Below are 72,089 nucleotides of genomic sequence, written 5' to 3'. Positions count from 1 at the left end.
TTCATTGATGCAACTCAATAAATCTGGCTGCAGTCACTAAGTTCTTATGTTGCATGTTCTTCTGGTAATATTTCACAACTAGTTCTCCAACATTTTTTTAATTATTATTCTGCATGGTGCTCTGCCTGTCTACAGTTGGTAGTTTAGTAGTGGAATTGTATTTTAGCAAATGTCTTTTTTTCTTTTAGTCAACTGGACTCTTTGCTACTTACTGTATTTACCGTTTATTGCATTGCTGGAGTAAAAGCAGCAAAATAATTGATACTGGCCCGGCAAGCACTCAATCTTTGGGGTTGTTGCGGCTCAGTGGTTAGGACAACTGCGTCACAATCCAACGGTTGTGAGTTTGAACTTGGCTACAGCTTCCATTTCTTATGTTGCATGTCCTTCTGGTCACATTTGATAACGAGCTGTCCATTATCAAATTTGTTTTGTTCTCTTGAAAACCTTTGCTGAAGGAACCGCATTGCAGTACTGGCAGCAAGATGAACACATCTAGTCAGCCAATTACAAAAGACAATTGTGTGCAGGCACCAATTAGCAACAGCGCCCACTAGTGTAGAATATGTGTGTATTCCTTTTCAACAAGGGGTACCAAGAGAACAAAGCACATTTGAAAATAGAAGTGAAGTTAAAAGTCTCTTAAAATGACAATCTCTATCAGAATCATGTACATTTCATTTTGACTTTCCTATCCCTTTAAGGATTATAGAGCACCCTAGCTTTGCCACCCAAAGACATTCTTCTAGCTTTAATAAAAACGAATAAACAAAAAAACTTCATTTGCACAACACAGTGCCAGAGGGTTTTTTGTTTTGTTTTGTTTTTTTACCCTTATTGCATCAACGCACAAATGTCCTTTTTATTGTTTGACCTTTTTTAACATACAAGCAATGGGTAGTCTTAATAAAACAGGCCATGGTCTAGCACCAATAGCTGGAATCAAACCCACAACCACTGGCTTGTAAGAAGAAACCACTCAACCACAATGGCACACCCTGTCAGGAGTTTGCAGGGCTTTTACCCATTACTTTGACCAATTTAGAACATTAAAGCAAGTAAAAGTATATAAGTACTTGAGCCACAATGGATTGCAATGTCAAAGGAAGACAGGATCTGCATCCATTGTTTTTCTACTTTTAGACCAATATTTGAAGCGATAGTATATAAGCAGTGAGTTGCTCTCAGGAAATAAAATGATTATTTATCTAGGTGTGATATGTCCCTAGAATGCAATACACTACAATAGCCTTATTCCCCCAGCAGGATTAAAACTCTCATCCATGCGTTTACAAGGTTGCTTTTTAACCCACTAAGCCACCATAGATTTGTGAGCTGCTATAAAAACGACACTACCTATTATTTCCAATGTCATATCACAGTTAGTTGCTAGGTAGCTGCTGGGGTAAGTTCTTGTGCTAGAAAGCACTCAGTCAGTGGTTCAAATCCACACTGCGGCCACTACTTACAGAGCGACTTCCAGTGATTCTCCTGGAAATAATGTGCTAGTGGTTCTCCGGAAAGTAGTGTGCTGAAGTAAGTATGGGATTATTCTGGAATATGATCCTGTGATATGCAAAACATGATGGGATTAGTATATGGATGTGTGGCAAAGGTGGGAGAAGTCTGGGTAGTGTGTGATTAGGGAAGATAGGATGTGGATTTGGAAGTGGGGTGGGAATGTGGGGCAATAGTCTGGCTAGGTGACGTCGGAGTGGGTCTGTTAAGGGCAGGAGTAGTCTGGGGGGGTTGGGTAGGAAGGGAGAATAGAATGTGCATCCAGAAGGAAGAGGTGTTTGAGTAGACCGGATAGAAGCAGGAGGAACTGAGTTAGGAAGCATGATAGAGATGTGATGGTGTGGAGCCTGGAATGAGAGGGCTCATTAGTAAAAAAGAGGGGCTAGTGGAGTTAAAATTTGTGGCTGTGAGAGTAGTCATGCTGGTCTAAGGCAGGAAATTAATTGGGTGGTGTAGTCTGATTGGGTATGCAGTTTTTCATCTCTAGCCAGAATGCTCCTCCATTCCTAACCCTATTTTTTCCCTCCAAGCTGACCCCCTCTTCTAGATTCCCATTCTACCCTCCTCCAATCACACAATAGTTACCAAGATTTCCTTCTGCTTGCTATTTTTTGTAATATTAGGTTTTTTTATTTTTGGAATTTTGTATTATTTTTTTAAGGTAATTAATATATTTGTCATTTTATTTCAGTGTATTTTAATTGGGGGTAATAAACAATGTAGTATTCAAAGGAGTAATCCGGAAACTTGCAGAATTAAAATAATATACCCTTTATTGATCCATCAATGTTAAAACAAATGTGCAGCTTCAGTCAGTTTATTCCATCTTAGGGTAGGCTTGTCACTAATGCTGATGTGTTTCGGCTACTTCTGCTATGATTACGGCAGCATTAGTGACAAGCCTACCCTAAGATGGAATAAACTGACTGAAGCTGCACATTTGTTTTAACATTGATGGATCAATAAAGGGTATATTATTTTAATTCTGCAAGTTTCCGGATTACTCCTTTGAATACTACATTGTTTATTTTAAATTTTGGAGCCAGTAAAGGATATCCGGTATGGTGAATGTGAGGCCACAGATCACGAGGGGGTGAGTACATAGACACTGACGTAACAGTTCACACAGGAATGGCGTGAGAGACACAGACACTCGCAGGGAATCACAGTGAGTCTGGAGGCTTGAGGAGGGGAAGGACGGCCCACCCGGCACGGAACGGATGATAAGGGCATCCCCTAGGACCGAGCTCCGGCGGAATCGTGAAATTGATATATGTGAGTAATCACGCAAATGTGTATTTGCTTATCAGAGGTATTCTGAATTAACAGTATGAACGACAAGTGTGGTACCACCCCCTGAATATTGCCATTACTAACGATAATAAGAATTATACCGAAGGGGATTCTTTGAATGTGATCGAATAGGCACTGGACTTAATGGTATAGGGCTAGATACTGCATGCATTTTCATTAAGTTAGGGGGTGTTAGATTAGGGGGCTTAGTTATTAGCTTTATACTTGGCATTGTGGGTGTTGGCGGTTTTGGGGTTAATAGTTTAATTAGATACTTTGCATTGTGGGGGGTTGGTGGATTGGGGTTAATAGGTTAATTAGGTGTTTATGTTGTGGGTGGTTGGAAGTTTAGGTGTTAATATTTTAATGAGGTGTTTGCGATGTGGGGGATGACGGTTTAGGGGTTAATAACTTTTATTAGTGATTGCGATGTGGGAGATGGCGGTTTAGGGGTTAATAACTTTTATTAGTGATTGTGATGTGGGAATGGTGTTTTGACGTGTCGGTTTAATTTTTTTTTTCCGGTTTCAATTTTCACGTGTGAATTCAACATTTGTTAAATTTTTAGTTACTCGTGCAAGATGATATACTAGCGTAAGTTACTCCCTCCAGCTGTGGAAATGATTTTCTGCAGTGTAGCGGCCCCACCCTCTGATCACATTCTAAGGGTAAATCCTAAGGTTCTCCCATTACATCTTCCATATTGCTATGCTGAATGTTAAATATTACATTTCCCAGCATCCCTGTCTCTCACTGCAGATATATATAAAACAATGGCCACTTTCAAGCATCTTGACATGGACTTCAACCCCATTAGACTGCCACATTCAACATATCTGTCCCTATACTGCTAACTCCTTAAGGTGCTACACTGTCCCTGTTACCTACTCACCCACTCTGCACACATTCAGGGAGGGGTTTCTAGAAATAACATCACATTTTGACCCAACAGCCACTTTATCTACAGTGGGGGGTTATTTGCCCTACTCTAAACACTGCAGCTAATAGGAGTCAAACATACTGCAGCAATCAGGCTGAGCCAGTCAAGAATGCAGGAGAGCTACCTGGCCAATTAACCTTAGTAACCTAACTGGTATTTATAGTCCTCAATCCAGGACATTTTTAACTTAGGGAGACTCCAAACAGTTTTATTTCACCCCTATATCAGAGCAACATTAAACTTGCTAAACTGGCCATTTTCATTTGAAAAAAACAGACAGTAAAAACTGTTTTGTGATTCTGAATTTTAAATATTACAACTCCCAGCATGCCTTTCTCCAAGACCTGCCAACTAATTTGCATATTCAGTGAGATCACAGAAAGCTACATTACAGGAAGGGAATAGTAATATGTCACAGTTGTTATCCATGTATCTCCAATTGCAGTGTAAAAATATTGTCTTGTTTCATGCCAACACATAGAAAAAACTAATATTTAAGACTAAACAGACTAAAAAAAGGAAAAAAGGCAAATGTTTTCTATCTCCACTTCTAGTTAAGTGGCTTAACCCCTTAGTGACCAGACCATTTTTTCAATTTTCTTAACATTAAGGACCAGGGTTGGTTTTACATTTCTGCGGTGTTAGTGTTTAGCTGTAATTTTCCCTCTTACTCATTTACTGTACCCACACATATTATATACAATTTTTCTCACCATTAAATTGAATTTCTAAAGATACCATTATTTTCATTATATCATATAATTTACTATAAAAAAATTATAAAATCTGTTACGCATCTACAACCACCAAAAACACCCATGATAAATAGTTTCTAATTTTGTCCTGAGTTTAGAAATCTCCAATGTTTACATGTTCTTCGCTTTTTTTTGAAAGTTATAGGGCAATAAGTACAAGTAGCACTTTGCTGTTTCCAAACCATTTTGTTCAAAATTAGCAAAAACATAATTTATGTAAGAACTTACCTGATAAATTCATTTCTTTCATATTAACAAGAGTCCATGAGCTAGTGACGTATGGGATATACATTCCTACCAGGAGGGGCAAAGTTTCCCAAACCTTAAAATGCCTATAAATACACCCCTCACCACACCCACAAATCAGTTTAACGAATAGCCAAGAAGTGGGGTGATAAGAAAAAAAGTGCGAAGCATATAAAATAAGGAATTGGAATAATTGTGCTTTATACAAAAAAATCATAACCACCACAAAAAGGGTGGGCCTCATGGACTCTTGTTAATATGAAAGAAATGAATTTATCAGGTAAGTTCTTACATAAATTATGTTTTCTTTCATGTAATTAACAAGAGTCCATGAGCTAGTGACGTATGGGATAATGACTACCCAAGATGTGGATCTTTCCACACAAGAGTCACTAGAGAGGGAGGGATAAAATAAAGACAGCCAATTCCTGCTGAAAATAATCCACACCCAAAATAAAGTTTAACAAAAAACATAAGCAGAAGATTCAAACTGAAACCGCTGCCTGAAGAACTTTTCTACCAAAAACTGCTTCAGAAGAAGAAAATACATCAAAATGGTAGAATTTAGTAAAAGTATGCAAAGAGGACCAAGTTGCTGCTTTGCAGATCTGGTCAACCGAAGCTTCATTCCTAAACGCCCAGGAAGTAGATACTGACCTAGTAGAATGAGCTGTAATTCTCTGAGGCGGAATTTTACCCGACTCAACATAGGCAAGATGAATTAAAGATTTCAACCAAGATGCCAAAGAAATGGCAGAAGCTTTCTGGCCTTTCCTAGAACCGGAAAAGATAACAAATAGACTAGAAGTCTTACGGAAAGATTTCGTAGCTTCAACATAATATTTCAAAGCTCTAACAACATCCAAAGAATGCAATGATTTCTCCTTAGAATTCTTAGGATTAGGACATAATGAAGGAACCACAATTTCTCTACTAATGTTGTTGGAATTCACAACTTTAGGTAAAAATTCAAAAGAAGTTCGCAACACCGCCTTATCCTGATGAAAAATCAGAAAAGGAGACTCACACGAAAGAGCAGACAATTCAGAAACTCTTCTAGCAGAAGAGATGGCCAAAAGGAACAAAACTTTCCAAGAAAGTAATTTAATGTCCAATGAATGCATAGGTTCAAACGGAGGAGCTTGAAGAGCTCCTAGAACCAAATTCAAACTCCAAGGAGGAGAAATTGACTTAATGACAGGTTTTATACGAACCAAAGCTTGTACAAAACAAAGAATATCAGGAAGAATAGCAATTTTTCTGTGAAAAAGAACAGAAAGAGCGGAGATTTGTCCTTTCAAAGAACTTGCGGACAAACCCTTATCTAAACCATCCTGAAGAAACTGTAAAATTCTCGGTATTCTAAAAGAATGCCAAGAAAAATGATGAGAAAGACACCAAGAAATATAAGTCTTCCAGACTCTATAATATATCTCTCGAGATACAGATTTACGAGCCTGTAACATAGTATTAATCACGGAGTCAGAGAAACCTCTATGACCAAGAATCAAGCGTTCAATCTCCATACCTTTAAATTTAAGGATTTCAGATCCGGATGGAAAAAAGGACCTTGTGACAGAAGGTCTGGTCTTAACGGAAGAGTCCATGGTTGGCAAGATGCCATCCGGACAAGATCCGCATACCAAAACCTGTGAGGCCATGCCGGAGCTATTAGCAGAACAAACGAGCATTCCCTCAGAATCTTGGAGATTACTCTTGGAAGAAGAACTAGAGGCGGAAAGATATAGGCAGGATGATACTTCCAAGGAAGTGATAATGCATCCACTGCCTCCGCCTGAGGATCCCGGGATCTGGACAGATACCTGGGAAGTTTCTTGTTTAGATGAGAGGCCATCAGATCTATCTCTGGGAGCCCCCACATTTGAACAATCTGAAGAAATACCTCTGGGTGAAGAGACCATTCGCCCAGATGCAACGTTTGGCGACTGAGATAATCCGCTTCCCAATTGTCTACACCTGGGATATGAACCGCAGAGATTAGACAGGAGCTGGATTCCGCCCAAACCAAAATTCGAGATACTTCTTTCATAGCCAGAGGACTGTGAGTCCCTCCTTGATGATTGATGTATGCCACAGTTGTGACATTGTCTGTCTGAAAACAAATGAACGATTCTCTCTTCAGAAGAGGCCAAAACTGAAGAGCTCTGAAAACTGCACGGAGTTCCAAGATATTGATCGGTAATCTCACCTCCTGAGATTCCCAAACTCCTTGTGCCGTCAGAGATCCCCACACAGCTCCCCAACCTGTGAGACTTGCATCTGTTGAAATTACAGTCCAGGTCGGAAGAACAAAAGAAGCCCCCTGAATTAAACGAAGGTGATCTGTCCACCACGTTAGAGAGTGCCGAACAATCGGTTTTAAAGATATTAATTGATATATCTTCGTGTAATCCCTGCACCATTGGTTCAGCATACAGAGCTGAAGAGGTCGCATGTGAAAACGAGCAAAGGGGATCGCGTCCGATGCAGCAGTCATAAGACCTAGAATTTCCATGCATAAGGCTACCGAAGGGAATGATTGAGACTGAAGGTTTCGACAGGCTGTAATCAATTTTAGACGTCTCTTGTCTGTTAAAGACAGAGTCATGGACAATGAATCTATCTGGAAACCCAGAAAGGTTACCCTTGTTTGAGGAATCAAAGAACTTTTTGGTAAATTGATCCTCCAACCATGATCTTGAAGAAACAACAAAAGTCGATTCGTATGAGACTCTGCTAAATGTAAAGACTGAGCAAGTACCAAGATATCGTCCAAATAAGGAAATACCACAATACCCTGTTCTCTGATTACAGACAGAAGGGCACCGAGAATCTTTGTGAAAATTCTTGGAGCTGTAGCAAGGCCAAACGGTAGAGCCACAAATTGGTAATGCTTGTCTAGAAAAGAGAATCTCAGGAACTGATAGTGATCTGGATGAATCGGAATATGCAGATATGCATCCTGTAAATCTATTGTGGACATATAATTCCCTTGCTGAACAAAAGGCAATATAGTCCTTACAGTTACCATCTTGAACGTTGGTATCCTTACATAACGATTCAATAATTTTAGATCCAGAACTGGTCTGAAGGAATTCTCCTTCTTTGGTACAATGAAGAGATTTGAATAAAACCCCATCCCCTGTTCCGGAACTGGAACTGGCATAATTACTCCAGCCAACTCTAGATCTGAAACACAATTCAGAAATGCTTGAGCTTTCACTGGATTTACTGGGACATGGGAAAGAAAAAATCTCTTTGCAGGAGGTCTCATCTTGAAACCAATTCTGTACCCTTCTGAAACAATGTTCTGAATCCAAAGATTGTGAACAGAATTGATCCAAATTTCTTTGAAAAAACGTAACCTGCCCCCTACCAGCTGAACTGGAATGAGGGCCGTACCTTCATGTGAACTTAGAAGCAGGCTTTGCCTTTCTAGCAGGCTTGGATTTATTCCAGACTGGAGATGGTTTCCAAACTGAAACTGCTCCTGAGGACGAAGGATCAGGCTTTTGTACTTTGTTGAAACGAAAGGAACGAAAACGATTGTTAGCCCTGTTTTTACCTTTAGACTTTTTATCCTGTGGTAAAAAAGTTCCTTTCCCACCAGTAACAGTTGAAATAATAGAATCCAACTGAGAACCAAATAATTTGTTTCCCTGGAAAGAAATGGAAAGTAGAGTTGATTTAGAAGCCATATCAGCATTCCAGGTCTTAAGCCATAAAGCTCTTCTGGCTAAGATAGCCAGAGACATAAACCTAACATCAACTCTAATAATATCAAAAATGGCATCACAGATGAAATTATTAGCATGCTGGAGAAGAATAATAATATCATGAGAATCACGATTTGTTACTTGTTGCGCTAGAGTTTCCAACCAAAAAGTTGAAGCTGCAGCAACATCAGCCAATGATATAGCAGGTCTAAGAAGATTACCTGAACATAGATAAGCTTTTCTTAGAAAAGATTCAATTTTTCTATCTAAAGGATCCTTAAACGAGGTACCATCTGACGTAGGAATGGTAGTACGTTTAGCAAGGGTAGAAATAGCCCCATCAACTTTAGGGATTTTGTCCCAAAATTCTAACCTGTCAGGCGGAACAGGATATAATTGCTTAAAACGTTTAGAAGGAGTAAATGAATTACCCAATTTATCCCATTCCTTAGAAATTACTGCAGAAATAGCATTAGGAACAGGAAAGACTTCTGGAATAACCGCAGGAGCTTTAAAAACCTTATCCAAACGTATAGAATTAGTATCAAGAGGACTAGAATCCTCTATTTCTAAAGCAATTAGTACTTCTTTAAGTAAAGAGCGAATAAATTCCATCTTAAATAAATATGAAGATTTATCAGCATCAATCTCTGAGATAGAATCCTCTGAACCAGAAGAGTCCAAAGAATCAGAATGATGGTGTTCATTTAAAAATTCATCTGTAGAGAGAGAAGATTTAAAAGACTTTTTACGTTTACTAGAAGGAGAAATAACAGACAAAGCCTTCTTTATGGATTCAGAAACAAAATCTCTTATGTTATCAGGAACATTCTGCACCTTAGATGTTGAGGGAACTGCAACAGGCAATGGTACATCACTAAAGGAAATATTATCTGCTTTAACAAGTTTGTCATGACAATTATTACAAACAACAGCTGGAGGAATAGCTACCAAAAGTTTACAGCAGATACACTTAGCTTTGGTAGATCCAGCAGGCAGTGGTTTTCCTGTAGTATCTTCTGGCTCAGATGCAACGTGAGACATCTTGCAATATGTAAGAGAAAAAACAACATATAAAGCAAAATAGATCAAATTCCTTATAAGACAGTTTCAGGAATGGGAAAAAAATGCCAAACATCAAGCTTCTAGCAACCAGAAGCAAATGAAAAATGAGACTGAAATAATGTGGAGACAAAAACGACGCCCATATTTTTTGGCGCCAAATAAGACGCCCACATTATTTGGCGCCTAAATGCTTTTGGCGCCAAAAATGACGCCACATCCGGAACGCCGACATTTTTGGCGCAAAATAACGTCAAAAATGACGCAACTTCCGGCGACACGTATGACGCCGGAAACGGAAAAGAATTTTTGCGCCAAAAAAGTCCGCGCCAAGAATGACGCAATAAAATGAAGCATTTTCAGCCCCCGCGAGCCTAACAGCCCACAGGGAAAAAAGTCAAATTTTTGAGGTAAGAAAAAATATGATAATTTAAAGCATAATCCCAAATATGAAACTGACTGTCTGGAAATAAGGAAAGTTGAACATTCTGAGTCAAGGCAAATAAATGTTTGAATACATATATTTAGAACTTTATAAATAAAGTGCCCAACCATAGCTTAGAGTGTCACAGAAAATAAGACTTACTTACCCCAGGACACTCATCTACATGTTTGTAGAAAGCCAAACCAGTACTGAAACGAGAATCAGTAGAGGAAATGGTAAATATAAGAGTATATCGTCGATCTGAAAAGGGAGGTAAGAGATGAATCTCTACGACCGATAACAGAGAACCTTATGAAATAGACCCCGTAGAAGGAGATCACTGCATTCAATAGGCAATACTCTCTTCACATCCCTCTGACATTCACTGCACGCTGAGAGGAAAACCGGGCTCCAACTTGCTGCGGAGCGCATATCAACGTAGAATCTAGCACAAACTTACTTCACCACCTCCCTTGGAGGCAAAGTTTGTAAAACTGATTTGTGGGTGTGGTGAGGGGTGTATTTATAGGCATTTTAAGGTTTGGGAAACTTTGCCCCTCCTGGTAGGAATGTATATCCCATACGTCACTAGCTCATGGACTCTTGTTAATTACATGAAAGAAATATACATTGTAATATCTGTCAGGAATCCATGAATAACTGCTCACATGTGTACATATATTTTTTTTAGTAGACAACCCAAAGTATTGATCTTGGCCCATTTTGGTATATTTAATGCCACCATTTATCTGCCAAACGCGATCAAATAATAAAAAAAAAATTAAGCAAGCCATACTGCTCCAAAGAGCCGTAGAATGGTGCCACAGTTAAACACCTAAAGCATTGGAAACACATAGACAACATGATCCTTAAAGGGACATGAAATCCAATTTTTTTCTTTAATGATTTAGAAAGAGCATAACATTTTAAACAACTTTCTAATTTACTTCTATTATCTAATTTGCTTTAATCTCTTGATATACTTTGGTGAAAAGCATATCTAGATAGGCTAAGTAACTGCTAATTGGTTGCTGCACATAGATGCCTCACGTGATTGGCTCACCCATGTGCATTGCTATTTTTTCAACAAAGGATATCTAAAGACTGAAGCAAATTAGATAATAGACGTAAATTGGAATGTTGTTTAAAATTGTGTTCTCTACTTGAATCATTAAATAATTTTTTTGGGTTTAGTGTCCCTTTAACTCCAGGGATCTAGCCGCACTATTATGGACAAATGCACAATACAGACCCACTAACATCTCAGACTTCCCACTTCTGGAAGAAATGCTTACAGAGGGGGACAAAGTAAGGCACACAAGCTCCCACATTTCTACCCCGCACTCCCCTTTGACACCAATATATGGCAATCACAAACTCCCTCTGCATATCAACCCAACACAGACCCTGCCGATCTTTCCAACAAACTGCATCTATACAGTAACAGAAGCAGAGAGACTCAAAACGCCACAAGAATTACAACCCGATCACCCTACCCTCGCAGCATCATGGTTCGCATGTTCACAAATTAAACACTACCTTAGTACACACAGAAGTAAAAAAACACTTGTTCAGACGCGCCACCGCATTTTAGACACTTTGCACCATGGCTCATATGCCTAAAAACTTTATTTCCATTAATTATAAAATCCGCCTGACACCCTCAGAGGACTTGCTCCCTACATACACCATCCAATGGCACAAGGAATTAGGTATTACCTGTACATCTAAGGAATGGAGACGCTTGTTTAAACTAGGAAGAAGTGTCTCAGTCTCAGCTCATACTCAAGAATCACATTACAAACTACTGAGCAGGTGGTATCTTACACCAGCCAGGCTGACATAGATTTACCCCACAACATCAGGCAGGTGTTGGAGGGGATGTGGAGCAGAGGGCTCCCTAATACGCATATGGTGGGACTGCCCCCTTGTGGAGAACTACTGGAAAGCAGAATGGTCAGAAATGAATACGATTTTAGAAACAGACATCCCTAGAACACCTGAAACTCTGATTTTCCATTTCACAACTAAAATTAAAAACAAACTAAAAAAAGCTCTCCTAGTTTTAATGCTGGCCTGCGCTAAAAGCCTCATACCAGCCAATTGGAAAACAACCAATATTCCCACTGTGAAGGAGTGGAGAACTAAAATGTCGCTGACCTTGGAACTAGAAAGATATCAGTACTTACGCACTTTGCAAATTGGGACACACGAAGTGATGCTCCAGATGTGGACCGCCAACAAACAGAACACTGAAAAACGGCCTAAACATAGGCTATTCTGTTTCCCCTAGAAACAACACATACCCACCCGCCTTCCCTTCCCCTCGTGCTCCACCCTCCCTCTCTCCCATACTAATTAGAAATATAAAAAATCCATAAGCACATATGATTTAGCTCAACTCTGGGTTAAACTTGTCAAATTAGGCTACTTGAGTGCAAAAACATTCTTTGAGCTACAATTAGTAGTTACTTTGTTAGTATACTATATCTTATTTATGTTATTTCTGCATTCATATAGCATATCCTAGCATTAAAATTGAAATATACCAAAGGTTAAAAACAGAAAACAGGCAAACAAAAACAATGTATAAGAGCCAAAGACAGGAGTATGGAATCAATATTGCTAATATGTGGACCTTTCGCCATTGAACTTTTTTTATAATCAATTTTTATTGAGATTCTTGGCAGATACAATATAAAGCCTTAGTCCATTTACAACAAGATGTAAGGTACAGAGTATATACAATGAGATATGATAGGTAATTCGCTACATAACAGGTTCGTAGGTCTATAACAATAATGATAGACTATACCAGCATCTTCTTAAGAAATAAGTATAACTAAACGTCTTTATGTATCAAACCGTACCTGTATATCAGGGTATAAAAAGGAAAAAACACTTTCAATTATAGAAGTGCTGAAGGCACATCTAATAGTCAACTCTAATTTCAATCGATGAATATGCAAATGGCCTTGCTGTAGTGGAATCTCGTTTTTCATAGGGTTAGCATTAACAAACCTCCTGTAATATGTGAGATCACTTTTGGACCCTAATAAAGGTAAATGGTTTGAGGGAGGAGTTTAATTGGTAAAGACTGTCACCCCTGGGCTAATAATAGGAGTTAGCGGGGAATGGTACAACGGACGAGAGCTGCTCTATGTAAGGGGGAGTGGGGGGAGGAGGTAAAGTGGTTTGGGGGATTAGCTAATATTGTGAGACGGGTGTGAAGAGGCTTATACGAGAGGTCAAGTCTAGTAGTGGTGGGATAAGGACATCTGGAAGAGGACTATGGGAGAAGTTCATGATTAATGAAATGAGCGGGTGGGGGTACCTGAGCCGATGAGTAGATGAGCTAGGATAGATGGGTACCAAATAGGGACAAAGAGGTTGGGATTACGTTGAGGTTTGGAGTGGCGGAGGTCTTAAAGCTCTGTGGGCCCTTTCTATTTCCAGCGGAGGGGGCGTGAGGATTCTCTTTAATGTGTTGAAAGAGGCCTTGTAGGTAGACCATCAGGTCTGTTGGTTTTATAGATTCTGGGACTCCTCTAATGCGAAGGATGCTCCTCCTATTCCTATTTTCAAGGTCCTCTATCTTTTCTTGAAGAGCATCGATTTTAGAGTCATGTATAGAAGATTGCGTGTAAAGAGATCCTACTATTTTGTTCATGGATTCTTGCGTGCCTTCTATTTCTACGATTCTCTCCCCCATTTCAGAGATATCCCTGCGCATGCTGGTTAGTTCCCTGGTAATAAGGGACTTGAGGGAGTCAAAGTCTTCCTTAGAAGGGAGGTTGGCTAAATCCTGTTTAAACTGCGCTAAATAATCTGGGGATGACTGAGAGCTAGTGGTTGCAGGCACATCTGGAGTAGGAGGGTCTGGATTATCAGCTGTGGTGGAGTGGAAAAAAGAACTGACCAAAGTGGCCGGGTTGGTCTGACTTTTAGTATTTTTATCTACTGTTAGCTTTGTTTTTGGATGCCATTTTTTTCATTTTTTTATTATATATATTTTTTTATTTATTTTTTTATTTACTTTCTTTCTTTTCTTTTTTACTCCTTTGTTGATTTATTTCCTTTATGCTTTCTATTTGAGCTGAGAAGTGGAGTAGGTCCTGAGGCAGTAAGGGTGCCTAAGTGCTTTCTCAAGGGGGGAGCTGTTGTTTTTTTTTTAAAGATGGCAGTGGTGTGAGTTATGTAACAGTAGGAGCCACATATATCAGTTTATGTCTAGCTTGTATTCCTGTTCTTTTTCTAGTGTAGCAGAGGAGGGGTGCAGCTCTTAGTCAGGGATTTAGCGTAAATATTGTAATCACTCACATTTGTGGTATAAACTCCACTAAGATCTGAGGCAAGGAATTGTTTAATGGAGGTTATGTAAAATAAACTCTTAGCAGGGCCTTCAGAAGAATCCACATAAGCTGTGTGGAATGAAAGATGTCACCTACATGAAGCGGTTCACTGTGGGGACCTGTGAGGAAAGCGCTCTCAGCACTGTCTGTATTCAAAGCGGTGTAACGGACCTTGTCGTTATTTCATTGCTAGGCTAGGTGCGTGATCTTCCCGGTGTGAGTAACGGGTTCCCCAGGGTCATGGCATAAATGCAAGCTGCGTTGCAACAGGAGACATCCGATGTCTCGTGGGCTGCAGGATGCCGGCAGAGTCACTGTTAGCGGACTGAGATTCTGATCGCACAAGCCGAACAGCTCGTTTTAACTGGTGATGTCTTCACATCTAGAGCTGTAGGGTTTCAGCAGCTTAATGCGATGTGTTGATAGCGTTTACCACTGTTTTCTCTGATGTTTGTCCGACTGTTGTACCGGAGCTGTACAATTACACGGCCATTAGCCTGCTTGGCCAAGCCCCATAGTTACGTTTTCCTATTGTATTTTTTTAAATGTTTTTAGTGAAATATTCTGTTGGCATTAGTGTTTCATTAGCCCCTATATATGTTTATTAAAACATTGCAGAATGGATAACATGAAGACATTAGGGTAGATTGGTGCAAAGTGCCAAATATGGACATTTGTGCAATCAAGTAAATATTATGGAAACACTTTCTGGCTCTGTCCAGCATTTACTGTTTAGTTACTTGATACAATGCAAGTGTTATTAAAGAAAACACAATGATTTAAAGTGACCTTTCCTCTTCAGCTCTTAAAGGGACATAAAACACCCTGACAGGGCTGAACATTTCTGAAAACATTGTCACTTTTCTGCAGTTATTTTCAGTGACAAACTGACCCCTACAATGTTCCTTATTTGGAGAAGCCAATTCAGATAAGCTTGCCACTGTCATTTTGTTAGCAAGACTAACATTGCTTCATATTATCTCTGTGCAGTCAAATTAGGCACAAATTAGGAACAACTACAAAGTTTGACTTTAGAGAACAAAGCAAAATAGTTACTAGAAGTAAATTGTTGTTTTTTTAAATTATGTGATAATTCTGAATTATTTCATCTTTCTGAATAATAAAAAAAAAGTTTAATGTCCCTTTAATTTCCATGTTAAGTTTTATTTCCATTAAGAGGATTTCTAAAATGTGTTCCCTACGCCACAAGTGGAGCAGCAAATCTAATGTGATTTGTCACAAGTCTGGGCATGTTTAGCCTACATACAAATAGAATGTTCTATAGAAATCTAATGTGATTTGTCACAAGTCTGGGCATGTTTAGCCTACATACAAATAGAATGTTCTATAGAAATCTAATGTGATTTGTCACAAGTCTGGACATGTTTAGCCTACATACAAATAGAATGTTCTATAGAAATCTAATGTGATTTGTCACAAGTCTGGACATGTTTAGCCTACATACAAATAGAATGTTCTATAGAAATCTAATGTGATTTGTCACAAGTCTGGGCATGTTTAGCCTACATACAAATAGAATGTTCTATAGAAATCTAATGTGATTTGTCACAAGTCTGGACATGTTTAGCCTACATACAAATAGAATGTTCTATAGCAATCTAATGTGATTTGTCACAAGTCTGGGCATGTTTAGCCTACATACAAATAGAATGTTCTATAGAAATCTAATGTGACTTGTCACAAGTCTGGACATGTTTAGCCTACATACAAATAGAATGTTCTATAGAAATCTAATGTGATTTGTCACAAGTCTGGACATGTTTAGCCTACATACAAATAGAATGTTCTATAGAAATGTAATGTGATTTGTCACAAGTCTGGGCATGTTTAGCCTACATACAAATAGAATGTTCTATAGAAATCTAATGTGATTTGTCACAAGTCTGGACATGTTTAGCCTACATACAAATAGAATGTTCTATAGAAATCTAATGTGATTTGTCACAAGTCTGGACATGTTTAGCCTACATACAAATAAAATGTTCTATAGAAATCTAATGTGATTTCTCACAAGTCTGGACATGTTTAGCCTACATACAAATAGAATGTTCTATAGAAATCTAATGTGATTTGTCACAAGTCTGGACATGTTTAGCCTACATACAAATAGAATGTTCTATAGAAATCTAATGTGATTTGTCACAAGTCTGGACATGTTTAGCCTACATACAAATAGAATGTTCTATAGAAATGTAATGTGATTTGTCACAAGTCTGGGCATGTTTAGCCTACATACAAATAGAATGTTCTACAGAAATCTAATGTGATTTGTCACAAGTCTGGACATGTTTAGCCTACATACAAATAGAATGTTCTACAGAAATCTAATGTGATTTGTCACAAGTCTGGACATGTTTAGCCTACATACAAATAAAATGTTCTATAGAAATCTAATGTGATTTGTCACAAGTCTGGACATGTTTAGCCTACATACAAATAGAATGTTCTATAGAAATGTAATGTGATTTGTCACAAGTCTGGACATGTTTAGCCTACATACAAATAGAATGTTCTATAGAAATGTAATGTGATTTGTCACAAGTCTGGACATGTTTAGCCTACATACAAATAGAATGTTCTATAGAAATGTAATGTGATTTGTCACAAGTCTGGACATGTTTAGCCTACATACAAATAGAATGTTCTATAGAAATGTAATGTGATTTGTCACAAGTCTGGGCATGTTTAGCCTACATACAAATAGAATGTTCTATAGAAATCTAATGTGATTTGTCACCAGTCTGGACATGTTTAGCCTACATACAAATAGAATGTTCTATAGAAATCTAATATGATTTGTCACAAGTCTGGACATGTTTAGCCTACATACAAATAGAATGTTCTATAGAAATGTAATGTGATTTGTCACAAGTCTGGACATGTTTAGCCTACATACAAATAGAATGTTCTATAGAAATGTAATGTGATTTGTCACAAGTCTGGACATGTTTAGCCTACATACAAATAGAATGTTCTATGGAAATGTAATGTGATTTGTCACAAGTCTGGACATGTTTAGCCTACATACAAATAGAATGTTCTATAGAAATGTAATGTGATTTGTCACAAGTCTGGACATGTTTAGCCTACATACAAATAGAATGTTCTATAGAAATGTAATGTGATTTGTCACAAGTCTGGACATGTTTAGCCTACATACAAATAGAATGTTCTATAGAAATCTAATGTGATTTGTCACAAGTCTGGGCATGTTTAGCCTACATACAAATAGAATGTTCTATAGAAATCTAATGTGATTTGTCACCAGTCTGGACATGTTTAGCCTACATACAAATAGAATGTTCTATAGAAATCTAATATGATTTGTCACAAGTCTGGACATGTTTAGCCTACATACAAATAGAATGTTCTATAGAAATGTAATGTGATTTGTCACAAGTCTGGACATGTTTAGCCTACATACAAATAGAATGTTCTATAGAAATGTAATGTGATTTGTCACAAGTCTGGACATGTTTAGCCTACATACAAATAGAATGTTCTATGGAAATGTAATGTGATTTGTCACAAGTCTGGACATGTTTAGCCTACATACAAATAGAATGTTCTATAGAAATGTAATGTGATTTGTCACAAGTCTGGACATGTTTAGCCTACATACAAATAGAATGTTCTATAGAAATGTAATGTGATTTGTCACAAGTCTGGACATGTTTAGCCTACATACAAATAGAATGTTCTATAGAAATCTAATGTGATTTGTCACAAGTCTGGGCATGTTTAGCCTACATACAAATAGAATGTTCTATAGAAATCTAATGTGATTTGTCACCAGTCTGGACATGTTTAGCCTACATACAAATAGAATGTTCTATAGAAATCTAATATGATTTGTCACAAGTCTGGACATGTTTAGCCTACATACAAATAGAATGTTCTATAGAAATGTTATGTGATTTGTCACAAGTCTGGACATGTTTAGCCTACATACAAATAGAATGTTCTATAGAAATGTAATGTGATTTGTCACAAGTCTGGACATGTTTAGCCTACATACAAATAGAATGTTCTATAGAAATGTAATGTGATTTCTCACAAGTCTGGACATGTTTAGCCTACATACAAATAGAATGTTCTATAGAAATCTAATGTGATTTGTCACAAGTCTGGACATGTTTAGCCTACATACAAATAGAATGTTCTATAGAAATCTAATGTGATTTGTCACAAGTCTGGACATGTTTAGCCTACATACAAATAGAATGTTCTATAGAAATGTAATGTGATTTGTCACAAGTCTGGGCATGTTTAGCCTACATACAAATAGAATGTTCTATAGAAATGTAATGTGATTTGTCACCAGTCTGGACATGTTTAGCCTACATACAAATAGAATGTTCTATAGAAATGTAATGTGATTTGTCACAAGTCTGGACATGTTTAGCCTACATACAAATAGAATGTTCTATAGAAATGTAATGTGATTTGTCACAAGTCTGGACATGTTTAGCCTACATACAAATAGAATGTTCTATAGAAATGTAATGTGATTTGTCACAAGTCTGGACATGTTTAGCCTACATACAAATAGAATGTTCTATAGAAATGTAATGTGATTTGTCACAAGTCTGGACATGTTTAGCCTACATACAAATAGAATGTTCTATAGAAATGTAATGTGATTTGTCACAAGTCTGGACATGTTTAGCCTACATACAAATAGAATGTTCTATAGAAATGTAATGTGATTTGTCACAAGTCTGGACATGTTTAGCCTACATACAAATAGATTGTTCTATAGAAATGTAATGTGATTTGTCACAAGTCTGGACATGTTTAGCCTACATACAAATAGAATGTTCTATAGAAATGTAGAAGATTAAAAGGTGATAGAGTGGGTTTGTTGACCATAATATGAAACATGGTGGATTTAATAAAGGGATAGAAATGTGAATAAATTCATTACAATGTGAAGAAGCATCTTTGTAATATACTTCCCTTAGCAAAACTGCTTCTAGTAAAGGCTATTAGTGTTTTTCTGTGGCATACGCACATATCCTGTGCACCAGTATTTACACTCAGAGAGCTGGGGGTGACGTGTACTTTGTTTGTGCCATAGAAGCCACCACTGACTCTCTGAGAAGGTGTAGTGTTTGATTGCTGGTGCACGGCCCTCACAGGATATGTGCGTATGCTGCAGAAAAACACTAATATCTTTTACTAGAAGCATTTTTGCTAATGGAAGTATACGGAAATAATGCTTCTATTTTACATTGAAATTCACCCATGCACGCTTTAGTATTGACCTTTCTATTCCTTTAAATTGTTTAATTGGAGAGATTAAAGCACCAGTAAATACAGCAGATTTGCACAATCTACAAATGCTTGATAACAAGACAATGCAATAGCACTTAGTTATGTCTATTTCCACTCCCACTGCATCATGTGACAGCCACCAGCCAATCACAAATGCATACAAACTTATTCTTGCACATGCTCAGTAGTTGCTGGTGACGCAAAAAGTTTAAATATAAAAAGCCTGTGTACATTTTGTTAATTAAAGTAAATTGAAAAGTTGTTTAAAATTGCGTGCTCTATCTGAATCATAAACAAATATTTTCATTTGAGGGTCCCTTTAATTAAATGTAAGCACAGGTATAGGTGCATTTACTGTAAGTTCATTTTCAGACATATGCAAGTTTTTTGTTTTGTTTAATTGTGACAGATGTTTTGTATAACAGCTCATATTAGTAGATGTATAATGTGACTGTAACTTGTTTATCTGTTGCTGCAAGCGCCCAATTGTAATGTTCTCTAACAACAACAAAAAGAAAAAAAATATGCATCAGTGAAGCTGCCCTTGTACATAAGACATTTAAATAATATAATATTTTATAAACATTGCAATACATAGTAACTGTATCATAAGCAGACCTTTTAACTTGCATTACAAATAGAGGTTTAGCACACCTGTGGGTAAATGTTAAATTATAGTGCTGAGGCTGCCCCTTGCATGAGTGACCTGTCAGTAAGAGGTATGGTCAGAAAGCAGGGTAAGTGGAGAACAGCATTTGATTGGCTGTACAAACCTCCTAATGGGAAGTTTAAAAAACAGAGAGCTCCTTTTTATATTATAAAAGTCTGCTGGCTACAAACTGCCACTATGTACTGCATAACATACTTATGTTTACTTTGCTTTCAAATACATTTTACGGGCGCGATCCGATATACGGCGCAGGTTTCGGCGCAAGCATGGAAACCTGCGCCACCCGTAGTTTCACCTCGCACATCGGCTATCACATATACGGCGCCGGCAGTTGCTAAAGTGCCGTAAGTCGCACAAACTAGCGATGTCCAGAAATAAGCGTAAGTACAAATTTCTGGAATCGCCAGTGACTTACGGCACTTTAGAAACTGCCGCCGCCTAAAAAAACTAACTAAAGTATAAAATATCCCGTAACTGTCTAACACGCCTCCCAAAAATAGCCCGACACGTATACCCCTCTATCCGCAATCCCCCCTCTCACTCCTAACAAGATATGTATTAACCCCTAAGCCGCCGCTCCCGGACCCCGCTGCCACCTATATTATATGTATTAACCCCTAATCTGATCCCCCTACACCGCCGCCACCTATATTATATGTATTACCCCCTAATCTGACCCCCCTACACCGCCGCCACCTATATTAACCCCTAATCTGATCCCCCTACACCGCCTCCACCTATATTATATGTATTACCCCCTAATCTGACCCCCCTACACCGCCACCACCTATATTATATGTATTACCCCCTAATCTGACCCCCCCTACACTGCCCCCACCTATATTAACTATATTAAGCCCTAATCGGAGCCCCCTACACCGCCGCCACCTATATTAACTATATTACCCCCTAAACCTAAGTCTAACCCTAACACTCCCTAACTTAATTATTATTTCAATAAATCTAAATAATATTAATATTATTAACTAAATTATTCCTATTTAAAACTAAATACTTACCTATAAAATAAACCCTAATATAGCTACAATATAATTAATAATTACATTGTAGCTATTTTAGGGTTTATATTTATTTTACAGGTAACTTTGTATTTATTTTAACTAGGTACAATAGCTATTAAATAGTTAATAACTATTTAATAGCTACCTAGTTAAAATAATTACAAAATTACCTGTAAAATAAATCCTAACCTAAGTTACAAATACACCTAACACTACACTATCAATAAATTAATTAAATAAACTATAATTATCTAAACTAAAATACAATTAAATAAACTAAACTAAATTACCAAAAAAAAAACACTAAATTACCAAAAATAAAAAAATATTACAAGAATTTTAAGATAATTACACCTAATCTAAGTCCCCTAATAAAAAAAAAGCCCCCCAAAATAATAAAATGTCCCTACCCTAAACTAAATTACAAAAGTAATCAGCTCTATTACCAGCCCTTAAAAGGGCCTTTTGCGTGGCATTGCCCCAAAGTAATCTGCTCTTTTAACTGTAAAAAAAAGAACATCCCCCCCCCACATTACAACCCACCACCCACACACCGCTACTCTAAAACCCACCCGATCCCCCCTCAAAAAAACCTAAGTCTAACCCCCAAGTGGTCCTTACCTGTTCTGAAGATTGGCGGAGAAGGTCCTGTTCCAGACGGAGAAGTCTTCTTCTAAGCGGCGACCTCTTCTTCTTCCAGGAACCAGCCGGCGCGGAGTGGAGGAGTTGAAGACCGATGACCGCGGAGCTGAAGACCGTCGACTCTGGAACTGAAGAGCGGCCATGCTGGAACTGAATATCGGCGACGCTGGAACTGAATACTGCAGAGCCATGGAGCGTGGAGGATCCTGTTCATACGATCTCCGCCGTAAACTGAATATTAATTAAAGGTACGCGATTAAAAATGGCGTCCCTTGAATTCCTATTGGATGATTTGAGTCTTCAAATTCAAATCAGCCAATCGGATGACAGCTACTGTAGTTCTATTGGCTGATTTGAATAGCCAATAGAATAAGAGCTACTGTAATTCTATTTGCTATTCAAATCAGCCAATAGAATTACAGTAGCTATTATTCTATTGGCTATTCAAATCAGCCAATAGAATTACAGTAGCTCTCATCCGATTGACTGATTTGAATTTGAAGGCTCAAATCAGCCAATAGGAATTCAAGGGATGCCATTTTTAATTGCGTACCTTGAATTCCTATTCAGTGTACGGCGGAGATCGTATGAAGAGGATCCTCCACGCTCCATGGCTCTGAAGTCTTCAGTTCCAGCGTCGCCGATCTTCAGTTCCAGCATGGCTGGTCTTCAGTTCCAGAGTTGACGGTCTTTAGCTCCGCGGTCATCGGTCTTCAACTCCTCCGCTCCGCGCCGGCTGGATCCTGGAAGAAGAAGAGGTCGCCGCTTGGAAGAAGACTTCTCCGCCTGGAACAGGACCTTCTCCGTCGGTATTCAGGAAAGGTAAGGACCACTTGGGGGTTAGACTTAGGTTTTTTTAAGGGGGGATCGTGTGGGTTTTAGAGTAGGGGTGTGTGGGTGGTGGGTTGTAATGTGCGAGGGGGGGTTGTTCTTTTTTTTACAGGTAAAAGAGCTGATTACTTTGGGGCAATGCCCCGCAAAAGGCCTTTTTAAGGGCTGGTAATAGAGCTGATTACTTTTGTAATTTAATTTAGGGTAGGGAAATTTTATTATTTTGGGGGGCTTTTTTTATTAGGGGGCTTAGATTAGGTGTAATTAGCTTAAAATGCTTCTAATATTTTTTTATTTTTTTGTAATTTAGTGTTTGTTTTTGTAATTTAGTTTATTTAATTGTATTTTAGTTTAGATAATTGTAGTTTATTTAAATAAGTTAATGATAGTGTAGTGTTAGGTGTATTTGTAACTTAGGTTAGGATTTATTTTACAGGTAATTTTGTAATTATTTTAACTAGGTAGCTATTAAATAGTTATTAACTATTTAATAGCTATTGTACCTAGTTAAAATAAATACAAAGTTACCTGTAAAATAAATATAAACCCTAAAATAGCTACAATGTAATTATTAATTATATTGTAGCTATCTTAGGGTTTATTTTAAAGGTAAATATTTAGATTTAAATAGGAATAATTTAGTTAATAATATTAATATTATTTAGATTTATTGAAATAATAATTAAGTTAGGGGGCTTAAGGGTTAGACTTAGGTTTAGGGGGTAATATAGTTAATATAGGTTGAGGCGGTGTAGGGGGCTCAAATTAGGGGTTAATATAGTTAATATAGGGGGCGGCGGTGTAGGGGGCTCAGATTAGGGGTTAATATAGTTAATATAGGTGGCGGCGGTATAGAGGGGTCAGATTAGGGGGTAATACATATAATATAGGTGGCGGCGGTGTAGGGGGGTCATTTTAGGGGGTAATACATATAATATAGGTGGCGGCGGTGTAGGGGGATTAGATTAGGGGTTAATACATTTAATATAGGTGGTGGCGGTGTAGGGGGGTCAGATTAGGGGGTAATACATTTAATATAGGTGGCGGCCGTGTAGGGGGATTAGATTAGTGGTTAATATATTTAATATAGATGGGGGCGGTGTAGGGGGATTAGATTAGGGGTTAATATATTTAATATAGGTGGCGGCGGTGTAGGGGGGTCAGATTAGGGGGTAATACATTTAATGTAGGTGGCGGCGGGGTCCGGGAGCGGCGGTTTAGGGGTTAAACACTTTATTAGGTATTGCGCTGGGGGATTGTGGTTGACAGGTAGATAGACATTGCGCCTGCGTTAGGTGTTCAATACTCAGCGTAAGGCTTACTACTAAGATTTCCTTACGCTGTATATTGGATACCAAACTGCGCGGCTTTTCTATACCAGTCTATGGGTCAAAAAACTACGGCCGAAGGGTGAAATATACGAGCGTAACTTCTAGTTCAGTGCAAAATTTGGCGTCGCCGGCTTTTGCGGGCGACGCTGCATATCGGACCGGGCCCTACATTTGTATTTCACCTGATTTAAAGCTAGAGATACTGAGGAATCAGATCTAAATAACCCTATGTTGCAATTCTTCATTATAATACTACTCTATGCTAGACTTAAAGGGACATGAAATCCAAAATGTTTTCGTTCACAATTCTGATAGAGAATACAATTTTAAACAATATTCCAATTTACTACCATTATTTAATTTGCTTCATTCTTTAGATACAAGGCATTTATATACAGTTATCAATCAGTAGCCACTGAGCATATTTAGATATGCTTTTCAACAAAGGATATCAATAGAATGAAGCAAATTGAACAATAGAAATACAGTTGTTTAAAACTGGAACACCGAGTGCGGTAGGCTTTTTTCTTAGATTTTTTAAAACAACTATGCATGCGTAATATCTCCTGAAAGTGGCGATATTCTTTGAAACAACTGTATCTTGCAATTCCTTAAAAAACACGTCAATTTGAAATAAAGATAATTATCTTTTGTAAAGACAGACAGACTGGCAGACAGACAGAGAGGCAGGAATCCTTATCAGTGTATACTTTTTGTCATGGGTCAGCGAGTTATTTTGGGCCTGTACTGCCATTTTTTATTTATTCATTTGCGGTCAAAATTTTAACCCCATATTAGCTCTTCCATTGCTTACGAAGCTGTGAATGAAGGCATGAACAAGCTTAATTCACGCTGGGTACAAACAGAATATGCCTACCGCCATACTACTCTGAATGCACCCAATCCTGTCTGATCTCGGAAGTTAAGCAGAGTCAGGCCCGGACATTACCTGGATGTGTGACTGCCTGGGAACACTGAGTCCAGTAGGCTCTTTTCTTTGATTTGTTAAAACAACTATGCATGTGTAATATCTCCTGAAAGTGGCGATATTCATTGAAACAATTTTATCTTGCAATTCCTTAAAAAACACATCCATTTGAAATAAAGATAATTATCTTTTGTAAAGACAGACAGACTGGCAGGCAGACAGACAGAGAGGCAGGTAAACCTTATCAGTGTATACTTTTTGTCATGGGACAGCGAGTTATTCTGGGCCTGTACTGGCATTTTTTATTTATTCATTTGGGTTAAAATTTTATCCCCATTTTAGCTCTTCCACTGCTTACAATGCTGTGAATGAAGGCATGAGCAAGCTTAAAGGGACAGTAAACACCAGAATTTGTGTTGTTTAAAAAGGTAGATAATCCCTTTATTACCCATTCCCCAATTTTGCATAACCAACACAGTTATAATAATACACTTTTTACCTCTGTGATTACCTTGTATCTAAGCCTCTGCAAACTGCCCCCTTATTTCAGTTCTTTTGACAGATATGCATTTTTAGCCAATCAATGCTTGCTCTTAGGAGCTTCACGTGCCGGAGCTCAATGTTATCTATATGAAACACATGAACTAACGCCCTCTAGTGGTGAAAAACTGTCAAAATGCTTTCCGATTAGAGGCAGTCTTCAAGGTCTAAGAAATTAGCACATGAACTAAGAATACCAAGAGAACAAAGCAAAATTGGTAATAAAAGTAAATTGGAAAGTTGTTTAAAATTACATGCCCTATTTAAATCATGAAGGATTTTTTTTTACTTTACTGTCCCTTTAATTCACGCTGGGTACAAGCTGAAAATGCCTACCGCCATACTACTCTGAATGCACCCGATCCCGTCTGATCTCGGAAGTTAAGCAGGGTCAGGCCCGGACAGTACCTGGATTGGTGACCGCCTGGGAACACCGAGTGCGGTAGGCTTTTTTCTTTGATTTTTTTAAACAACTATGCATGCGTAATATCTCCTGAATGTGGCAATATTCATTAAAACAACTATATCTTGCAATTCCTTAAAAAACACGTCAATTTGAAATAAAGATAATTCTCTTTTTTATAAAGACAGACAGACTGGCAGACAGACAGAGAGGCAGGAATCCTTATCAGTGTATACTTTTTGTCATGGGACAGCGAGTTATTCTGGGCCTGTACTGGCATTTTTTATTTATTCATTTTGGTTAAAATTTTATCCCCATTTTAGCTCTTCCACTGCTTACAATGCTGTGAATGAAGGCATGAGCAAGCTTAATTCACGCTGGGTACAAACAGAAAATGCCTACCGCCATACTACACTGAATGCACCCAATCCTGTCTGATCTTGGAAGTTAAGCAGGGTCAGGCCGGACAGTACCTGGATGGGTGACTTCCTGGGCACACCGAGTGCGGTAGGCTTTTTTCTTTGATTTTTTTTAAAACAACTATGCATGCGTCTCCTGAAAGTGGCGATATTCATTGAAACAACTGTATCTTGCAATGCCTTAAAAAACACGTCAATTTGAAATAAAGATAATTATCTTTTGTAAAGACAGACAGACTGGCAGGCAGACAGACAGAGAGGCAGGTAACCTTATCCGTGTATACTTTTTGTCATGGGTCAGTGAATTATTCTGGGCCTGTACTGGCATTTTTTATTTATTCATTTGCGGTCAAAATTTTAACCCCATATTAGCCCTTCCATTGCTTACAAAGCTGTGAATGAAGGCATGAGCAAGCTTAATTCATGCTGGGTACAAGCAGAAAATGCTTCCGCCATACTACTCTGAATGCACCCAATCCTGTTTGATCTCGGAAGTTAAGCAGGGTCAGGCCCGGACATTACCTGGATGTGTGACTGCCTGGGAACACTGATCCCGTTAGGATCTTTTCTTTGATTTGTTAAAACAACTATGCATGAGTAATATCTCCTGAAAGTGGCGATATTCATTGAAACAATTTTATCTTGCAATTCCTTAAAAAACACGTCCATTTGAAATAAAGATAAATATCTTTTGTAAAGACAGACAGACTGGCAGGCAGACAGACAGAGAGGCAGGTAAACCTTATCCGAGTATACTTTTTGTCATGGGACAGCGAGTTATTCTGGGCCTGTACTGGCATTTTTTATTTATTCATTTGGGTTAAAATTGTATCTCCATTTTAGCTCTTCCACTGCGTACAATGCTGTGAATGAAGGCATGAGCAAGCTTAATTCACGCTGGGTACAAATAGAAAATGCGTACCGCCGTACTACTCTGAATGCACCCGATCCCGCCTGATCTCGGAAATTAACCAGGGTCGGGCCCGGACAGTACCTGGATGGGTGACCGCCTGGGAACACCGAGTGCGGTAGGCTTCTTTCTTTGATTTTTTAAAACAACTATGCATGCGTAATATCTCCTGAATGTGGCAATATTCATTAAAACAACTATATCTTGCCATTCCTTAAAAAACATGTCAATTTGAAATAAAGATAATTCTCTTTTTTATAAAGACAGACAGACTGGCAGACAGACAGAGAGGCAGGAATCCTTATCAGTGTATACTTTTTGTCATGGGTCAGCGAGTTATTTTGGGCCTGTACTGCCATTTTTTATTTATTCATTTGCGGTCAAAATTTTAACCCCATATTAGCTCTTCCATTGCTTACGAAGCTGTGAATGAAGGCATGAACAAGCTTAATTCACGCTGGGTACAAACAGAAAATGCCTACCGCCATACTACTCTGAATGCACCCAATCCTGTCTGATCTCGGAAGTTAAGCAGAGTCAGGCCCGGACATTACCTGGATGTGTGACTGCCTGGGAACACTGAGTCCAGTAGGCTCTTTTCTTTGATTTGTTAAAACAACTATGCATGTGTAATATCTCCTGAAAGTGGCGATATTCATTGAAACAATTTTATCTTGCAATTCCTTAAAAAACACATCCATTTGAAATAAAGATAATTATCTTTTGTAAAGACAGACAGACTGGCAGGCAGACAGACAGAGAGGCAGGTAAACCTTATCCGTGTATACTTTTTGTCATGGGACAGCGAGTTATTCTGGGCCTGTACTGGCATTTTTTATTTATTCATTTGGGTTAAAATTTTATCCCCATTTTAGCTCTTCCACTGCTTACAATGCTGTGAATGAAGGCATGAGCAAGCTTAAAGGGACAGTAAACACCAGAATTTGTGTTGTTTAAAAAGGTAGATAATCCCTTTATTACCCATTCCCCAATTTTGCATAACCAACACAGTTATAATAATACACTTTTTACCTCTGTGATTACCTTGTATCTAAGCCTCTGCAAACTGCCCCCTTATTTCAGTTCTTTTGACAGATATGCATTTTTAGCCAATCAATGCTTGCTCTTAGGAGCTTCACGTGCCGGAGCTCAATGTTATCTATATGAAACACATGAACTAACGCCCTCTAGTGGTGAAAAACTGTCAAAATGCTTTCCGATTAGAGGCAGTCTTCAAGGTCTAAGAAATTAGCACATGAACTAAGAATACCAAGAGAACAAAGCAAAATTGGTAATAAAAGTAAATTGGAAAGTTGTTTAAAATTACATGCCCTATTTAAATCATGAAGGATATTTTTTTACTTTACTGTCCCTTTAATTCACGCTGGGTACAAGCTGAAAATGCCTACCGCCATACTACTCTGAATGCACCCGATCCCGTCTGATCTCGGAAGTTAAGCAGGGTCAGGCCCGGACAGTACCTGGATTGGTGACCGCCTGGGAACACCGAGTGCGGTAGGCTTTTTTCTTTGATTTTTTTAAACAACTATGCATGCGTAATATCTCCTGAATGTGGCAATATTCATTAAAACAACTATATCTTGCAATTCCTTAAAAAACACGTCAATTTGAAATAAAGATAATTCTCTTTTTTATAAAGGCAGACAGACAGAGAGGCAGGAATCCTTATCAGTGTATACTTTTTGTCATGGGACAGCGAGTTATTCTGGGCCTGTACTGGCATTTTTTATTTATTCATTTTGGTTAAAATTTTATCCCCATTTTAGCTCTTCCACTGCTTACAATGCTGTGAATGAAGGCATGAGCAAGCTTAATTCACGCTGGGTACAATCAGAAAATGATTTTTTTTAAAACAACTATGCATGCGTCTCCTGAAAGTGGCGATATTCATTGAAACAACTGTATCTTGCAATGCCTTAAAAAACACGTCAATTTGAAATAAAGATAATTATCTTTTGTAAAGACAGACAGACTGGCAGGCAGACAGACAGAGAGGCAGGTAACCTTATCCGTGTATACTTTTTGTCATGGGTCAGTGAATTATTCTGGGCCTGTACTGGCATTTTTTATTTATTCATTTGCGGTCAAAATTTTAACCCCATATTAGCCCTTCCATTGCTTACAAAGCTGTGAATGAAGGCATGAGCAAGCTTAATTCATGCTGGGTACAAGCAGAAAATGCTTCCGCCATACTACTCTGAATGCACCCGATCCCGTCTGATCTCGGTAATTAAGCAGGTTCAGGCCCGGACATTACCTGGGTGGGTGACCACCTGGGAACACCGAGTGCGGAAGACTTTTTTCTTTGATTTTTTAAAAACAACTATGCATGCGTAATATCTCCTGAAACTGGCGATATTCATTGAAACAACTTATTTATTCATTTGGGTTAACATTTTATCCCCATTTTAGCTCTTCCACTGCTTACAATGCTGTGAATGAAGGCATGAGCAAGCTTAATTTACGCTTGGAACAAACAGAAAATGCCTACCGCCATACTACACTGAATGCACCCAATCCCGTCTGATCTTGGAAGTTAAGCAGGGTCAGGCCGGACAGTACCTGGATGGGTGACTTCCTGTGCACACCGAGTGCGGTAGGCTTTTTTCTTTGATTTTTTTAAAACAACTATGAATGCGTAATATCTCCTGAAAGTGGCGATATTCATTGAAACAACTTTATCTTACAATTCCTTAAAAAACACATCAATTTCAAATAAAGATAATTATCTTTTGTAAAGACAGACAGACTGGCAGGCAGGCAGACAGACAGAGAGGCAGGTAACCTTATCCGTGTATACTTTTTGTCATGGGTCAGCGAGTTATTCTGGGCCTGTACTGGCATTTTTTATTTATTCATTTGGGTTAAAATGTTATCCCCATTTTAGCTCTTCCACTGCTTACAATGCTGTGAATGAAGGCATGAGCAAGCTTAATTCATGCTGGGTACAAGCAGAAAATGCCTACCGCCATAATACTCTGAATGCAACCGATCCCGTCTGATCTCGGAAGTTAAGCAGAGTCAGGCCCGGACAGTACCTGGATTGGTGACTGCCTGGGAACACCGAGTGCGGTAGGCTTTTTGCTTTAATTTTTTAAAACAACTATGCATGCGTAATATCTCCTAAAAGTGGCGATATTCATTGAAACAACTGTATCTTGCAATTCCTTAAAAAACACGTCAATTTCAAATAAAGATAATTATCTTTTGTAAAGACAGACAGACAGGCAGGCAGGCAGACAGACAGAGAGGCAGGTAACCTTATCCGTGTATACTTTTTGTCATGGGTCAGCGAGTTATTCTGGACCTGTACTGGCATTTTTATTTTTTCATTTGCGATCAAAATTTTATCCCCATTTTAGCTCTTCCACTGCTTACAATGCTGTGAATGAAGGCATGAGCAAGCTTAATTAATGCTGGGTACAAACAGAAAATGCCTACCGCCATACTACTCTGAATGCACCCGATCCCATCTGATCTCTGTAGGTTAAGCAGGGTCAGGCCCGGACAGTACCTGGATGGGTGACCACCTGGGAACACCAAGTGTGGTATGCTTTTTTCTTTGATTTTTTAAAACTATGCATGCGCAATATCTCCTGAAAGTGGCAATATTCATTGAAACAACTGTATCTTGCAATTCCTTAAAAAACACGTCAATTTGAAATAAAGATAATTATATTTTGTAAAGACAAACAGACTGGCAGGCAGGCAGACAGACAGAGAGGCAGGTAACCTTATCCGTGTATACTTTTTGTCATGGGACAGCGAGTTATTCTGGGCCTGTACTGGCATATTTTATTTATTCATTTGGGTTAAAATTTTATCCCCATTTTAGCTTTTACACTGCTTACAATGCTATGAATGAAGGCATGAGCAAGCTTAATTCACGCTGGGTACAAATAGAAAATGCCTACCGCCATACTACTCTGAATGCACCCGATCCCGTCTGATCTCGGAAATGAACCAGGGTCGGGCCCGGACAGTACCTGGATGGGTGACCGCCTGGGAACACCGAGTGCGGTAGGCTTCTTTCTTTTATTTTTTTAAACAACTATGCATGCGTAATATCTCCTGAAAGTGGCAATATTCATTGAAACAACTGTATCTTGCAATTTCTAAAAAAACACATCAATTTGAAATAAAGATAATTCTCTTTTTTATAAAGACAGACAGACTGGCAGGCAGACAGACAGAGAGGCAGGAATCCTTATAAGTGTATACTTTTTGACATGGGTCAGCGAGTTATTTTGGGCCTGTACTGCCATTTTTTATTTATTCATTTGCGGTCAAAAATTTTAACCCCATATTAGCTCTTCCATTGCTTACAAAGCTGTGAATGAAGGCATGAGCAAGCTTAATTCACACTGGGTACAAACAGAAAATGCCTACTGCCATACTACAGTATCCCGTTGTTTGTTACATTAAAGTTGATTTAAAAAAAAACTTTGAGTGGAGGTCACATGTTTCCTGTCTAGAGCGGAGCTCCAGTCTGCAGCTAGAATCCTTTGCAGGGGAGCGCTACAGACACCATAGAGAGGGGGATCTCTGCACCACAGGATAGGACTACAGACACCATAGAGAGGGGGATCCATGCACCACAGGGGGAAATCTGCAGGTACCATAGAGAGGGGGGAGACAGGCAGCACGGGTCGGGTAGTGTGCCCTAGACACCGCACAGTCACACACACACATTTTATTATTGCAACATAAAATTAGGCAGGATTACTAGAAAAATAAAAAAAAGTTTTTAAAAAATAGATTATTTTGCTACATGGCCTGGAGTGGCTCCTTCTTTTCATTCAGCTAACAGTTACTTCCCTCATACAGGCAGTGCTGCTGATGAGGCCCCAGATCTGCATCCCTACCTGCAGCCACTAAACTTGTATGCCAGGAACTGAGCAAAATGATGCGCTATACGCATAAACCTCGCTATGTGGTTTCCCTTTGCTCAGCTGGTTACCAAATGATGTGGTCCTGCACTGCAGCAGCCCACCAGGAAAAGTTCTGGCATCCCGGCCAGCCAATCCGGCCCTGTTTAGATGCCTTAAAGGGACAGGAAATCCCCAAATGTTCTTTCATGATTTGGATAGAACATACAATTTTAAACAACTTTCCAACTTACTTCCATTATCACATTTGCTTCATTCTCTTGTTATCCTTTGCTAAATGAACAGCATTGCCCTACTGGCAGCAAAATGAGCACATCTAGTTAGCCAATCACAAAAGACAAATGTGTGCAGGCACCAATTAGCAGCAGCTCCCACTAGTGTAGAATATGTGCGTATTCTTTTACAACAAGGGATACCAAGAGAACAAATCACATTTGAAAATAGAAGTGAATTTAAAAGTGTCTAAAAATGACATGCTCTATCAGAATCATGCAGGTTTAATTTAGACTTTCCGATTCCACATATACATTTATGGGTATTAAACACACTAATACATTTATGGGTATTAAACACACTAATACTCACCTTGAGTATGGAGTGCAGTTCTGGGGAACAATCTAAAAAAAAGACTTTGCAGACTTAGACAAAGCTCAAAGAAGGGCCACAAAGCTAATAATGGGAATAGGGAATTTAAGCTATGATGAGAGGTTAGCCAAACTGGGTCTGTTTTCTCTAGAAGAAATGCGCTTGGGAGGTGACGTGATTACTTTATATAACTACTAGTCCTAAAGCCCGTTCACACGGGCCATTTTTTGCAGTACATCGGTCCCACCCCTTGCTCTCTCTCTCCCCCTCTCTTTTGTGCTCTCTCCCCCTCTCTTTTGCACTCTCTCCCCCTCTCTTTTGCGTTCTCTCTCGCTCCACCTCTCTTTTGCTCTCTCTCGCTCCACCTCTCTTTTGCTCTCTCTCTCCCCCCTCTATTTTGCTCTCTCTCCCCCCTCTCTTTTGCTCTCTCTCTCCCCCCTCTCTTTTGCTCTCTCTCCCCCTCTCTTTTGTGCTCTCTCCCCCTCTCTTTTGCTCTCTCTTTCTCCTTTTCTCTGTTGCTCCCTCTCTCCCCCTCTATTTTGCTCTCTCTCCACCTCTCTTTTGCTCTCTCTCCCCTTTCATTTGCTTTCTCACCCCCTCTCTTTTGCTCTTCCCATCTCTTTTGCGCTCTCTCTCCCACCTCTTTTTTACGTTCTCTCTCCCCCTTCTCTTTTGCGTTCTCACTTTTGCGCTCTCTCTCCCCCTCTCTTTTGTGCTCTCTCTCTCCCCCTCTCTTTTGCTCTCTCTCTCTCTCCCCCTCTCTTTTGTGCTCTCTCTCTCCCCCCTCTCTTTTGTGCTCTCTCTCTCGCCCCCTCTCTTTTGCGCTCTCTCTCCCCCTTCTCTTTTGCGTCTCTCTCCCCCTCTCTTTTGCCCTCTCTCCCCCCTCTCTTTTGAGCTCTCTCTCCCTCTCTCTTTTGCTCCCTCTCTCCCCCTCTCTTTTGCTCTCTCTCCCCCTCTCTTTTTCTCTCGCTCCCCCTCTTTTTTGCTCTCTCGCTCCCCCTCTCTTTTGCGCTCTCTTTCTCCCCCTCTCTTTTGCGCTCTCTCTCCCCCTCTCTTTTGCGCTCTCTCTCTCTCCACTCTCTTTTGCTCTCTCTCTCCCCCTCTCTTTTGCGCTCTCTCTCTCCCCCCTCTCTTTTGCGCTCTCTCCCTCCCCCTCTCTTTTGTGCTCTCTCTCTCCCCCCTCTCTTTTACGCTCTCTCTCCCCTCTCTTTGCGCTCTCTCTCCCCCCTCTCTTTTGCGTCTCTCTCCCCCTCTCTCCCCCCTCTCTTTTGCGCTCTCTCTCCGCTCTCTCTTTTGCTCCCTCTCTCCCCCTCTCTTTTGCTCTCTCTCCCCCTCTCTTTTGCTCTCTCTCCCCCTCTCTTTTGCTCTCTCGCTCCCCCTCTCTTTTGCTCTCTCTCTCTACCCCTCTCTTTTGCTCTCTCTCTCTACCCCTCTCTTTTGTGCTCTCTCTCCCCCTCTCTTTTGCGCTCTCTCTCTCCCCCTCTCTTTTGCGCTCTCTCTCTCCCCCCTCTCTTTTGCGCTCTCTCTCCCCCCTCTCTTTTGCGTCTCTCTCCCCCTCTCTCCCCCCTCTCTTTTGCGCTCTCTCTCCCCTCTCTCTTTTGCTCCCTCTCTCCCCCTCTCTTTTGCTCTCTCTCCCCCTCTCTTTTGCTCTCTCTCCCCCTCTCTTTTGCTCTCTCGCTCCCCCTCTCTTTTGCTCTCTCTCTCTACCCCTCTCTTTTGCTCTCTCTCTCTACCCCTCTCTTTTGCGCTCTCTCCCCCTCTCTTTTGCGCTCTCTCTCTCCCCCTCTCTTTTGCGCTCTCTCTCTCCCCCCTCTCTTTTGCACTCTCCCCCCTCTCTTTTGCGCTCTCTCTCTCCCCCCTCTATTTTGCTCTGTCTCTCCTTTTGTTTTGCTCTCTCTCTCCATCTCTCTCTTTTGCTCTCTCTTTCCCCCCTCTCTTTTGCTCTCTCTCTCCCCTCTCTCCCCCCTCTCTTTTGCTCTCTCTCTCCATCCCTCTCTTTTGCTCTCTCTCTCCCCCTCTCTATTGCTCTCTCTCCCCCCTTTCTTTTTCTCTCTCTCCCCCTCTTTATTGCTCTCTCTCCCCCCTCTTTTGCTCTCTCTCCCCTCTCTTTTTCTCTCTTTCCCCTCTATTTTGCTCTTTCCCCTCTCTTTTGCTCTTTCCCCTCTATTTTGCTCTTTCCCCTCTATTTTGCTCTCTCTCCCCCTCTTTTCTGCACTTTCCCCTCTCTTTCCTATCTCTTTTTGTCTCTCCCCCTCTCTTTCTATTTCTCTCCCTTCTCTCACGCTGACCGCGCCCGGCCACATCCCCACCACACAACCCGACCACACCCTTGTTCCTGTCCGGCCACGCCCACACTCCCATCCGGCCACGCCCACTTTCATTGCAACAGCATGTCAGGTTAGGCCAGGTGTGTTTGTCCTTGTGCTGTCTCTACTGCGCATGACAGCTTCGGACAAACACGCTTGGCCTTTTATATAATAGAATATTCAAGGCCCATTTATTTAATTAAAATTATTTGTGACAAGAGGTCCCAATTTAAGGCTGGAGAAAATGAGATATAGAGGCCCATTTATTAAGCTCTGTATGGGCCCGTGTTTCTGGCGAATCTTCAGACTCGTCAGAAACAGCAGTTATGAAGCAGCGGTCTAAAGACCGCTGCTCCATAACCCTGTCTGCCTGCTCTGAGCAGGCGGACAGGAATCGCCACAATTCAACCCGATCGAGTACGATCGGGTTTAATGACACCCCCTGCTGGGGGGCGATTGGCTGCGAGTCTGCAGGGGGCTGCTGGTGCAATGCTGAATACGGAGAGCATATTGCTCTCCGCATTCAGCGAGGTCGCATTCAGCAAGTTCTTGCAGACCTGATCCGCACTAATCAACCACAACCTGCTTATAGGCGGGTTACTGTAGAATTCCTAATATCAGTAATAAAGATATCTCTAGGTGAACCCTATCCCTCCTATAGTCCACCCGCCCACCTATTCCCGTCCCCATGTAATTTAAAACAAACATGGCGTAACCTCTTGTACATACTCATTAGGAACTAGTACATCAGAAAGTACTTTAAAATAATGTGAATAATTGAAAGTTAAATTCCATGCTCTATCATGAAAAAAAAACATTCACACAAACACACACACATTATATATATATATATATATATATATATATATATATATATATATATATATACACACACACATACAAATTTACACACACACTATATATATTTATATATATATATATATATATATATATATATACACACACACACACACAAATATGCACACATACACTATATATATATATATATATATATATATATATATACACACACACACATACAAATTTACACACACACACTATATATATATATATATATATATATATACACACACACACATACAAATTTACACACACACACTATATATATATATATATATATATATATATATACACACACACACATACAAATTTACACACACACACTATATATATATATATATATATACACACACACATACAAATTTACACACACACACACTATATATATATATATATATATATATATATATATACACACACACACATACAAATATGCACACACACACACTATATATATATATATATATACACACACACACAATTGAACCACCTACTGAAAATCTAGATGTCCAAATTAGTCCAATATGTATTGTACCTTCACTATAACAGCTTTATGCAAAATGCATAAAGAAGTGATGTGCTTATACACAAAGAAAGTGCAGGGCAAATAGCCCGGAACGTAGCTAAGGGTTAAGACCTGGAGGAGTGAGTGCTGCTGTGTGTGTGTGTGTTAGTTACAATGTTGCATTGTGTTGGGAGGGGTTTACTAACCTTATAAGAGGGATGTGCAGGGATTCCACTTACTCTTTGTTCCTGTGGACTCACAGAAGATCTTTCAGCTTAGCAGTTTGCAGCATTTTTCCAATGGAAGGCGAATCTGGAGAATGGGAAGAGATGGAGTTAGAGGACGTTGATTGGGTCGCACCATCCCCATCTGGAAATATTACGGTGGGTCTGGGCTGTGTCTGCCCGTTTCTCCCTCGGGGGGGAGGGTAGCCCTGTTTTATTTTCTTCTCCTGCACGGGAGAATTTAGTTGGGGATGGTGGGCCCAGGCAGGCTTATCAGCCTGTCGGGAAAGAGTGTAGGCCCCCAGGGGATGTAGGGCTTGAGGGGCGAGCAATCGCGCTAGGTGGGTCAGGCGTAGGGCCTAGGGGGTCCCGGGGAGCTCCAGTTTCTGCTCCGGGGGTCCCGGTGAGGCACCCGGGGGTTCCGGAGTGGGCCTTATTCAGGGGCCTGTAGTTTTTGGGCCCAGCGAGGCCATAAGGGGTTCGGGTACCTCTGGGGAGGGTTCCGTTGGCGTCGGTAGTGGGAGCAGTGTGGCCTTACCTGCGGCGGTGGTCCTCTCCGGGGAATCTGTGGCGGCGGCGGTGTCCCTCCTACAGTCCTTAGCGTCGGTCCTCGCGGGTGCGTCGTCGGGTGTGGCGGTACTTCAAGCCCAGGCTTCGGCCTATAGTAGTCTGCAGGCCTCTGGTTCGTCGTCCCTTTCAGCATCCAAAATGGCCGCCGCGTCAACTTCCGGTGACGTCACTTCCGCTTGCGGCACTCGCAATCTGGCCAGTGAACTGAGCGGATCGTTCCCCCCCTGGCTCCGGAGGTAAGAAGGGAGCACCTAGGGGGCAAGACAGCTAGGCCTCAGGAGGCCGAAGGGGCACATAGTAGGCCAGGACAGGGGGCAGAGGCGGAGAGTCACTGGGCAAGTGAGATTGAGGAAGCGGGTCAGCAAGGCCCCTCCGGGGGTGGCGCAGCAGGGAGTGCGCACAAGAGCCGCAGCGGGAAACAAGCAATAAAGAAGGGGATACCGAGAGGGCGCCCTCCTCGTGCTCGCGGCCTACGTTAGGAAGGGGCAAAGCCAAGGCGGCCCCCGCACGCGCTGCAGCCCAAAGTAAAGGGAAGGCCCCCGCGGCTAAAACCGCGCATAAGGGGGCACATAGTTCAGGGGGTGACACCGCGGTAGTGGAGCCCCAGGAGCAAGGCCTGCAGGGTAGGTTGACGCCCAGCAGGACCTCACCAGCACGGTCGGGGCAAATTGCCACGAGAGGGGCTGTAAAAAGGGGACATGCTAGCATTAGCGATGGCCCTGCGGAAGGCCTCGAGAGCCCTGGGAAGGGGTTGGTAATACAGGCCCAGGGATCGAAGTCTCAGGGCCGGAGTAGGACCGTGAGATTTCAGGAGGATTCTGCTAGTGGGCTGGCCACCAGTACAGATGATGATGTGAGTTTGGCATGCGGTGTGAGTGAAAGTGACCAGGAAGGGTATCTAGAATCTGGGGAAGGGGGGGATGGGGAGGAGACGGCTGGCTCTTCCCAAGGTACTCCACTCTTGGCTTCTATTTTGCAGGTACCCAGGACATCCTCATCCAGCAGGGACATGGCGACTCAGAGTTCCGGAGCTCTTGTGCCAAGAGGAGTCAGAAGTGCTTCTGGACAAGGCCAGGCCGCATCAGGTGCTTCCTCTGGTGAGTTACAAATTGGTTTCCCTAGGGGGCGGTGTAATTCCTCCAGCTCTAGTAGGTCAGGTTCGGGGTCTGAGATAGACGGGTCCCTGGGTTTGCACACGAAAGGGCATAAGAGGATGTATAGAATGTTGAGAAAGATGAGTAGGGGCAATCACGGGGATGGCAATGCCAGTAGTGTGACGCAGTCATCTCAACTCCTAGGGGTTGCTGGGGGGTCACCACAGGCGGTGAACAGAAAGGCAGCGGTACATGGGGATACTTATTCGTGCCAGGTACACAGTTTGCATGCACACCTCAAGTCTAAGATGGTGAAGCGTGTCCAGGACGGTAAGTATGTGAACATGTTTGAGCTGTCGGCAGAGGCTTTTAAGTTTAAGGAAATGGTGGAGGACGGTACAGGCCCTAAGAAATTTAGGAGGCCCAATATACTTGAGGAGTGGCATCTGTGTTTCCTGGTCTACGCCACTTGCTACTTGGAGAGGTTTCCTGATCAGGGGACTGCCCTCTTTAAGTACGTCGACACCATTGATGCAATACACAGAAAGTTTGCTGATGGTGCGTGGAGAGAGTACGATATGCTATATCGGAAGAAGAAGGTGGGCAACCTATTGCTTGACTTTGGCACAATAGATTTGCACCTCTGGGCGCATCTTGGAATGGAGGTATCGCCGGGGAGTAGGCAGACATTGCGCTTTCGACGGCGGCAAGGGAGTGTGTGCTGGTGGTATCAGGACAAAGCGTGCGAGCGGGGCACATCGTGCACGTTCAAGCACGTCTGTAAGTTCTGCAGCGGACAACGCCCTGGAGCTGATTGCTCCAAGAAACGAGATACCCAAACTGATCGGTTTGGGGGCAGGGGAGGCGCTGGGAGTAAGGGCGGATTCGCCCCTTAGGGTCCAGGTTATTGGCAAATGGTTGAGCAGGTACCTGGACAGGGTGGCTGCCCAGCTGTTGGATAGCGGCTTGCACGGGGGTTTCATTATTCCGGTAGTAGGTCGGGTAGTGAGAGCCCGAGACAGGAAGAACCTGAAATCAGCTTCTCAGTACCCTGAGGCAGTCAGGGAGAAGTTGGGAAAAGAAGTGGCCTTGGGTAGGGTTGCAGGCCCTTTCGGGGAATTACCACTGCCGGACTTAGTTATTTCCCCGCTTTGGGTCATCCCCAAAAAGGAAATGGGTAAGTTCCGGCTCATACAGCACCTCTCTTATCCGAAAGGGCAATCGGTAAACAACGCCATTCCGGAGGAATTGAGCTCAGTCCATTACCAGTCGTTTGACGACGCGCTGGCTATGGTCAGGGAACGGGGCCCTGGAGCCTTGATGGCGAAGTTAGACATAGAATCTGCGTTCCGGCTTCTCCCGATTCACCCATCATCCTTCAGGCTGATGGGGTGTTGGTTTGAAGGGGGTTATTATGTTGACCGTTGTCTGCCCATGGGCTGTTCGATATCCTGCGCGTATTTCGAAGAACTCAGCACTTTCCTGCACTGGGCAGTGGGCTCGGTGGCTGGGAGTGACAGAGTTGCGCACTATTTGGACGATTTTCTCCTGGTTGGGGCGGCCAACTCGCAAGAATGTGCCTCTTTAATGAAAGTCATGAGGTCCAGGTTTGGGGTTCCTCTAGCAGAGGATAAGACGGAGGGACCGTGCACGTGTTTGACGTTCTTAGGCATCGAAATTGATTCGGTGGCAGGGGAGTATAGGTTGCCTAAAGAAAAGGTTGCCAAGATGTTGGCGACAGTCCGTGCTATGGTTTCGGCACTGGCGTGTTCGCTTCGGGAGCTGCAGTCGCTCCTTTGGTCTCCTTAACTTCGCGGGGAGAGTTATCCCGTGGGGTAGGGTGTTTAGCAAGCAGTTAGAGCAGGGCTCCGGCATCGCGCATTCGCATCACGAGGGACCTCGTGGCGGATTTGCAGGTCTGGGAGAGGTTTCTCCAGGACTTTAACGGCATCTGCATTTGGCGAGGGGATCCAATATCTAACCAATCCCTGCATCTGTTCATGGACGCTGCTGGAGAATCTGGGTATGGGGCTTACTTTGAGGGGGCATGGAGAGCGGAGCCCTGGCTGACCAAGTGGGTGGGCAGAGGGCTTACACGCAATCTTTGCTTTCTGGAACTGTTTCCTATACTGGTGGCAGTGGAACTGTGGGGTCACCTGTTTAGTAACAGGGCTGTGATTTTCTGGATGGATAATCTCAGCGTGGTGTTTGCTATTAACAGGCTTTCAGCTTCATCGCCTGTGGTGGTGCATTATCTGCGACACCTGATGTTGAGATGTTTGCAATGGAACATTGACTTTAGGGCCTGACACGTGCCAGGGGTGCAGAATATAGTTGCTGATGCATTGTCTCGTTTCCAGTGGGAGGCATTTAGGGCTGCGGCTCCTGCCGTGGCGCCTTATGGTCTTCCTTGCCCTCTCTTTTTGTGGCAGATGGCGAGGGACTACAGCAGCTGATTCCTCTGTTGCGGGCTTCATTGGCACCCAGCACATGGTCGGCATACGTGAGGTACTGGAGCGAGTGGGTAGGTTTCTGTGACCTACGCGAGTTCCCTTCCTGCGAGGGTGAACAGGGGTTTCTGTTGCACTGGCTGGCGGACCTGAGAGGTAAGCGAGCAAAAAAGGGGGCGGTGGTCGATAGGCTATTGGTTGTGGCTTTCTTCTGCAGGCTATACGCGTTTAAAGACGAGTCACGCTCCTTCCTTGTAAAGCAGCTTATTAGGGGGTGGGGCCGTCTGGAGGTTCCACGACGGGACGCAAGGGAGCCCATTACGGCGGAACGGCTGGTAAAGTTGCTGGCGGTCCTGCCAGAGATATGTTCCTCACCTTTCGAGGCTCGGCTCTTCGGGGCGGCCTTCGGCCTGGCGTTTCATGGCGCATTAAGGGTGGGTGAGTTGGTACCGCGAGCCAAAACGGCGGCCACAGGGGGGGTCATGCACAATCATGTCAGATTGGTAGATGACTCCGTGCTATTGTTCATTCCCAGGTCAAAAACCGACCAGGAGTGCCGGGGGGCTTGGCTTTCCTTACAGGGGCAGCCTGGCGTTACCTGTTGCCCAGTACGGCTAGTGTCATCTTACCTGGAAGTGCGGCCAGGAGGCTCCTCCAGGTTTCTAATACATGCCAATGGGGACCCGCTGACCAGATACCAATTTGGGAAGGTTTTAGGTAGGGTAGCGCAAACGTCTGGTCTTGACGGGTCTCGGATTGCCCCACACTCCTTCCGAGTGGGGGCAGCGACGACGGCAGCAGAGCTGGGTTGGTCCTCGGATCGCATCCGCTCATTAGGGCGTTGGAGGTCGCAGCGGTACAAGTCCTACGTTAGGCCGCTGTATGTTTGAGAACGGGGATCAAGGGTCAAGTATGCAAGGGTTTTGGGGGCTTGCGGGGGTGATACCTAAAGGTAATGGGCCAAGGTTTGTTGAGGATCTGGTCTACTGCAAGCAGGCTAACTCTTGATTTCTTTGTTTTCAGAAACACGTCCAGGTCCTGTACGGGTGTGGATCGTCGGCCATTCATATGTGCACTGGGCCGCAATTAGAGCTGCAGCCATGCCAGGAGGACAGCAGCTAGGATTTCCTTCGTCCAGGGCTGTGTTACATTGGCTAGGGCGCAGAGGCTTGGCCTGGGCAGATCTGCCTGCATTGCTCCAGAATGCCGTGAGGAGGTGGGAGAAACCCCACATTCTGATAATACATGCTGGCGGCAACGATGTGGGGGCCATTCCCACATTGGATCTAATTCGGGCAATGCAGTTCAAACTCTGGTTTCCAGGTGTGAGAATCGGGTGGTCGAATGTGGTCGAATGTGATCCCTAGATTAAGATGGAGACACATGGTGTGTCATAAGGCAGCTTTCCAGGTCAGGAAAAAGATCAATAGGGACCTGAGGAAGCAGGTAGTCGAGCTCGAGGGTTTTGTGGTAGAGCACGGGAACATCTCGGCAGCCCATAAGGGTTTGTATAGGCAGGATGGGGTTCATTTAGAACCGGCAGGAGTAGATTTGTTCTTGCAGAACATCAGGCAGGAGTTACTCCTAAGAGTATAGGGTGGCGGCAAGAGTCAGGACCATTGAATATGCAGGTCAGTCTCTTGTGGCGGGTGGTCAGGATCACGTCTGCAGACTGGAAGGAGGTTTGAGTAACGGCCATTGCGGTCAGGGTGACGTCACAGGCTTGGTATGCTTGGGCGTGCTCGGGCTGATTATTGTTGGGCCCAGAAACCCCTAAATATAAAGCTGCATGAGTATCTCCGGCTTGTGGTCTGCAGCAGTGTCCCTTGGCACTTTTCTTGAAGGGGTTATTCATAGTTAGAATGTAGGCCCCGATTGCCGCCACCCGTGGTTAAGTTACCTGCCTGTTCCACGACTGGTACCAATAAATGCGACCCACGGGTCTCTCACCCACAAACTGTGTTGTGTTGTTATTTATTTAATAAAGTTATGTTAAGTGTTAAGTTATGATAAGTTAGGTTACAAGCATACACTCAGGACATGTAGGGCATTTAATCCCTTAAGAAAGTGCAGGGCAAATAGCCCGGAACGTAGCTAAGGGTTAAGGCCTGGAGGAGTGAGTGCTGCTGTGTGTGTGTGTGTGTTAGTTACAATGTTGCATTGTGTTGGGAGGGGTTTACTAACCTTATAAGAGGGATGTGCAGGGATTCCACTTCCTCTTTGTTCCTGTGGACTCCCAGAAGATCTTTCCCCACCCTCCCATCCCTGTTATGCACTGTTGTTGAATTTGTTATGCACTGTCGTTTTGTTTTGTTATGCATCATTGATTGGATTCGTTATGCATTACGGATTGGCACTTGTAATGCATTATTGATTTGATTCTCTGCATTACTGATTGGAAATTGTAATGCACTGTTGATTCGAATAAGTATAAAAGGCGGCAATCGTTTTTTTCGTTAGGTCTCTATTCGAGACTAGGTGTCGGAGGCTGGAAGAGGGTTACTCGAACTACTTCCCTAAGTCCAAAGACGGTAATTTTTGAACTCCCCAGTTATTGACATGCTGTTCGTCAAGGCTGGACCTACAGGTTTGGAGTTTCTAATGCTTGCACCCTAATCTGGCGGGTGGTCAGGATCAAGGCTGCAGACTGGAAGGAGGTTTGAGTAATGGCCATTGCGGTCAGGGTGACGTCACAGGCTTGGTATGCTTGGGCGTGCTCGGGCTGATTATTTTTGGGCCGAGAAACCCCTAAATATAAAGCTGCGTGAGTATCTCCGCCTTGTAGTCTGCAGCAGTGTCCCTTGGCCATTTTCTAGAAGGGGTTATTCATAGTTAGAATGTAGGCCCCGATTGCCGCCACCCATGGTTAAGTTACCTGCCAGTTCCACGGCTGGTACCAATAAATGCGACCCACGGGTCTTTCACCCGCAAACTGTGTTGTGTTGTTATTTATTTAATAAAGTTATGTTAAGTGTTAAGTTATGATAAGTTAGGTTACAAGCAGACACTCAGGACATGTAGGGCATTTAATCCCTTAGTAATTTCACAAGATAAAGTTAAACCTTATGATCAAGACAAGAGGCCACACGAAGACAATATAAATATCAATATATTATAAATGAACAAAATATTCACACACTAAAGGATCCATGATCATCCATCCCAATCCCCCCCCAAAAAATATTCTTATTGCCTAATGCCTATTCATTATTTCAAACTCTTTACTTGTCGAATATTGTTTGTATACTAATCTCACTCAAATTAGCCAAATTGCTTGTTAGTCATTTTAAATTTAATTTATACAATCCTTATATTAAACCAAATTTTGGAATCTCTATTCTCTGACTTGACTGTAATATTAGAATAATTGCCTGTATAATTGAAGTCTTCAGTCAGATTTAACAACCAAGATACTAAGGGTAAATATAAGGCTACTAATTATAATCCCTTAAAGGGACATGAAACCCAAATTTTGTCTTTCATGATTCAGATAGAAAATACAATTTTAAACAATTCTAATTTACTTCTATCATCTCAATTTGTTTCATTCTCTTGGTATCATTTGTTGAAGGAGCAGTAATGCACTAATGGTTTCTAACTGAACACATTAGTGAGCCAATCACAATCAATATAAATATGCAGCCACCAATCAACAGCTAGAACCTAGGTTCTCTGCTGCTTCTGAGCTTGCATAGATAAACCTTTTAGCAAAGGATAACAAGAGAAGGAAACAAATTTTAATGATAGAAGTAAATTGGAAAGTTGTTTAAAATGGTATTCTCTATCTGAATCATGAATTAAAATTTTTGGGTTTCGTGTCCCTTTAACTCAACAAGTTACACAGGCAGCTGAGCTTTCCCTGACTGAAAGTAATTTTTTTTTAGTTGACACCATGGCCTCTATTTATCAAGCTGTCAACCGCAAATACGCTGGAATTCCACAGCGTATTTGTGGCGAGCCCGATTTGCTGTAGTTATCAAACCCTACAGACCGGCAAAAGTAGAATATAGTGACGTAACATACGAGCCATCGGACTCAGTCCAACACAGATCTATGGTTACGTCACTACAGATACACCTAACACACTAACATGTACCCCAGTTTAAACACCCCTAATCTGCCCCCTACACCTCTGCAACTAAATAATGTGTTTAACCCCTAAACCGCCGCTCACGGAGCCCGCCGCAACTAAATAAAATGTTTAACCCCTAAACCGCCGCTCCCGGACCCCACCGCCACCTACATTAAATTTATTAACCCCTAATCTGACCCCCTTACACCGCTGCCATCTACATTGAATTTATTAACCCCTAATCTCCCGCCCCCAACGTCATTGCCACTATATTAAATGTATTAACCCCTAAACCTAAGTCTAACCCTAACACCCCCTAACTTAAAGATAATTTAAATTAATCTAAATAAATATTCCTATCATTAAATAAATTATTCCTATTTAAAACTAAATACTTACCTATAAAATAAACCCTAAGCTAGCTACAATATAACTAATAGTTACATTGTATCTAGCTTAGGGTTTATTTTTATTTTACAGGCAAGTTTGTATTTTTTTTAACTAGGTAGAATAGTTATTAAATAGTTATTAACTATTTGATAACTACCTAGTTAAAATAAAGACAAAAGTACCAGTAAAATAAATCCTAACCTAAGTTACAATTACACCTAACACTACACTATCTTTAAATTAATTCCCTAAATTAAAATAAATTAATTACAATTAAATAAAATTAACTAAAGTACAAAAAAAAACAACAACCCTAAATTACAGAAAATAATAAAATAATTACAAGAATTTTAAACTAATTACACCTAATCTAATCCCCCTAATAAAATAAAAAAGCCTCCCAAAATAATAAAAAACTGTACCTTATACTAAATTACAAATAGTCTTTAAAAGGGCCTTGCTCTTTTACCTGTAAAAAAAAATACTATACCTCCCAACATTACAATCCACCACCCACACACCCAACCCTACTCTAAAACCACCCAATCCCCCCTTAATAAAACCTAACACTACCCCCTTGAAGATCACCCTACCTTGAGACGTCTTCACCCAACCGGGCAGAAGTGGTGCTCCAGACGGTCCGAAGTCTTCATCCATTCCGGGCAGAAGAGGTTCTCTAGATGGGCAGAAGTCTTCATCCAGGCTGGATCTTCTATCTTCATCCATCCGGCGAGGAGCGGCTCCGACGCGGAGCATCCATCCAGACCGACGACTACCCGACGAATGAATATTCCTTTAAATGAGGTCCTCTTCTGCCCGGATAGGATGAAGACTTCTGCCCCTCTGGAGGACCACTTGTGCCCGGCTGGGAGAAGACATCTCACGGTAGGGTTATCTTCAAGGGGTTAGTGTTACGTTTTATTAAGGGGGGATTGGGTGGGATTTAGAGTAGGGTTGGGTGTGTGGGTGGTGGGTTTTAATGTTGGGGGGTATTGTATTTTTTTTTTACAGGTAATAGAGCTGATTACTTTGGGGCAATGCCCCGCAAAAGGTCCTTTTAAGGGCTATTTGTAATTTAGTGTAGGGTAGGGATTTTTTTTTTATTTTGGGGGGCTTTTTTATTTTATTAGGGGGATTAGATTAGGTGTAATTAGTTTAAAAAACTTGTAATTATTTTATTATTTTCTGTAATTTAGTGGGTTTTTTTTTTGTACTTTAGTTAATTTTAATTGTAATTAATTTATTTTAATTTAGGTAATTTATTTAATTATAGTGTAGTGTTAGGTGTAATTGTAACTTAGGTTAAGATTTATTTTACAGGTACTTTTGTATTTATTTTAGCTAGGTAGTTATTAAATAGTTAATAACTATTTAATAACTATTCTACCTAGTTAAAATAAATACAAAGTTGCCAGTAAAATAAAAATAAACCCTAAGCTAGATACAATGTAACTATTAGTTATATTGTATCTATCTTGGGGTTTATTTTATAGGTAAGTATTTAGTTTTAAATAGGAATAATTTATTGAATGATAGGAATATTTATTTAGATTTATTTAAATTATATTTAAGTTAGGGGGTGTTAGAGTTAGGGTTAGACTTAGAGATTAGGGGTTAATACATTTAATGTAGGTGGCGGTGGGGTCCGGTAGTGGCGGTTTAGGGGTTAAACATTTTATTTAGTTGCGGCGGGGTCCGGGTGGTGGTTTAGGGGTTAATATAATGTAGGTGGCGGCGGTGTCCGTGAGCGGCGGTTTAGGGGTTAAACATTTTATTTATTTGCGGCGGGGTCCAGGAGCGGCGGTTTAGGGGTTAATACATATAATGTAAGTGGCGGCGGGGTCCGTGAGCAGCGGTTTAGGGGTTAAACATTTTATTTAGTTGTGGTGGGCTCCGGGAGCAGCGGTATAGGGGGTAAATAGTTTAGTTTAGTGTGGGTGCTTAGTGACAGTATACCAAGAAAGCTGCGAATAAGCCGAAGAGCAGCGAGATCGATGACTATTAGTTAACAACAGTCCGCTGCTCATCGCACCGTACTTGGTGCGCAGCTTCTTGACAGCTTTCTTGATAATTTTGGCGATCGTATTCAGGTCCGCGGCAGCTATGTTAGGCGAACTTAGGTGAGCGTATTGGTGCCGTTGAATGCAAGAAAGTCGACGGCTTGATAAGTAGGGGCCCATATTTTTTTTTAAACTTTATATAGCGAATCTAAACCAACACAACATGATCATCATCCATCACTGTATAAGGTAAGTGGCGCATATCTGTTGTAAGTCCCACCCCAAACCCATTGTACTAGTGATGTAGCAATCAATGTGTGGAATATTGAATTGTCAGGGTTCAGAACCACCACTGCAGCCTCCTCTGGGGCAATTGAATTACAGTAAAAACTGCAAAATAAATAATAAAACCACACTGTAGAGGCTCTTTTTCCTTACTACACATATATTTATTGGAAACGTCTCTCTCATTATATACAGTGATTCTGAACACCATCATTCAATCAGATAATTACCTTGGTTGTGTTAGTTTTAAACCTTGTGCTTGTTTAGCTGCTGATATAAAATCCTCTCATCATCAAAAAGAGATGTATATCATTATACTTAAGGATTACTTTCACCTAGATTGCTTAACAGACATTTATTTTTTTAAAACCAGGGGTATTGGTAGTAATCAAGAAGACACTTCAGGTCTCTAGGGTCAGCAGCAAATGGCCAAGATTGCAAGAAATAAAGCCCATGGCATGGCTGCAGCCTGCCCAGTGCAGAAAAACAAATAGGCAGTAATTGAAATTGATTCAGATTTTCAGCCATTGCTAAGTAATTATAGAGCCTGATGAACCATCCAACCATTATGTAAATGCTATAATGTAATCCACTGGATTATTACATCGACTACTGCCTGCCTGGTGAATTATTGTGATCTGTGATGATCATGTCATCATGTTTGCTTTGCTAATTGCTTTTACATAACATTACTGTACTCACTCACCAGTGACAGTAGACAAACACCGACCTCCACCCCCAGCCTAGCTGCAGCCTAAGTAATCTTGCTGCTTCTCAGCACTCCCTGACTCTGACTCTCACGAGTCACTGCAATCTTCTCTCGTCACGTGGGCTGTATGCAGCTGCAATTATATGATGCGCAGCTGCTGGGACTGACTCTCTGGGGAAGAAGACGGAAGTGATGAGTCAGGATGGAAGCGCTGAGCGGGAAATTTGGGGGCGGGCCGACAATGGCACTGGTCTGATCTGATCATCTGCGAGTGACAGAGGAAATTAACACACACCCCCCTGATCAGCCGGCCGGGCGGTATTTCTATCAGACTGAGACGAGTCACTCACAAAATTGCTTGGAAGTCAAGCCAGGAATTAATCAATTTTAATTTAGCAGCCAGTCATAATAGCACATAAGCATTGTGCAAGCACACTGTGTCACTTATTATTTTTACTGTGTCAACATTAATTAACTGTCCCCTGCTCTGCTCAGCGGGCCAGCGGTGGCCCATTTCCACACAGTACAAAGAGGCTCAGGGGGCCCCCCGCCCCCCGGCCCAGTCCGCCCCTGCTTTAAGTCCTCTAAATTACACGAGGAACAAAAAGGGATTGGTGGTTCCACATTGGCATCAAAACATAAAGAACAAGTGACAGCTTGCAAAGACTCTTGGTCCATCTTAACTTTACAATAGGTCACAAAATTTCCAAATAAAGAAAACCCAGATACTGTCTCTTTAAATGTTAAAACTTTCACTTCTTTACTTTTATTAGCGTATGTACTATAAATTTGGAATAGCCCTGCAGAACACCTCTACACCTCAGCAGTACTTTGCTGAGGTGCCTACCTGTCTGGAGAAGCGACCCTCACTGTGTAGACAGGAGCGTTAAAAAAACAGGACTCTGCAGGCTAAGACACGCATCCAAATTAGTTCCCAGAGATGCGCAGCAGAATACAAACAAGCGCAGTCTTACTAAGTGCGCAGATATGACGAACAGGAAAGGAGGCCAAAAAGAGTGCACAATACTTTCCCCTAGAACCACCCATCGCAGGCGTGCCAAATTCAGCCATCTCCCGGTCGCCTGTATAATTAAAAGCGTCGGGAGATGAGAACCACCAATGGCCAATGTGTCCAACCCAGTGCCTGCACCTTTACTGTCTAATAAAGTGCCCATATTCCCATGAGTCTCTTTATTACCCCATTATAAGTAAAGTGCCTCTGTCTCTGAGAACATTCCACCAGATACTAAGTCAGCACTTACCTCCTCATCTGCCCGACAGTGAAGCCAGCTCCCAGGTTTAAGAGGTCCTCTCCCTCCTATGGACCTGTGACAAAGAAAAAGACTGAGTAAGATCCCTCAGTTTTTTAGAAGTAGGGCAGCATCAATATGGGAGGCGCAGTGAGAATTATGTCCCACAAGTTCCCATCGCTCTAAAGCCACCACTGCTCTACTGAAGAGACTGATATGGACTACGGCTACACCCTAGGACAAAGCAGCACAATCTTATACTACTTTAAAAATAATAAACTCTTGATTAAAGAATCTTTTTTCAACACCTAATTTACCATCTCCTTGCACTTAACGTAGGCAAAGAGAATGACTGGGTTGGAAGGGAAGGGAGGTGATATTTAACAGCTTTGCTGTGGTGCTCTTTGCCGCCTCCTGCAGGGCAAGAGTGGTATTCCCAATAGTAATTAAGATGATCCGTGGACTCATTGTGTCATTAAAAAGAAATGGGGGTGTGGCTTTGGTACCAACCCCTATTTAAGAGTTTTGTATGTTCATTATGTGTACTGACATGATTAACGACTGAGGTCCGAAACGTTGTTATTCTGTGCACCTTGGTGTTTCATTAAATTTCTGCATTTTTTGGATATGGTGAGTGCTGCTGCCTTTTGGACTGTCTCACGACACTACATGTATCCAGAGGCCAAACTGACGAGGATTCTTGATAGGGTGGGGGCATCTGCGGAGTATATAAAGCCAGTGAAACCACACTGTTATGGAGGAATTCCAAAAACTCTTAAGATCGCTCCTACAGGACCTTGAGGTCAAATCAGTTTGAAGATCTTATAAGGCTCGGCAAAGTGTGTAGAGGAGATGCTCCCTTACTGGATGAAAACCTGCCTTCACCGGATAGCATCCCTGTCCCCTCCTCTCAACGTGAAGTACAGACCCAGAGGGAGATCCTGTCTGAGGGACAAGGGGGGTTTTCCACTGTGCAAACATAGGGAACAGATGTACGTTACCAGCAACTGCAAAGATCCACAATAGCTCAACCTCACCCGACTGGGCTCTTTGCTGACACCGGGAGTGATGTGGCCGGCCTCCCTGGCTCAAGCGGAACACTGATACCCCAGATCGGCTTCCCAGGAAGCGGGATACAGCATCTAAGATTAGCCTCCTACACCTTCGTGATGAGCAGCCACTACACCCGATACTCACCCTACTAGTTTCACTACTCTCATGCCTATTGAGATAAGTTATGTCTACTTTTGAAGACATCCTATCATAATATATATCCCTATCTGAACCTCATCTCTCACATTAGGGCAACCCCTTTTATCTTATATTCCCCAAGGCTTCCTTGATAATAACCTTTACTAAATATAACAAGATGGACTGACAAAACCCTTATTATCCTGCTAACCCATATTCACAGTAGCTACACAAATTTAAAACTCTTAAATAGGGGTTGGTACCAAAGCCACACCCCCATTTCTTTTTAATGACACAATGAGTCCACGGATCATCTTAATTACTATTGGGAATACCACTCTTGCCCTGCAGGAGGCGGCAAAGAGCACCACAGCAAAGCTGTTAAATATCACCTCCCTTCCCTTCCAACCCAGTCATTCTCTTTGCCTACGTTAAGTGCAAGGAGATGGTAAATTAGGTGTTGAAAAAAGATTCTTTAATCAAGAGTTTATTATTTTTAAAGTAGTATAAGATTGTGCTGCTTTGTCCTAGGGTGTAGCCGTAGTCCATATCAGTCTCTTCAGTAGAGCAGTGGTGGCTTTAGAGCGATGGGAACTTGTGGGACATAATTCTCACTGCGCCTCCCATATTGATGCTGCCCTACTTCTAAAAAACTGAGGGATCTTACTCAGTCTTTTTCTTTGTCACAGGTCCATAGGAGGGAGAGGACCTCTTAAACCTGGGAGCTGGCTTCACTGTCGGGCAGATGAGGAGGTAAATGCTGACTTAGTATCTGGTGGAATGTTCTCAGAGACAGAGGCACTTTACTTATAATGGGGTAATAAAGAGACTCATGGGAATATGGGCACTTTATTAGACAGTAAAGGTGCAGGCACTGGGGCTGGACACATTGGTCATTGGTGGTTCTCATCTTTCCAACTGGCTGGTATGAGGCTTTTAGCACAGGCCAGCATTAAAACTAGGAGAGATTTTTTCAGTTTGATTAGTTTCAGGTGTTCTAGGGATGTCGGTTTCTAAAATCTTATTCATTTCTGACCATACTACTTTTTAGTAGTTCTCCACAAGGGGGCAGTCCCACCATATGTGTATTAGGGAGTCCTCTGCTCCACATCCCCTCCAACACCTGCCTGATGTTGTGGGGTAAATCTGTTTCAGCCTGGCTGGTGTAAGATACCACCTGCTCAGTCGTTTGTAATGTGATTCTTGAGTATGAGCTGAGACTGAGACACTTCTTCATAGTTTAAACAAGCCTCTCCATTCCTTAGATGTACAGGTAATACCTAATTCCTTGTGCCATTGGATGGTGTATATAGGGAGCAAGTCCTCTGAGGGTGTCAGGCGGATCTTATAAATGATGAAAATAAGGTGTTTAGGCATATGAGCCATGGTGCAAAGTGTCTCAAATGCGGTGGCGCGTCTGAACAAGTGTTTTTTACTTCTGTGTATACTAAGGTAATGTTTCATTTGTGAACATGCGAACCATGATGCTGCGAGGGTAGGGTGATCGGGTTATATTTCTTGTGGCGTTTTGAGTCTCTCTGCTTCTGTTACTGTATAGATGCATTTTGTTGGAAAGATCGGCAGGGTCTGTGTTGGGTTGATATGTAGAGGGAGTTTGTGATTGCCATATATTGGTGTCAAAGGGGAGTGCGGGGTAGAAATGTGGAAGCTTCTGTGCGTTACTTTGTCCCACTCTGTAAGCATTTCACCCAGAAGTGGGAAGTCAGAGATGTTAGTGGGTCTGTATTGTGCATTTGTCCATAATAGTGCCGCTAGATCCCTGGAGTTAAGGATCATGTTGTCTATGTGTTTCCATGCTTTAGGTGTTTCACTGTGGCACCATTCTTCTGCTCTTTGGAGCAGTGTGGCTCGCCTAAGTGATTTTTTTTTTATTTGATCGAGTTTGGCAGTTAAATGGTGGCATGAAATATACCAAAATGGGCCTAGATCAATACTTTGGGTTGTCTACTAAAAAAAAAAAAGATATATACACATGTGAGCGGTTATTTATACAATGTATATTTTGCTATTTTTAAAAAAAATGGTTTGGCAACAGCAAAGTGCTACTTGTACTTATTGCCCTATAACTTACAAAAAAAGCGAAGAATATGTAAACATTGGGGATTTCTAAACTCAGGACACATTTAGAAACTATTTAGCATGGGTGTTTTTGGTGGTTGTAGATGTGCAACAGATTTTATAATTTTTTATAGTAAATTATGATATAATGGTAATAATGGTATCTTTAGAAAGTCAATTTAATGGTGAGAAAAATGGTATATAATATGTGTGGGTACAGTAAATGAGTAAGAGGGAAAATTACAGCTCAACAGAAACACCGCAGAAATGTAAAACCAGCCCTGGTCCTTAATGTTAAGAAAATTGAAAAAATGGTCTGGTCACTAAGGGGTTAAGCCACTTAACTAGAAGTAAGTGGAGATAGAAAACATTTGCCTTTTTCCTTTTTTTTAGTCTGTTTAGTCTTAAAGAATAGTTTTTTCTATGTGTTGGCATGAAACAAGACAATATTTTTACACTGCAATTGGAGATACATGGATAACAACTGTGACATATTACTATTCCCTTCCTGTAATGTAGCTTTCTGTGATCTCACTGAATATGCAAATTAGTTGGCAGGTCTTGGAGAAAGGCATGCTGGGAGTTGTAATATTTAAAATTCAGGATCACAAAACAGTTTTTACTGTCTGTTTTTTTTCAGATGAAAATTGCCAGTTTAGCAAGTTTAATGTTGCTCTGATATAGGGGTGAAATAAAACTCTTTGGAGTCTCCCTAAGTTAAAAATGTCCTGGATTGAGGACTATAAATACCAGTTAGGTTTCTAAGGTTAATTGGCCAGGTAGCTCTCCTGCATTCTTGACTGGCTCAGCCTGATTGCTGCAGTATGTTTGATTCCCATTAGCTGCAGTGTTTAGAGTAGGGCAAATAACCCCCCACTGTAGATAAAGTGGCTGTTGGGTCAAAATGTGATGTTATTTCTAGAAACCCCTCCCTGAATGTGTGCAGAGTGGTTGAGTAGGTAACAGGGACAGTGTAGCACCTTAAGGAGTTAGCAGTATAGGGACAGATATGTTGAATGTGGCAGTCTAATGGGGTTGAAGTCCATGTCAAGATGCTTGAAAGTGGCCATTGTTTTATATATATCTGCAGTGAGAAACAGGGATGCTGGGAAATGTAATATTTAACATTCAGCATAGCAATATGGAAGATGTAGTGGGAGGACCTTAGGATTTACCCTTAGAATGTGATCAGAGGGTGGGGCTGCTACACTGCAGAAAATCATTTCCACAGCTGGAGGGAGTAACTTACGCTAGTATATCATCTTGCATGCGTAACTAAATATTAAACAAATGTTGAATTCTCACGTAAAAATCGTAACAAAAAATAAATAAATTAAACCAACACTTCAAAACACCATTCCCACATCGCAATCACTAATAAAAGTTATTAACCCCTAAACCGCAATCCCCCATCACAATCACTAATAAAAGTTATTAACCCCTAAACCGCCATCTCCCACATCGCAATCACTAATAAAGGTTATAAACCCCTAATCCGCCAAGCCCCCAAAATGCAAAGTATCTAATTAAACTATTAAACCCAATCCGCAAATCCCCCACAACGCAAAGTATCTAATTAAACTATTATCCCCTAAACCGCCAAACCCCCCAATACCAAGTATTAAGCTAATAACTAAGCCCCATAACCTAACACCCCCTAACTTAACCCCAATTAAAATACACTGAAATAAAATGACAAATATATTAATTACCTTAAAAAAAAATACAAAATTACATAAATAAAAAAACCTAATATTACTAAAAATAAAAAGCAGAAGGAAATCTTGGTAACTATAGTCTGATTGGAGGAGGGTAGAATGTGAATCTAGAAGAGGGGGTCAGCTTGGAGGAAAAGAAATAGGGTTAAGAATGGAGGAGCAGTCTGGCTAGAGATGAAAAACTGCATACCCAATCAGACTACACCCCCCAATTCATTTCCTGCCTTAGACCAGCATGACTACTCTCACAGCCACAAATTTTAACTCCACTAGCCCCTCTTTTTTCCTAATGAGCCCTCTCATTCCAGGCTCCACACCATCACATCTCTATCCTGCTTCCTAACTCAGTTCCTCCTGCTTCTATCCGGTCTACTCAAACACCTCTTCCTTCTGCATGCACATTCTATTCTCCCACCCCAGACTACTCCTGCCCTTAACAGACCCACTCCCACATCACCTAGCCAGTCTTTTGCCGCACATTTCACTTCCAAATCCACATCCTATCTTTCCTAATCACACACCACCCAGACTTCTCCCACCTTTGCCACACATCCATATACTAATCCTATCATGTTTTGCATATCACAAGACCATATTCTAGATTAATCCTATACCCACTTCAGCACACTACTTTCAGGAGAACCACTAGCACATTATTTCCAGGAGAATCACAGGAAGTCACTCTGTAAGTAGTGGCTGCAGTGTGGATTTGAACCACTGACTTAGTGCTTTCAAGCACAAGAACTTACCCCAGCTACCTAACAACTAACTGCAATCCAACATTGGAAATAATAGGTACTTGGTGGCTTAGTGGGTTAAAAAGCAACCTTGTAAACGCAGGGTTTAGAGTGTTAATCCTGCTGGGGGAACAGGGCTATTGTAGTGTATTGCATTCTAGGGATATATCACACCTAGATAAATAGTCATTTTATTTCCTGAAAGCAACTCACTGCTTATATACTATCGCTTCAAATATTGGTCTAAAACTAGAAAAGTAATGGATGCAGATCCTGTCTTCCTTTGACATTGCAAACCATTGTGGCTCAAGTACTTATATACTTTTACTTGCTATAATGTTCTAAATTGGTCAAAGTAATGGGTAAAAGCCCTGCAAACTCCTGACAGGGTGTGCCATTGTGGTTGAGTGGTTTCTTCTTCCAAGCCAGTGGTTGTGGGTTTGATTCCAGCTATTGGTGCTAGACCATGGCCTGTTTTATTTCCTTTAGACTACCCATTGCTTTTACGTTAAAAAAAGGTCAAACAATAAAAAGAAAATTTGTGCGTTGATGCAATAAGGGTAAAAAAACAAAACAAAAAACACTCGGGCACTGGGTTGTGTAAATGGAATGTAATTGTTTTTTAGTTTTTATTAAAGCTAGAAGAATGTCTTGGGGTGGCGAAGCTAGGGTGCTCTATAATCCTTAAAGGGATAGGAAAGTCAAAATGAAACGTACATGATTCTGATAGAGCTTGTCATTTTAAGAGACTTTAAAATTCACTTCTATTTTCAAATGTGCTTTGTTCTTTTGGTACCCCTTGTTGAAAAGGAATACGCACATATCCTACACTAGTGGGAGCTGCTGCTAATTGGTGCCTGCACACAATTGTCTTTTGTAATTGGCTGACTAGATGTGTTCATCTTGCTACCAGTAGTGCAATGCGGTTCCTTCAGCAAAGGATAACAAGAGAACAAAACAGATTTGATAATGGACAGCTCGTTATCAAATGTAACCAGAAGGATATGCAACGTAAGAAATGGCAGCTGTAGCCGGGTTGAAACTCACAACCGTTGGATTGTGACGCAGTTGACCTAAGCACTGAGCCGCAACAACCCTAAAGATTGAGGGCTTGCAGGGCCAGTACCAATTATTTTGCTGCTTTTACTCTAGCAATGCAATAAACGGTATATACAGTAAGTAGCAAAGAGTCCAGTTGACTAAAAGAAAAAAAGACATTTGGTAAAATACAATTCCACTACTAAACTACCAACTGTAGACAGGCAGAGCACCATGCAGAATAATAATAAAATAAAAATAAAAATGTGGACAACTAGTTGTGAAATATTACCAGAAGAACATGCAACATAAGAACTTAGTGACTGCAGCCAGCTTTATTGAGTTGTATCAATGAACAAAATAAAATAGAATACATTTTTGAATTTTGAATAACTAGTTAAAAAGGATGTTACTAAAAGGCCCCGATGACCATGGAACCATAGCTTGATGGAAAGCCTCAACCTTCCGTTCCAAAAGCAGCGGAGATAATCACTGAGCTGCAAAAGCCAGATACGTGGAGCGCCGACAGGACCAGTAGACATCATTTTTAGACAATAATAAATAGAAATAGTATATAAGCAGTGAGTTGTTTTAAGAAAATAAAATGGAATAAAATCAACAAATATCCAGCACCCATAGCAGGAAACAGACCTACAACCGTTTGCTTGCAAGAAAACGGACCAAACGACTCCGGCACGATGGCTAGTTGTAAAATGCTACTAAAAAGCAAAGCATAACATCAGCCCTGCACCCATAGCAGGATTCAAAGTCTCTACCTTATGTTTACAAGGCTGCTTTCTAACCCACTAAGCCACAAAGGTGATCTGTGGGCAGGGCTAAAAATGACAGTACCCATTCTTTCCATCTTTGACAAGGCTAGCCAGAACACAACAAACCATTCCTGTAATATGGGATATGGGGGATCAGATAGAATGGACATGAGAAATATAGGTATAAGATAGAATGGGGAGGGTAAAGAAAAGTAATCTGGTTGGGGGAAATATGTCAACCTAGAGGGAAAATACATGCAGGGTGTCTGGCTAGGGAATATACGATGTGGGGGATGTGGGCTCTGTGAAGGAGCAGAAGTAATCTGGGTAGCTATAGTCTAGTTGGAGGAGGGTAGAATGGGAATCTAGAAGATACCACAGATGCACAAACACCAACAGTGTACACAGCCTTAAAGGGACACTAAACCCATTTTTTTCTTTAATGATTCAGACAGATCATGTAACTTTAAGCAACTTTCTAATTTACTCCTATTATCAATTTTTCTTCATTCTCTTGCTATCTTTATTTAAAAAGCAGGAATGTGATGCATAGGAGCCGACCCATTTTTGGTTGAGAACCTGGGTTATGCTTGATTATTGGTGGGTAAATGCCAGCCTCCAAAAAGCAAGCACTATCCATGGTTCTGAACCTAAAATGGGCTGGCTGCTAAGATTTACATTCCTGCTTTTAAAATAAAGATAGCAAAAGAATGAAGAAAAACTGATAATAGGAGTAAATTAGCAAGTTGCTTAAAATGTCATGCTCTATCTGAATCATGATAGAAAACATTTGGGTTCAGTATCCCTTTAAAGGAGAAGCACATTCAACATGCACACAGCCTTAAAGGGACCGGGAAAGCCAATATGACGCATTGCCTAGGAGTGTGTCTGAAAGTTAAAGGGACAGTCTACACCTATAGCAACATAACTTCAAACCATAGATCGATTATTTAACTCTCCCCCACTACCATAACGAGTCCTACACCAACTGAGTTATTCGAATTTAAAAGTTAGATTTCTATTGTTAGAAATGGCCGTCAAGCTCCTCCTATAAAGGACATCATAGACTCTCTTATTTTCAACGATCCAATCAAAAGTTGACCACAGGTTAAAAATCTGTCCTGCGCTTTTGTTTTTTCGCGCATGCGCAGCAGCATATGAGCAAAAAACCCCAGAACTCAAACATATGTTAAATTTGAACACAAATCAAATTATTCTGTGGAAAAGCTATTTAGAGTGTAAGTATAGAGTGAAGCGACGATCAAATTAATGAATTAAATATTATTTTGCAATTGTTTAAATCCTAATTTTATTCAAGCGCAATATGTTGTTGTTCTTTTGCGGAGGCTGTAGGTTCCAGATGCGGGGACGGACTTCCGGTTACACAAAACACAAAAGATTCACAGGCGTGTTAGGAGGCTCATTATGTCACTTTGTGCTACATGCACAAGTATGAGCTAACTTAAGAACAGGACAACAAGGTAGGAGGAGAAGGGATTGGGCACAGTTTATCGGCCATTTCTAACGTCCAAAATCAAACTTCTTATTTCTGACGTCTCTACCTTTTTTTAAAAATGGGGGGATTTTATTAGAACTCATCCTCCAGATATACAGAAACAGATAATCTTTCCATTTTCAAATACAGTTTATATACAGGAAGCAATTCTAAGAGGGGGGTTCCAGATCATTTAAGCTTCAAATGAAAATAGGAGGGTTAGAGGGGATTGGGATCAGACACATGATTTCTTTTTGTTTCGCTGTACTCTTATCAGATAAAATCAAAATGTTAACTTCTCATACTGAGTGTAGATGTACAAATTGCAGCATTTATTGTTTGTATTTTACCCCCCCCCCCCTTTGTGAAAGGAATCACTGTGTAAATAATGTACTCATTGTACTCTTATCAGATGAAACTAATTTTCTCATACTGAATGTAGATGTACAAATTGCAGCATATATTGTTTGTATTTTACACAGTGTAGCAATTAAAAATTATATTTTTTTAAAATATATATAGTAAAAAATAAAAGGGACAGAACATTAAAGTAGACAAAAAAGTCTTAAAGGGATAGTTAACAGTATGCACAAACATGCATAAAGTAGTGATAAAGCGACAAGCCTACTATTACCATGAACATTAACAGAACCTTAAAGGGATACTGAACATAACAATTTGTATTTCATAATTCAGAGAGAGCATGCAATTTTAAGCAACTTTCTAATTTACTCCTATCATTAGTTTTCTTTTGTTCTCTTGGTATATTTATTTGAAAAAGCAAGGCTGTAAGGCCCATTTTAGGTTCAGCACCCTGGATAGCTCTTGCTGATTGGTGGGCTGCATTTAGCCACCAATCAGCAAGCGCTACCCAGGTGCTGAACAAAAGATAGGCTGGCTCATAAGCTTACATTCCTGCTTTTTCCAATAAAGACACCAAGAGAATGAAGAAAATAGGAGTAAATTAGAAATCTGTTTAAAATTGCATGCTCTATCTGAATCATGAATGAGAAAAAATTGGGTTCAGTATAGCCTTTAACGCCTGCACAAAATAGTATTAATTGGACAAATCATACTAATCACAAAGACACACAGAGGGGCCTATTTATCAAGCCGTCAACCGCAAATACGCTGGAATTCCGCAGCTTAATTGAGGAGAGCTTGATTCGCCTTATTTATCAAAGCCTACAGACCGGCAACTTACGGCTAGATTACGAGTTTAAGGTAAAAAAGCAGCGTTAAGAGGTCCTAACGCCGCTGCTATTACGAGTCTTGCAGGTATAGGGGGACCGCACACTTCTTTGGCATTACCGTAAAACGACTTACGTAAACTTCGTAAAGTCTTTTTTCTATGGGACTTCCATAGCACTGATATTACAAGTCTGTCCTGGGAGGCCAAAAAGTGAGCGGTACACCCTCTACCTCCAAGATCCCTAACGCATTTAAAAGTCAGTAGTTAAGAGTTTTATGGTACAACGCCGTAACATAAAAATCATAACTAAAGTGCTAAAAAGTACACTAACACCCATAAACTACCTATTAACCACTAAACCGAGGCCCTCCAGCATTGCAAACACTAAAATAAATGTTTTAACCCCTAATCTACCACTCCGGACATCGCCGCAACTATAATAAACATATTAACCCCTAAACTGCAGCACTACCGCCTCGCAAACATTAGTTAAATATTATTAACCCCTAATCTACCGTCCCTAACATCGCCGCCACTTACATACATTTATTAACCCCTAATCTTCCTCCCCCAACGTCGCCGCCACTATATTAAATTTATTAACACCTAAACCTAAGTATAACCCTAACACCCCCTAACTTAAAGATAATTACAATAAATCTAAATAAAAATGAATATTATTACCTAAATTATTCCTATTTAAAACTAAATACTTACCTATAAAATAAACCCTAAGCTATCTACAATATAACTAATAGTTACATTGTATCTAGCTTAGGGTTTATTTTTATTTTACAGGCAAGTTTGAATTTTTTTTAACTAGGTAGAATAGTTATTAAATAGTTATTAAAGGACCAGTCAATACATTAGATTTGCATAATCAATAAATGCAAGATAACAAGACAATGCAATAGCACTTAGTCTGAACTTCAAATGAGTAGTATATTTTTTTATAACAAATTTCAAAGTTATATATATTTCCACTCCCCCTGTACCATGTGATAGTAATCAGCCAATCACAGATGCATATACGTATAGTCTGTGAATTCTTGCACATGCTCAGTAGGATCTGGTGACTCAAAAATTGTAAATATAAAAGACTGTGCACATTTTTTTTAATGGAAGTAAATTGGAAAGTTGTTTAAAATGACATGCTGTATCTGAATCATGAAAATTTAATTTAACCTGAGTGTCCCTTTAACTATTTAATAACTACCTAGCTAAAATAAATACAAAAGTACCTGTAAAATAAAACCTAACCTAAGTTACAATAACACCTAACCTAACCCTACAATTAAATAAATTAAAGGAACACTAAACCCAAATTTTTCTTTCATAAGTCAGATAGAGCATGCAATTGTAAGCAACTTTCTAATTTACTCCTATTATCAAATTTTCTTTGTTCTCTTGCTATCTTTATTTGAAAAATAAGGCATCTTAGCTAAAGAGCCAGTCAATTTTTTGTTCAGGCATGTCTTTAGAAATTCTGCTCCTCCCTGGAGCTTGAACTTGGTTCTTAAAGTGTTGCAGAGGGTTCCGTTTGAGTCTATGCACTCTATTGACATTAAGATTCTTTCTTGGAAGGTTCTCTTCCTGTTGGCTATTGCATCAGCACACATGGTATCTGAGTTGGCGGCCTTGCAATGTGAGCCTCCTTATCTGGTTTTCACGCTGATAAGGCTGTTCTTCGCACTGGTTTGGGATTTCTCCTCAAAGTTGTGTCTAATCGTAACATCAATCAGGAAATAGTTATTCCTTCTTTGTGTCCTAACCCTTCTTCCTCTGCGGAGCGGTTGCTTCATAATTTGGATGTAGTTTGAGTCTTGAAGTTTTATCTTCAGGCTACAAAGGAATTTAGAAAGACTAGATCTGTTTTTATAGTGTATTCAGGAAAACACAAGGGGTAGAAAGCCTCTTCCACTTCTTTGTCCTTTTGGTTGAGGAGCATGATTCGCTTGATTTAAGAGACATAAGCCTCCAAAGAGGATCACGGCTCATTCAACTAGAGCTGTGGCTTCTTTTTAAGCATTTAAGAATGGATTTGTAAGGCGGACACCTGGTCCTCCTTAAATACTTTTACTAAGTTTAGTAAATTTGACGTTTTTGCTTCATCAGAAGCTGCTTTTGGGAGAAAAGATATGCAGGCTGTGATGCCCTTATGTTAGGGTCCGCCTCCCTTTCTACCCTCCCGTGTATCATTCAGTCTCCTCTAGAGCTTGGGTATTTGTTTCCTATGATGCCGTGGACTCTCCTCCCCTTTAGATGGAAAACATAATTTATGCTTCCCTGATAATTTCATTTCCATCGTGGGGAGGAGAGTCCACAGCTCCCGCCCGTTTCTCCAATTGCCGGACCTAAATTTTGTTTTTTTCTTCTGGCACCGTTTATACCCTGATATTTCTCCAACTGTTCCTGGTTCCCTCGGCAGAATGACTGGGGAATAGGGGAAGTGGGGGGAGGTATTTAAGCCTTTGGCTGGGGTGTCATTGCCTCCTCCTGGTGGCCAAGTTCTAATTTCTCACAAGTAATGAATGATGGCATGGACTCTCCTCCCCACGATGGAAATTAAATTATCAAGTAAGCATAATTTATGTTTTTTTAGTTTTCTGCAGTGTTTGTGTTTAGCTGTAATTTTCCTCTTAATCATTTACTGTACCCACACATTATATACCGTTTTCTCTGCATTAAATTAATACCATTATTTTCATCATCCTATATGATAAAAGGCCAAGTGTGTTTGTCCGAAGCTGTCATGCGCAGTAGAGACAGCATGAGGAAAAACACACCTGGCATTTGAGTCCCTAGCTGATCTGCAGCCGCGGCAGAAGTGGGCGTGGCCGGGTGTGAGCAGGGGCGTGGTCGGCGTGAAGGGGGCGTGGTCATGCGTTAATAGCCGCGAGAGGGGCGTGGGTGGGTGCAGTCATGCGATAGAGGGGAGAGAGAAAGAGAGGGGAGAGAGATAGATAGGGAAAGAGAGAGGGGAGAGAGAGGGAGAGAGAGAGGGGGGAGGGAAAGAGAGGGGGGGGAGGGAGAGAGAGGGGGGAGAGGGAGAGAGAGAGAGAGAGGGGGAGAGACAGCAAAAGAGAGGGGGGAGAGAAACAGCAAAAGAGAGAAGGGGAGAGAGACAGCAAAAGAGAGGGGGAGAGAGACAGCAAAAGAGAGAGGGGGAGAGAGACAGCAAAAGAGAGGGGGAGAGAGACCGCAAAATAGAGGGGGGAGAGAGACAGCAAAAGAGAGGGGGGAGAGAGACAGCAAAAGAGAGAGGGGGGAGATAGACAGCAAAAGAGAGGGTGGAGAGAGACAGAAAAAGAGAGAGGGGGAGAGAGACAGCAAAAGAGAAGGGGGAGAGAGACAGCAAAAGAGAGGGGGAGAGAGATAGCAAAAGAGAGAGGGGGAGAGAGACCGCAAAAGAGAGGGGAGAGAGAGACAGTAAAAGGGAGAGGGGGAGAGAGATAGCAAAAGAGAGAGGGGGAGAGAGACAGCAAAAGAGAGGGGGGAGAGAGCGCAAAAGAGAGAGGGGGAGAGAGCGCAAAAGAGAGGTGGGGAGAAAGAGAGCAAAAGAGAGGGAGGGAAGAGAGAGCGCAAAAGAATGGGAGAGAGCGCAAAAGAGAAGTGGGGGAAGAGCGCAAAAGAGAGGGGACAGAGAGCGCAAAAGAGAGGGGTGGAGAGAGAGCGCAAAAGAGATGGGTAGAGAGAGAGCGCAAATGAGAGGGGGGAGAGAGCGCAAAAGAGAGGGGGAGAGAGAGCACAAAAGAGAGGGGGGAGAGAGAGCACAAAAGAGAGGGGGGAGAGAGAGCGCAAAAGAGAGGGCGGAGAGAGCACAAAGAGAGGGGGGAGAGAGCGCAAAAGAGATGGGGGAGAGAGAGAGCGCAAAAGAGATGGGGGAGAGAGAGAGCGCAAAAGAGAGGGGGAGAGAGAGAGAGCGCAAAAGAGAGGGGGAGAGAGAGCGCAAAAGAGAGGGGGGGAGAGAGAGCACAAAAGAGAGTCAGAGAGAGAGAGCGCAAAAGAGAGGGAGAGAGAGCGCAAAAAAGAGGGGGGAGAGAGCTCAAAAGAGAGGGCGGAGAGAGAGAGTTCAAAAGAAAGGGGGAGAGAGAGAGCAGAAGAGAGGAGGGAGAGAGGGCAAAAGAGAGGGGGTGGAGAGCGCAAAAGAGAGGGGGAGAGAGAGAGCGCAAAAGAGAGGGGGAGAGAGAGAGCTCAAAAGAGAGGGGGAGAGAGAGAACTAAAAAGAGAGGGGGAGAGAGAGAGCAAAAGAGAGGGGGGAGAGAGAGCGCAAAAGAGAGGGGGGAGAGAGAGAGTGCAAAAGAGAGGGGGAGAGAGAGAGCGCAAAAGAGAGGGGGGGAGAGAGCGCAAAAGAGATGGGGGAGAGAGCGCAAAAGAGAGGGGGAGAGAGAGAGTGCAAAAGAGAGGGGGAGAGAGAGCACAAAAGAGAGGGGGGAGAGAGAGCACAAAAGAGAGGGGGAGAGAGAGCGCAAAAGAGAGGGGGAGAGAGCGCAAAAGAGAGGGGAGAGAGAGAGAGCTCAAAAGAGAGGGGGGAGAGAGAGAGCTCAAAAGAAAGGGGGAGAGAGAGAGCAAAAGAGAGGAGGGAGAGAGGGCAAAAGAGAGGGGGGTGGAGAGCGCAAAAGAGAGGGGGAGAGAGAGAGCGCAAAAGAGAGGGGGAGAGAGAGAGCTCAAAAGAGAGGGGGGAGAGAGAGAGCTCAAAAGAGAGGGGGAGAGAGAGAGCAAAAGAGAGGGGGGAGAGAGAGCGCAAAAGAGAGGGGGGAGAGAGAGAGTGCAAAAGAGAGGGGGAGAGAGATAGCGCAAAAGAGAGGGGGGAGAGAGAGCGCAAAAGAGAGGGGGGAGAGAGAGAGTGCAAAAGAGAGGAGGAGAGGGAGAGCGCAAAAGAGAGGGGGAGAGAGAGAGCGCAAAAGAGATGGGAGAGAGAGAGAGAGCGCAAAAGAGATGGGGGAGTGAGAGAGAGCAGAAAAGAGATGGGGGAGAGAGAGAGCGCAAAAGAGATGGGGGAGATAGAGAGCGCAAAAGAGAGGGGGAGAGAGAGAGAGCACAAAAGAGAGGGGGAGAGAGAGCGCAAAAGAGAAGCCATGTTTAGAAGCCATGGTGGAAGCCACTCTTAAAATGTGTACCAAATGTACTGATTTCACTTTAAGTAATAAAGACCATATTCTGTCTTTAAAAAATTTATCACCAGAGGAATCTGACGAGGGGGAAGTTATGCCGACTAACTCGCCCCACGTGTCAGACCCTTTGACTCCCGCTCAAGGGACACACGATCAAATGGCGCCAAGGACATCTAGTGCGCCCATGGCGTTTACTTTACAAGACATGGCGGCAGTCATGGATAATACCCTGGCAGCGGTATTATCCAGACTACCTGGGTTACGAGGAAAGCGAGACAGCTCTGGAGTTAGAAGAAATACAGAGCATACTGACGCTTTAGTAACTATGTCTGATACCCCCTCACAATATGCAGAAGCTGAGGAAGGAGAGCTTCTTTCTGTGGGTGATTTTTCTGACTCAGGGAAGAGGATTCAACCTGATTCTGATATGTCAACGTTTAAATTTAAGCTTGAACACCTCCGCGTGTTACTCAGGGAGGTTTTAGCTGCTCTGAATGACTGTGATACAATTGCAGTGCCAGAGAAATTGTGTAGATTGGATAAATACTATGCAGTGCCGGTGTGCACTGATGTTTTTCCAATACCTAGAAGGTTTACAGAAATTATTACTAAGGAATGGGATAGACCAGGTGTGCCGTTCTCTCCCCCTCCTATTTTTAAGAAAATGTTTCCAATAGATGCCACCACACGGGACTTATGGCAAATGGTCCCTAAGGTGGAGGGAGCAGTTTCTACCCTAGCTAAGCGTACTACTATCCCTGTCGAGGACAGTTGTGCTTTCTCAGATCCAATGGATAAAAAGTTAGAGGGTTAACTTAAGAAAATGTTTATTCAACAATTTATTCTACAGCCCCTTGCATGCATTGCCCCTGTCACTGCTGCTGCGGCTTTCTGGTTTGAGTCTCTGGAAGAGACTTTACAGGTAGAGACCCCATTGGATGACATACTTGACAAGCTTAGAGCACTTAAGCTAGCCAATTCTTTTGTTTCTGATGCCATTGTTCATTTGACTAAACTAACGGCTAAGAATTCGGGTTTTGCTATTCAGGCTCGCAGGGCGCTATGGCTTAAATCATGGTCAGCTGACGTTACTTCAAAGTCTAAGCTGCTTAATATTCCCTTCAAGGGGCAAACCCTATTCGGGCCTGGTTTGAAGGAGATCATTTCTGATATCACTGGAGGAAAAGGTCATGCCCTTCCTCAGGATAGGTCCAAATCAAGGGCCAAACAGACTAATTTTCGTGCCTTTCGAAACTTCAAGGCGAGTGCGGCATCAACTTCCTCTAATACAAAACAAGAGGGAACTTTTGCCCAGTCCAAGTCGGTCTGGAGACCTAACCAGACCTGGACCAAAGGTAAGCAGGCCAAAAAGCCTGCTGCTGCCTCTAAGACAGCATGAAGGATTAGCCCCCTATCCGGTAACGGATCTAGTAGGGGGCAGACTTTCGCTCTTTGCCCAGGCTTGGGCAAGAGATGTCCAGGATCCCTGGGAGTTGGAAATTGTATCCCAGGGATATCTTCTGGACTTCAAAGCTTCTCCTCCAAAAGGGAGATTTCACCTTTCACAATTATCTGCAAACCAGATAAAAGAGAGGCATTTTTACATTGTGTTCAAGACCTCCTAGTTATGGGAGTGATCCATCCAGTTCCTGGATGGATCTCAAGATTTTAAACAAATTCCTCAGAGTCCCATCATTCAAGATGGAGACTATTCGTACCATCCTTCCTATGATCCAGGAGGGTCAATACATGACTACAGTGGATTTAAAGGATGCTTATCTTCACATTCCGATACACAAAGATCATCATCGGTTTCTCAGGTTTGCCTTCATAGACAGGCATTACCAGTTTGTAGCTCTTCCCTTTGGGTTAGCTACAGCCCCAGGAATCTTTACGAAGGTTCTGGGGTCACTTCTGGTGGTCCTAAGGCCGCGGGGCATAGCAGTGGCCCCTTATTTAGACGACATTCTGATACAGTCGTCAAATTTTCTAATTGCCAAGTCTCATACGGACATAGTTCTGGCATTTCTGAGGTCGCATGGGTGGAAGGTGAACGAAGAAAATAGTTCTCTATCCCCTCTCACAAGAGTCTCCTTTCTGGGAACTCTAATAGATTCTGTAGAAATTAAAATTTACCTGACAGAGTCCAGGTTATCAAAACTTCTAAATTCCTGCCGTGTTCTTTATTCCACTTCTCGCCCTTCGGTGGCTCAGTGTATGGAAGTAATCGGCTTAATGGTAGCGGCAATGGACATAGTGCCATTTGCCCGCCTACATCTCAAACCGCTGCAACTCTGCATGCTCTGTCAGTGGAATGGGGATTACACAGATTTGTCCCCTCTACTAAATCTGGATCAAGAGACCAGAAACTCCCTGAAGGCTCAGGGATCGTGGACTCAGGAGGAGTCACTCCTTCCGATAAACATTCTGGAACTAAGAGCGATATTCAATGCTCTTCAGGCATGGCCTCAGCTAGCGACAATGAGGTTCATCAGATTTCAGTCAGACAACATCACGACTGTGGCTTACATCAATCATCAAGGGGGAACAAGGAGTTCCCTGGCGATGTTGGAAGTCTCAAAGATAATTTGCTGGGCAGTGATTCACTCTTGCCACCTATCAGCTATCCATATCCCAGGTGTAGAGAACTGGGAGGCGGATTTTCTAAGTCGTCAGACTTTTCATCCGGGGGAGTGGGAACTCCATCCGGAGGTGTTTGCACAATTGATTCATCGTTGGGGCAAACCAGAACTGGATCTCATGGTGTCTCACCAGAACGCCAAACTTCCATGTTACGGATCCAGGTCCAGGGACCCCAAGGCGACGCTGATAGATGCTCTAGCAGCACCTTGGTCCTTCAACCTGGCTTATGTGTTTCCACCATTTCCTCTGCTCCCTCGTCTGAATGCCAAAATCAAGCAGGTGAGAGAATCGGTGATCTTGATAGCACCTGCGTGGCCACGCAGGACTTGGTATGCAGATCTGGTGGACATGTCATCCTTTCCACCATGGACTCTGCCGCTGAGACAGGACCTTCTACTTCAGGGTCCTTTCAACCATCCAAATCTAATTTCTCTGAGACTGACTGCCTTGAGATTGAACGCTTGATTTTATCAAAGCGTGGCTTCTCCGAGTCAGTCATTGATACCTTAATTCAGGCATGAAATCCTGTCACCAGGAAAATCTATCATAAGATATGGCGTAAATATCTTTATTGGTGTGAATCCAAGGGTTACTCGTGGAGTAAAGTCAGGATTCCTAGGATATTATCTTTTCTCAAAGAAGGATTGAAAAAAGGCTTGTCAGCTAGTTCCTTAAAGGGACAGATTTCTGCTCTGTCTATTCTTTTGCACAAGCGTCTGGCTGATGTTCCAGACGTTCAGGCATTTTGTCAGGCTTTAGTTAGAATCAAGCCTGTGTTTAAACCTGTTGCTCCGCCATGGAGTTTAAACTTGGTTCTTAAAGTTCTTCAAGGGGTTCCGTTTGAACCTCTTCATTCCATAGATATCAAGCTTTTATCTTGGAAAGTTCTATTTTTGGTAGCTATTTCCTCGGCTCGTAGAGTTTCCGAGTTATCTGCCTTACAATGTGATTCCCCTTATCTGATCTTCCATGCAGATAAGGTAGTCTTGCGTACCAAACCTGGGTTTTTACCTAAGGTGGTATCTAATAAGAATATCAATCAGGAGATTGTTGCTCCATCATTGTGTCCTAATCCTTCTTCAAAGAAGGAACGTCTATTACACAATCTTGACGTGGTTCGTGCTTTAAAGTATTATTTACAAGCTACTAAAGTTTTTCGGCAAACATCTGCTTTGTTTGTTGTTTACTCTGGACAGAGGAAAGGCCAAAGGGCTTCGGCAACTTCTCTTTCACTTTGGCTAAGAAGTATAATATGCTTAGCTTATGAGACTGCTGGCCAGCAGCCTCCTGAGAGGATTACAGCTCATTCTACTAGAGCTGTGGCTTCCACATGGGCCTTTAAAAATGAGGCTTCTGTTGAACAGATTTGCAAGGCGGCAACTTGGTCTTTGCTTCATACTTTTTAAAAATTCTACAAATTTGATACTTTTGCTTCTTCTGAGGCTATTTTTGGGAGAAAGGTTTTATAGGCAGTGGTACCTTCCATTTAAGTACCTTCCTTGTCCCTCCCTTCATCCGTGTACTTTAGTTTTGGTATTGGTATCCCACAAGTAATGGATGATCCGTGGACTGGATACACCTTACAAGAGAAAACATAATTTATGCTTACCTGATAAATTTATTTCTCTTGTGGTGTATCCAGTCCACGGCCCGCCCTGTCATTTTAAGGCAGGTATTTTTTAACTTTAAACTACAGTCACCACTGCACCCTATGGTTTCTCCTTTCTCTTGCTTGTCTTCGGTCGAATGACTGGATATGGCAGTTAGGGGAGGAGCTATATAGACAGCTCTGCTGTGGGTGTCCTCTTGCAACTTCCTGTTGGGAAGGAGAATATCCCACAAGTAATGGATGATCCGTGGACTGGATACACCACAAGAGAAATAAATTTATCAGTTAAGCATAAATTATGTTTCTGCATGGTGATCTGCCTGTCTACAGTTGGTAGTTTAGTAGTGGAATTGTATTTTAGCAAATGTCTTTTTTTCTTTTAGTCAACTGGACTCTTTGCTACTTACTGTATTTACCGTTTATTGCATTGCTGGAGTAAAAGCAGCAAAATAATTGATACTGGCCCAGCAAGCCCTCAATCTTTGGGGTTGTTGCGGCTCAGTGGTTAGAACAACTGCGTTACAATCCAACGGTTGTGAGTTTGAACTTGGCTACAGCTTCCATTTCTTACGTTGCATGTCCTTCTGGTCACATTTGATAACGAGCTGTCCATTATCAAATTTGTTTTGTTCTCTTGAAAACCTTTGCTGAAGGAACCGCATTGCACTACTGGCAGCAAGATGAACACATCTAGTCAGCCAATTACAAAAGACAATTGTGTGCAGGCACCAATTAGCAGCAGCGCCCACTAGTGTAGAATATGTGCGTATTCCTTTTCAACAAGGGGTACCAAGAGAACAAAGCACATTTGAAAATAGAAGTGAATTTAAAAGTCTATTAAAATGACAATCTCTATCAGAATCATGTACATTTCATTTTGACTTTCCTATCCCTTTAAGGATTATAGAGCACCCTAGCTTTGCCACCCAAAGACATTCTTCTAGCTTTAATAAAAACAAATAAACAAAAAAACTCCATTTGCACAACACAGTGCCAGAGGATCTTTTGTTTTGTTTTGTTTTTTTACCCTTATTGCATCAACGCACAAATGTCCTTTTTATTGTTTGACCTTTTTTAACATACAAGCAATGGGTAGTCTTAAATAAAACAGGCCATGGTCTAGCACCAATAGCTGGAATCAAACCCACAACCACTGGCTTGTAAGAAGAAACCACTCAACCACAATGGCACACCCTGTCAGGAGTTTGCAGGACTTTTACCCATTACTTTGACCGATTTAGAACATTAAAGCAAGTAAAAGTATATAAGTACTTGAGCCACAATGGTTTGCAATGCCAAAGGAAGACAGGATCTGCATCCATTGTTTTTCTACTTTTAGACCAATATTTGAAGCGATAGTATATAAGCAGTGAGTTGCTTTCAGGAAATAAAATGACTATTTATCTAGGTGTGATATCTCCCTAGAATGCAATGCACTACAATAGCCCTGTTCCCCCAGCAGGATTAACACTCTCAACCGTGCGTTTACAAGGTTTCTATTTAACCCACTAAGCCACCATAGATTTGTGAGATGGTATAAAAATGACAGTAACTATTATTTCCAATGTCGCATCACAGTTAGTTGCTAGGTAGCTGCTGGGATAAGTTATTGTGCTAGAAAGCACTCAGTCAGTTGTTCAAATCCACACTGCAAACACTACTTACAGAGCGACTTCCAGTGATTCTCCTGGAAATAATGTGCTAGTAGTTCTCCTGAAAGTAGTGTGCTGAAGTGGGTATGGGATTATTCTGGAATATGATCCTGTGATATGCAAAACATGATGGGATTAGTATATGGATGTGCGGCAAGGGTGGGAGAAGTCTGGGTGGTGTGTGATTAGGAAAGATAGGATGTGGATTTGGAAGTGGGGTGGGAATGTGGGGCAATAGTCTGGCTAGGTGACGTCGGAGTGGGTCTGTTAAGGGCAGGAGTAGTCTGGGGGGTTGGGTAGGAAGGGAGAATAGAATGTGCATCCAGAAGGAAGAGTTGTTTGAGTAGACCGGATAGAAGCAGGAGGAACTGAGTTAGGAAGCAGGATAAAAATGTGATGGTGTGGAGCCTGGAATAAGAGGGCTCATTAGGAAAAAAGAGGGGCTAGTGGAGTTAAAATTTGTGGCTGTGGGAGTAGTCATGCTGGGCTAAGGCAGGAAATGAATTGGGTGGTGTAGTCTGATTGGGTATGCAGTTTTTCATCTCTAGCCAGACTGCTCCTCCATTCCTAACCCCTATTTTTTCCCTCCAAGCTGACCCCCTCTTCTAGATTCCCATTCTACCTTCCTCCAATCACACAATAGTTACCAAGATTTCCTTCTGCTTGTCATATTTTGTAATATTAGGTTTTTTTATTTTTGGAATTTTGTATTATTTTTTTAAGGTAATTAATATATTTGTCATTTTATTTCAGTGTATTTTAATTGGGGTTAAGTTAGGGGTAATAAACAATGTAGTATTCAAAGGAGTAATCCAGAAATTACAGTAGCTATTATTCTATTGGCTATTCAAATCAGCCAATAGAATTACAGCAGCTCTCATCCGATTGACTGATTTGAATTTGAAGGCTCAAATCAGCCAATAGGAATTCAAGGGACGCCATTTTAAATTGCGTACCTTGAATTCCTATTCAGTGTATGGCGGAGATCGTATGAAGAGGATCCTCCACGCTCCATGACTCCGAAGTCTTCAGTTCCAGCGTCGCCGATCTTCAGTTCCAGCGTGGCTGGTCTTCAGTTCCAGAGTCGACGGTCTTCAGCTCCGCGGTCATCGGTCTTCAACTCCTCCACTCCGCGCCAGCTGGATCCTGGAAGAAGAAGAGGTCGCCGCTTGGAAGAAGACTTCTCCGCCTGGTACAGGACCTTCTCCGCCGGTCTTCAGGACAGGTAAGGACCACTTGGGGGTTAGACTTAGGTTTTTTTAATGGGGGATCGGGTGGGTTTTAGAGTAGGGGTGTGTGGGTGGTGGGTTGTAATGTGGGGGGGGTTGCTCTTTTTTTAC

The 72,089-nt window shown here is 41.7% G+C and overlaps 3 non-coding genes and 8 pseudogenes across 3 annotated transcripts; all 11 read left to right on the top strand.

Moving 5' to 3' along the window:
- Positions 1-24,971: 24,971 nt before the first annotated feature.
- On the top strand, positions 24,972-25,090 carry LOC128651122 (uncharacterized; annotated as a pseudogene).
- An 808-nt stretch (positions 25,091-25,898) lies between these two features.
- LOC128650685 (5S ribosomal RNA) lies at positions 25,899-26,017 on the top strand. The gene has a single exon (XR_008400949.1). It is a non-coding gene; the product is annotated as a 5S ribosomal RNA (ribosomal RNA).
- Positions 26,018-26,367: 350 nt separating this feature from the next.
- LOC128650917 (uncharacterized) lies at positions 26,368-26,485 on the top strand (annotated as a pseudogene).
- An 821-nt stretch (positions 26,486-27,306) lies between these two features.
- Positions 27,307-27,425, top strand: LOC128650940 (uncharacterized; annotated as a pseudogene).
- Positions 27,426-27,776: 351 nt separating this feature from the next.
- LOC128651121 (uncharacterized) lies at positions 27,777-27,895 on the top strand (annotated as a pseudogene).
- An 808-nt stretch (positions 27,896-28,703) lies between these two features.
- LOC128650674 (5S ribosomal RNA) lies at positions 28,704-28,822 on the top strand. The gene has a single exon (XR_008400938.1). It is a non-coding gene; the product is annotated as a 5S ribosomal RNA (ribosomal RNA).
- Positions 28,823-29,500: 678 nt separating this feature from the next.
- On the top strand, positions 29,501-29,619 carry LOC128650989 (uncharacterized; annotated as a pseudogene).
- A 187-nt stretch (positions 29,620-29,806) lies between these two features.
- LOC128650900 (uncharacterized) lies at positions 29,807-29,924 on the top strand (annotated as a pseudogene).
- A 357-nt stretch (positions 29,925-30,281) lies between these two features.
- LOC128650827 (uncharacterized) lies at positions 30,282-30,400 on the top strand (annotated as a pseudogene).
- A 356-nt stretch (positions 30,401-30,756) lies between these two features.
- LOC128650876 (uncharacterized) lies at positions 30,757-30,876 on the top strand (annotated as a pseudogene).
- A 353-nt stretch (positions 30,877-31,229) lies between these two features.
- Positions 31,230-31,348, top strand: LOC128650785 (5S ribosomal RNA). Its single transcript, XR_008401042.1, has one exon. It is a non-coding gene; the product is annotated as a 5S ribosomal RNA (ribosomal RNA).
- The last annotated feature ends 40,741 nt before the right edge of the window (positions 31,349-72,089 follow it).

This window comes from Bombina bombina, chromosome 2 (genome assembly GCF_027579735.1).
Source record: "Bombina bombina isolate aBomBom1 chromosome 2, aBomBom1.pri, whole genome shotgun sequence".
Taxonomy (NCBI): domain Eukaryota; kingdom Metazoa; phylum Chordata; class Amphibia; order Anura; family Bombinatoridae; genus Bombina; species Bombina bombina.
This window is presented reverse-complemented; position numbering and strand designations above follow the sequence as displayed.